Below are 66691 nucleotides of genomic sequence, written 5' to 3' on the forward strand. Positions count from 1 at the left end.
CAGAGAGGTGTACTGTTTTCCCTCCTTGTAAATATCACATTTGATGATGGGCCACAGGTTCTCAATGGGGTTCAGATCAGGTGAACAAGGAGGCCATGTCATTAGATTTTCTTCTTTTATACCCTTTCTTGCCAGCCACGCTGTGGAGTACTTGGACGCGTGTGATGGAGCATTGTCCTGCATGAAAATTATGTTTTTCTTGAAGGATGCAGACTTCTTCCTGTACCACTGCTTGAAGAAGGTGTCTTCCAGAAACTGGCAGTAGGACTGGGAGTTGAGCTTGACTCCATCCTCAACCCGAAAAGGCCCCACAAGCTCATCTTTGATGATACCAGCCCAAACCAGTACTCCACCTCCACCTTGCTGGCGTCTGAGTCGGACTGGAGCTCTCTGCCCTTTACCAATCCAGCCACGGGCCCATCCATCTGGCCCATCAAGACTCACTCTCATTTCATCAGTCCATAAAACCTTAGAAAAATCAGTCTTGAGATATTTCTTGGCCCAGTCTTGACGTTTCAGCTTGTGTGTCTTGTTCAGTGGTGGTCGTCTTTCAGCCTTTCTTACCTTGGCCATGTCTCTGAGTATTGCACACCTTGTGCTTTTGGGCACTCCAGTGGCAGCTGCACGCTTGACTTTTCTCAGTTCATGGGCAGTTATTTTGCGCCTTGGTTTTTCCACACGCTTCTTGCGAACCTGTTGACTATTTTGAATGAAACGCTTGATTGTTCGATGATCACGCTTCAGAAGCTTTGCAATTTTAAGAGTGCTGCATCCCTCTGCAAGATATCTCACTATTTTTGACTTTTCTGAGCCTGTCAAGTCCTTCTTTTGACCCATTTTGCCAAAGGAAAGGAAGTTGCCTAATAATTATGCACACCTAATATAGGGTGTTGCTGTCATTAGACCACACCCCTTCTCATTACAGAGATGCACATCACCTAATATGCTTAATTGGTAGTAGGCTTTCGAGCCTATACAGCTTGGAGTAAGACAACATGCATAAAGAGGATGATGTGGTCAAAATACTCATTTGCCTAATAATTCTGCACGCAGTGTATGTTTCTCTATATCTGCTGCGGCCATCCATAGTAGGAGGAGTGGCCAGACTCATGGGAGAGGGAGGGGACAATCTATACCGCCTAGGATGTGACTATTATATCGCAGTGCCCCTCTTTTCTATCATGTGTCAGGGATTATTATTTTTTTGCGGGTAATTAGTCACATTTCTTTAGCACCTAATATGTGACTCCTGATGTTTTTCACTTTTTTTTAAGCTAAAACAAAAAAAGAAGTATGGACCCATGTGGGCAGCCAATGTGGGAAACCACCGCCTGGTCAGTATAGCCTGCCCGCGCCTCCTGGAGTCCCTCCTCCAACAGGAAGGAAAGTATCCAACGCGGGCGGACATGAATCTGTGGAGGGAGCACCGGGACCTCAGGGGACATTCCTATGGACCACTTACTGAGTGAGTATGAAGGCCGGCTGAGGGGTCCTTGGGGTGCTGGATGTGGACTACACCCCTACCTCTGAGATAGGGTGGGGGGCTTCAAGGCCACCTTCAGGTTCACTAAGTCATATTTGACATAGAAGAAGGACAGCCCGGCAGGCTCACATTCTGACGGACTTATTAACATAACCCCACCCCCGGCTTATAGCCCCGCCTCTGCTATTGAGGGAGCGGCTGTCCACTGATCACAGGGGTTAAGATATAGGGAAATTAAAGGCGTAAAGCTCTGGATACCAGCAAGGAGCAAACTTAAGAAATTTTAACAATGGATGATCACTCATCGCCTGGAAAGAAGGCGATAGTTGTACAATAGATTGTTCACCAAATGACTGCGCAATCGATGGAGCTTCTCCTTAAAGGGGCATGCCCAGACCTAGATATTGATAGCTAGGACGTCCATATCAGACTGGTAGGGGTCTGACACCCAACGTTCCCATCGATCAGCTGTCTGGGAAGCCACCGGCACTGGAAACTCTACACCAGGGATCAGCAATCTTCCGCACTCCAGCCGTTGGGAAACTACAATTCCCAGCATGCTCCATCCAGTTCTATGAGAGTTCTTAGAAGAGCAGAGCAAGTATGCATGTTTGGAGTTGTAGTTTCACAACTGCTGGAGTGCCGGAGGTTACCTACCCCTGCTCTACACTGTGTAGTTTATGGCGCTGGCGTACTGCAGTACCCCGGCATGGACACTGCAGGGTGGACCGGACCTTGTTCTTCCGGTTCTGGCCACTGTATAGCAGTAGAGCGGTAGGGGATTATGCTTGCACAGGTGAGTAACATTTTTTGCAACTATTACATGGGCAGTAGATAGGGTTGCCACAAAAAATATCGGCCAAGTTAAGCTACACCCCAAAGGGGGTGTGGTTGTGGGGGCATGGCTTAACATGGGTTAAGTCGCTGCCATACTGTGGCTCCTAAGGGTCCATTCACACGTCCGCAAAATGGGTCCGCATCCGTTTCGCAATTTTGCGGAACAGGTGCGGACCCATTGATTTTCATTGGGGCCGGAATGTGCTGTCCGCATCCGCACTTCCAGATCCGCACTTCCGTTCCCCCAAAAAATAGAACATGTCCTGTTCTTGTCCGCAAAGGCATTTTCTATAAGAGTGCCGGCAATGTGCGGTCCACAAAATGCGAAATGCACACTGCCGATGTCCGTGTTTTGTGGATCTGCAAAACACATATGGACGTGTGAATGGACCCTAATAATTTTAATAATGCCCCCATTAGTGCCCCCCAGCATTAAAATTGCCCCCATTAGTGCTCCCCAGTAATATTAATGCCCCCATTAGTGCATCCCAGAATTAATGCCCCCATTAGTGACCCAAAGTAAGAGTAATGGCCCCATTAGTGCCCCCCAGTAAGAATAATGCCCTTATTAGTGCATCCCAGAATTAATGCCCCCATTAGTGCCCCAAAGTAAGAGTAATTGCCCCATTAGTGCCCCAAAGTAAGAATAATGTCCCCATTAGTGCATCCCAGTAAGAATAATGCCCCCATTAGTGCCCTCCAGTAAGAATAATTCCCCCATTAGTGCCCCCAGAAAGAATAATGCCCCCTTTAGTGCCCCCCAGGAGGAATAACGCCCCTGATAGTGCCCCCCCTAAAGAATAACGCCTCCCATTAATGCCCCCATTAATAATGCCCCCATTAGTGCCCTCCAGTAAGAATAATGCCCCCATTAGTGCCCCCAGTAAGAATAATGCCCCCATTAGTGCCCTCCAGTAAGAATAATTCCCCCATTAGTGCCCCCAGAAAGAATAATGCCCCCTTTAGTGCCCCCCAGGAGGAATAACGCCCCTGATAGTGCCCCCCCTAAAGAATAACGCCTCCCATTAGTGCCCCCTTCCTGCTTCTGCCAAAAAAAAAAACACCTCCTCCATTTGCTGGCGCTGCTGACTGGAGGCTCGGGACAGGACCTGCTGTGATGACGTCTCGTCCTCCAGTCACAGGAAAATACCGGCAATTAATATTGCCTGTAGAAAAAAATTACCGGCACCAGCAGGGCCACTAAAATACCGGCCGGGTGGCAACCCTACCAGTAGAGAAGGCCTGGGAGCCCTAAAGTCCAGAAGACAAGCCCTTCTTGTCCTGGAAAGGTGGGTATTTGGAAGTATTTTGGGATTTGCCCTGGGGACATATCTACTTAATGTACCTTCTACAAATCACCCGTTTACGCCTCATGCACGCGATCGTGTGTATTTTTTCATCTGCAAAACGTTGATCTGCAAAATGCGGATGACATCCGTATGACGTCCTTGCTGCATCCGTTTTTTTTTTTGCAGACCCCATTGAATTCAGTGGGTCTGTGACTCCCATTTTGCAGCCAAGAACAGGACATGTTCTAACTTTTGCGGAACGGACATACAAACGCGAAAAGCACACGAATGACGACATACAGATGCAACATGGACGTCATTTGTATTTCGTGGATCAGCGTTTTGCGGACTGCAAAATCCGGTCGTGTGCTTGAGGCCTTATGGTGTGAGCATTACTTTTACTGCCGCCACCCTTTAATTCCCTGTTGGTTCATCTCTATAGAGAGGGGCATCAGTGGCAGATATTGCGCTCAGCACTCAACCAGAAGATGCTGAAACCCACCGAGGCGGCGCACTATGCGGGCTCCCTGAACGAGATCATCCCTGATCTGTTCAACAAGATCCAGGAGCTGAAAGCACAAAGTCCATCAGGACGCACCGTTGAAAACGTCGCGGAATTGATGTACAAATTTGCCTTCGAAAGTAAGTGCAGAGACTCACCCCTCATTAAAGGGGTATTCTCAGGTGAGGCTACTTTCACACCAGCGTTTCTATTTTCCGGTATTGAGATCCGTCATAGGGTCTCAATACCGGAAAAAAAAAAAAGGTTCTGTTTTGTCCCCATTCATTGTCAATTAAGACAAAACGTAACTGAACAGAACGAAATGCTCCATGATGCATTCCATTCCGTTCTCATACCGAAGAGCAAGCCGCAGCATCCTGGGATGCGGAGCGAAACGGATCCGTGATGACCCACAATGCAAGTAAATGGGGACGGATCTGTTTAACTTTGACACAATAGAAAACTGATCCGTCCCCCATTGACTTTCAGTGGAGTTCATGACGGATCCGTCTTGGCTATGTTAAAGATAATACAACCGGATCCGTTCATAACGGATGCAGACGGTTGTAATATCAGTAACGGAAGCTTTTTTGCTGATCCCTGCCGGATCCAGCAAAAACGCTAGTGTGAAAGTAGCCTTAGACATTTCTGGCAAATCCCATAGGTTCTAACTCTATAGACCCCACCTATAGTGAGAACGGTGGTTTGGTGACGCTCTTCCGCTATTTCTCATCTTCTGCATTCTCCATCTACGTTAATGGAGAGGTGGTCGCACTTGTGCATGGTCCTGTGGGAGGAGGCGATCAAGTGGCACCTAAGGGAAATACCCCTTAAAAAAAATTCCAAAAACTATAGACTGACTTATCTCATTCAGATGAGTCAGTTCTACATTGATGCTTTGTCTGTGTCTAGGTATATGCACTGTGATATTCGAGACTCGTCTCGGGTGCCTGAAAACAGAGGTTCCAGAGGAGACGCAGAAATTCATAAATTCTATCAGCATCATGCTAGAAAGTCAGAATGTGTTAGAGCGGCTGCCGAGCTGGATCCATGACTGGCTGCCATACTGGGGACGATTCGTGGAAGCCTCTGATGTAATATTTAATTATGGTAAGTGACCACATGACTCCAGAAAAAAAGGATTTGGGGGGGGGGGGGGGGGGGGAGGGAACGGAATCCATAACGCAATTCACATTATACCACAACCCGAACCGAAAACGAATTTCAAAATATAAAATTCGCTCATCCCTAGTGTCCACTGCGGGATACAGGGTGTTGAAGGCACATCTGGCCAGAACGTGTCCAACTGCAATGGGAGTCTTAATGGTGTCCCTCACTGCAGCAAAGTCTGAATGGCTGTAGTAGCAGGTTACCTTGCTGATTCCTATGCCTCACCATGCTGATTCTGAGTTCTCCTCTTTCTCTTGTTCCTGCAGTAAATCACACAGAGATCGGTGAGTCTCTGTAATGTTAGCCTAGGTCTCTGCTTCCTTCCTCCAACAACTCTCACTAGGAACTGACCTAAGTTAGGGGTGGGGCCAGCCCTCCTCTAAACCCCTACAGGGGCTGAGCCAGTTTAATTAACCCTGGCCATGCCAACCAAACCTTGCTATGCTGGGTATACATTACATAGCATGAAATAGCATTACACAACATTAAATGCCAAATTCAAGATAACACCCAGAGCAGGGGGTAACAGTTGGGGGCGTGTCCTGACACTGTCCAATCCATGCTGATGGTGCCAAACTGTGTAGAGACACACTCCTTTAATAAGGGAATGGTTACACCCAGTTAAATTATTGATACATTTTAAGGAGAATAATAGAACTGTAACGATAAGCTTTATAGAGAATGCAAGTAGTTACTAAAACAGACAAGTCCATTGTGATGACGGCTCCCCCGTCAATTTTTTTATTTATTATGTGTACTACATATTATTATATGTTTTTTTAGGGACAAAGTTAATAAATAAGAAAATAAAGGACATTGAAGGACGTCTGCAGCGCGGTGATGACCTGGGAGGAGCGTATCTCACGTACCTGCTTACCAATGGAAATCTGGATGTGAAGACGGTGTATGGGGTCATGCCAGAGATGCTGCAAGCTGGAGTGGACACGGTTTGTAATCTTTCCATCGTAGTCGTAGTCAGAGGCATAACTTTAAGCTCCTGGCCCCGAATGCAACTGTTTGTAACAGGTGAAGTTTTTGGCCCTCTTCAGGCACCAGGGCCCAGGTAAAACTACGTCTGTGCTTCTGGAGAGCAGAAATCTAAAAGCTGCTAGACATATGAGCCCAGTGATAGCTATGCCCCGCATAACTGCCCTGCGGGAACCGTGCTCCCCCCCCCCCTTCAAAGTAGGATCTTAACTCCATCTAAAAGTGTTGATTTCCTCCTTTATTCCAGACTTCTAATACACTGACATGGGCCTTATATGAACTGGCAAGGAACCCTGAGATCCAGCAGTCTCTGTACGAGGAGGTGATCAGCGTCATCCCCGATCATATTCCAAGCACCGACGATATTTCTAAAATGCCCCTGCTGAAAGCAGTGGTCAAGGAAACCCTGCGGTGAGTATCCTGGTTCAATAATTCTGTAATTGATAGGGGTGGTCAAGGTTTAGAAAAAAAGTGACTCCCCCCCCCCCCCCCCCAAAAAAAAACAGCATCACCCCTGTCCACAGGTTGCGTGTGGTATCGCAGCTCAGTTGCATTCACTTCAATGGAGCTGAGCTGTAACACAACTCATGATGGGCAATTTGTGGAGCCATTTTATTTAATTTTTTTTAAAGAAAGCAGACTTTAAACCTGACTCAAATAATGTTAATATTTTCTGTAATTTTTTTTTCCATTTATTTTCAGATTGTATCCTGTGGTTCCCGAGAATGGCAGACTTACTGTGGAGAAAGAAGTAGTTCTAGATGACTACATATTCCCCAAAAATGTATGTTTTTGAAAAATAGCAAAAAAAAAAAAAAAAACCTCTATCATGCCTAGGATCTACACCAGTAATCTAGATGTAAATGTTCTTTATTTCAGACACAATTCATCCTATGTCACTATGTGCTCTCCAGAGACGAGAACAATTTTCCTGACCCAGACAGATTTCTCCCACGGAGGTGGCTGCGGAGCGAGGGGATAAAGCATCACCCCTTTAGCTCTATACCCTTTGGCTTTGGGATTAGAGGATGTCTGGGGCGCCGGGTAGCTGAGCTGGAGATGCACTTGGCTCTCTCCCAGGTGAGAAGTTACCATTAGAATGTAGCTTAATACATTTTAAAAGGGGTTTTATGTAAATAAGGCTTAATCATTGTAAAAAGAAAAATTCTATAACTTTCTAATAGACTATATGTATCCAACATTCCCCAGCAATATCAAGATCTTTTATTGCTGTCAGTGAATGAGAACATACCATATATGTTGAGAAGGAACGAACCCTTTAAAATGAGGGGGGGGGGGGGGGGTGGGAGTGGGAGAAACTATTTCCATCCCAAAAAATAAAAGTCTAGGGCAAAACAATGTTAATAAAATAAATACCATTACAAATTCTAATAATTATAATCGACTACATGTTGTATTTTATGTGGATTTCCAATTACATTTCATTAAAGATTCATGATGGTTTTGTTCCCATTTAAATCCATAGTTAATAAAGAAGTTCCGAGTGCTGCCCGATCCTGACCTGGGAGAAGTTCGCGCCAAAAATCGCGTTGTCCTTGTGTCAAACAAACCAATCAACTTGCAGTTCATTGATCGCCAATAATAGGCATTAATCTGGTCATCTGGAGGGGCCTGTGCCCGTAAAAATAATTAAACGGTGATTGCTATTTAAGGCTTATAACGCGCTTGATGTCTGTAGGTAATAATCGAAACATGTGTCATGTGCGACAAAAAATGGAACTGCTCTTTTTCGTTGTTAGTTGGACTGTATGGCCCTGCAGTAATAATGGCAGGAGGGCGAGAACACAATTTTAAATACTTCAAGGAGACAATGTGAATTAAGATGTATGGCATGTGGTCTTTCACTCAGAGTTTGAGAAAACTAAATGTGAAAATGACATGATGATTATGGTACACCTGATTTTGGGAACAGCAAAAAAAAAAAAAATAATGACAAATGTGTGGATTTCAACTGAAGGCCTAAGGTATGGACAGGAGATTATTTAATTTAAGATTTTAATAAATAAAATAAAAAATAAATAACAACCCCTATCCTCTTCCTATGTACTATAATACTGCTCCTATGTACAAGAATACAACTACTATAATACTGCTCCTATGTACAAGAATATAACTACTATAATACTGCTCCTATGTACAAGAATATAACTACTATAATACTGCCCCCTATGTACAAGAATATAACTACTATAATACTGCCCCCTATGTACAAGAATATAACTACTATAATACTGCTCCTATGTACAAGAATATAACTACTATAATACTGTCTCCTATGTACAATAATATAACTACTATAATACTGCCTCCTATGTACAAGAATATAACTACTATAATACTGCCTCCTATGTACAAGAATATAACTACTATAATACTGCACATATGTACAAGAATATAACTACTATAATACTGCTCCTATGTACAAGAATATAACTACTATAATACTGCTCCTATGTACAAGAATATAACTACTATAATACTGCTCCTATGTACAAGAATACAACTACTATAATACTGCCTCCTATGTACAAGAATACAACTACTATAATACTGCTCCTATGTACAAGAATACAACTACTATAATACTGCCTCCTATGTACAAGAATACAACTACTATAATACTGCTCCTATGTACAAGAATATAACTACTATAATACTGCTCCTACGTACAAAAATATAACTACTATAATACTGCTCCTATGTACAAGTATATAACTACTATAATACTGCCTACTATGTACAAGACTAGAACTACTATATTACTACCTCCTATGTACAAGAATATAACTACTATAATACTACCTTCTATGTACTAAAGTATAACTACTATAATACTACCTCCTATGTACAAGAACATAACTACTATAATACTACCTTCTATGTACTAAAGTATAACTACTATAATACTACCTCCTATGTACAAGAACATAACTACTATAATACTACCTTCTATGTACTAAAGTATAACTACTATAATACTACCTCTTATGTACAAGAACATAACTACTATAACACTGCTCCTATGTACATGAATATAACTACTATAATACTGCTCCTATGTACAAGAATATAACTACTATAATACTGCCTCCTATGTACAAGAATATAACTACTATAATACTGCTCCCATGTACAAGAATATAACTACTATAATACTGCCTCCTATGTACAAGAATAGAACTACTATAATACTGCTCCTATGTATAAGAATATAACTACTATAATACTACCCCTATGTACAAGAATATAACTACTATAATACTACCCCTATGTACAAGAATATAACTACTATAATACTGCCTCCTATCTACAAGAATATAACTACTATAATACTGCCTCCTATGTACAAGAATATAACTACTATAATACTGCTCCTATGTACAAGAATATAACTACTATAATACTGCCTCCTATGTACAAGAATATAACTATTATAATACTGCTATGTACAAGAATATAACTACTATAATACTGCTCCTATGTACAAGAATATAACTACTTTAATACTACCTGCTACGTACAAAAACATAACTACTATAATACTGCCTCCTACGTACAAAAATATAACTACTATAATACTGCTCCTATGTACAAGTATATAACTACTTTAATACTACCTGCTATGTACAAAAACATAACTACTATAATACTGCCTCCTACGTACAAAAATATAACTACTATAATACTGCTCCTATGTACAAGTATATAACTACTATAATACTGCCTACTATATACAAGACTAGAACTACTATATTACTACCTCCTATGTACAAGAACATAACTACTATAATACTACCTTCTATGTACTAAAGTACAACTACTATAATACTACCTCTTATGTACAAGAACATAACTACTATAACATTACTCCTATGTACAAGAATATAACTACTATAATACTGCTCTTATGTACAAGAATATAACTACTATAATACTGCTCCTATGTACAAGAATATAACTACTATAATACTGCTCCTATGTACAAGAATATAATTACTATAATACTGCTCCTATGTACAAGAATATAACTACTATAATACTGCTCCTATGTACAAGAATATAACTACTATAATACTGCTCCTGTGTACAAGAATATAACTACTATAATACTGCTCTATGTACAAGAATATAACTACTATAATACTGCTCCTGTGTACAAGAATATAACTACTATAATACTGCTCCTGTGTACAAGAATATAACTACTATAATACTGCTCCTGTGTACAAGAATATAACTACTATAATACTGCTCCTATGTACAAGAATATAACTACTATAATACTGCTCCTATGTACAAGAATATAACTACTATAATACTGCCTCCTATGTACAAGAATATAACTACTATAATACTGCCCCTATGTACAAGAATATAACTACTATAATACTGCCTCTATATGTACAAGAATATAACTACTATAATACTGCTCCTATGTACAAGAATATAACTACTATAATACTGCTCCTATGTACAAGAATATAACTACTATAATACTGCCTCTATATGTACAAGAATATAACTACTATAATACTGCTCCTATGTACAAGAATATAACTACTATAATACTGCTCCTGTGTACAAGAATATAACTACTATAATACTGCTCCTGTGTACAAGAATATAACTACTATAATACTGCTCTTATGTACATGAATATAACTACTATAATACTGCCTCCTATGTACAAGAATATAACTATTATAATACTGCTCCTATGTACAAGAATATAACTACTATAATACTGCCTCCTATGTACAAGAATATAACTACTATAATACTGCCCCTATGTACAAGAATATAACTACTATAATACTGCCTCTATATGTACAAGAATATAACTACTATAATACTGCTCCTATGTACAAGAATATAACTACTATAATACTGCTCCTATGTACAAGAATATAACTACTATAATACTGCCTCCTATGTACAAGAATATAACTACTATAATACTGCCTCCTATGTACAAGAATATAACTACTATAATACTGCTCCTATGTACAAGAATATAACTACTATAATACTGCTCCTATGTACAAGAATATACCTACTATAATACTGCTCCTATGTACAAGAATATAACTACTAAAATACTGTTCCTATGTACAAGAATATAAACTGCTATACTACTGCTCCTATGTACAAGAATATAACTACTATAATACTGCCTCCTATGTACCAGAATATAACTACTATAATACTGCTCCTATGTACAAGAATATAACTACTATAATACTGCTCTATGCACAAGAATATAACTACTATAAAACACCTCCTATGACAAGAATATAACTACTATAAACTAGCTCCTATGTACAAGAATATAACTACTAAATACTGCTCCTATGTACAAGAATATAACTACTATAAACTACCTCCTATGTACAAGAATATAACTACTATAATACAGCTCATATGTACAAGAATATAACTACTATAAAACTGCTCCAATGTACTAGAATATAACTAATCTAATACTGCTTCTATATACAAGAAAATAACTACTATAATACTGCTCCTATGTACACGAATATAACTACTATAATACTGCTCCTATGTACAAGAATACAACTACTATAATACTGCCTTCTATGCTCTTCTGTAATAACGTTTTAGCGATATGGGTGACCGTGCCGTGTAATGATAGTAAATGAAGCTTCAGATCCTGTTAATAATAAATGGAATTTTATTGGACTGTGTCACAATTCACGTCTATAAATAAAACCTCATTATGAGGCAACGACGATACCTTCTTCTGGAACAGAACGTTTCTTTCCTGACCTTCTCTCCGGTCACCTGTCCGCGCTCACTAAAGACAGGAGGTCGTTCTTCTCTCCTGTGCGCAGTTCGCTATTTACTAAAATGGAAATCGCAATAAAGATATTTTCCACATCTATCAGCATTGTTCTATTATTATTTTCTTCGTTGTTGCCTGCAATAGGGACGGACAGAGGTAGCTGCCCCTGCGATGTTCATACAACTTGTAGGATGAGATTTTTAGAAGGCCGTGCAGCCCTGACCATTAAAAGGTGAACTGCACTCAACAGCCCCCTGCAAACAACATTAAAGATGGATATAACCAAGTAACACAGAGTCACCTTCTTAAAGGAAATGTCCAGAATATGTAAATAAAGCTAAACCTTCCTTCAAAAAATTCAGCCACTTTGTAATAGTGTTTGCGCTTAAATGCCTCACCATCTCCAGATCCTCTGCTTGCTGTCAGTAAATCAGAACATTCTACTTTAGACCTTGTCCTAACCATGTCCAGCTGACACATGTGAGGGGTCGTTCCCCCCTTTAACGATCAGGACAGGTTTTCAGCCTCTGGTTGTGAGCATCAATGTTTCCCTTCACTGAACACGATGAGGAATCCAAGCACAAAGGCTTATTAGGCTATTTCACAACTGGCGTTTTGGTTTTCCGTTTGTGAGATCCGTCAAGGGCTCAGCGGTCAAAACGGATCAGTTCTGCCCCAATGCATTCTGAATGGATATGATCCGCTCAGAATGCATCAGTTTGCCTCCGTTCCACCTTCATTCCGCTCTGGAGGCGGAAACCAAAACGCTGCTTGCAGCTTTTTGGTGTCCACCTGACGATGCGGAGGCAAACGGATCGTCCTGGCACACAATGTAAGTCAACGTGGACGGATCCGTTTCACTGACACAATCTGGCGCAATAGAAAAACGGATCGTCCTCATTGACCTTTCAATGGTGTTCAAGACGGATCCGTCTTGGCTATGTTACAGATAATACAGACGGTTCCGTTCTGAACGGATGCATGCGGTTGTATTATCGGATGCGGATCCATCTTTGCAGATCAAGTAGCTTAGAGTGCGGCGAGGACTCATATGATATTATGTCTATTTACGTAAAACTGGACGGCCCCTTTTAAAATATCGCTCTATGGGTTTGTTATGCAGCCAGAGAGTGAATGTTCTTAATGGCTGCCTAGGGTCGTTTTTGTGCATCATAAAATGACCCCCTGAACTGGGGCTGCACTGATCTTCTCAAAGGCATCGAGGGCCACGTCCGCAAACTTCCTCTGCTGCAGAACCGGGCTGGTCCGGTAAAACCTCTGAAACATCTGGGCGAGCTGCCCCCGGGAGCAGTGTCCTATGAACTGCTTGACATTCAACGCGGCCTGGACGGATCAACGCGGGGTCCAACCTACAATTCCATACAGAGATGTAAGCATGAGAGCTTCAGGTCTTACACTCCAGTCACATCTAAAGCTGCATTCAGAATTTCACGGGGTAGGGCCTCACATGCTCTAGCGGCCTGCTGCTTGTTCAGGGTCTTTACAGCATGCTGTAGAGGATATATAGTGTGTAAGGCATGGACGCTCTCTCATGCAGAAAACAACTACAAATCCCAAAAAGCAATGTAGTCAAGTATTTGGGGGCTGATGGCTCGCAAGCGGTGACAGAATTCTGAGTGCAGCTCTGGGAGTGACTACAGTATAAAGCATATATGTAGCATATGAAAATCTAAAAAAAAATAAAAAAGTGTATCAAAAAATAAAATATACAATATAGCAGCAAAGTGCAGAAACAGCCTAGTTCTTCTAACACTGAGTTTTGTTACAATTCTATCCAGTGTAGACAGGTCAGGGGAGACGTTGTAGCAAACTCCCAAGACAGTGAGGGAGATTTGTGCTGCTGATCAGTTTAGCTCACAGAGGATTGTCTTCATTGGATACAATTTGTACAAAACCCTCAGTTATAGAATCATTTGGTCCATGGAGGTTTTCACCCTCTGGCTTTATCAAGTATGTTTCCAATTCAATGACAGCAAGCAGAAATCTCGATCATGGGTAACGGTATATATTATAAACATAGATAACTTTCATTAAACAAGATTAAAAGGGTTTTTCCAAGATTTTACTACTGATGACCTTCCAGAGGATAGGTCATCAGTATATGATCGGTGGGGGTGTGACGCCCAGGACCCCCACCGATCAGCTGTCTGAGAAGGCAACCGGCGTTCCTGTGAGGCACCCCGCTCACTAAGCGCAGCGCCGCACATTGTATAGCGGCTGTGCTTGGTATCGCACTCAGCTCCAGTCACTTCTATGGGCTGAGCTGATCCTAGGCCACGTGACCGAAGACGTGACGTCACTGGGAAAGCTGAGAGAGGCCGCGACTCTTACAGGAGCGCCGGTGCTTTTCCAAAGGCTGAATCGGAGGGGAGTCCCGGGTGTCAGACTCCCACCGATTCAGATACGGATGACCTATCCAGAGTCTCGAAAAAACCCAGTTAAGCTTCAGTCGCATACAACCAGAAATTGTCTTTCGAGAGCAGTCCGACACCTCTCTGTCCTACCTGTCAATGTGATTGGTTGTCATGAACACAATGCGCGCTTCAGTGGATGCCACGCCGTCCAGAGCGTTTAACAGACCGCTGAAGGTTTAAGCGGCCAAATCCTTGATATGCGGTGGGATCTGCAAGGTGAAAGGTGACCTTAGATCAGCTAGACGGGTTTGGTGGCTTTCCAAAGCGGATCGTGCTTCACTGCGGTGTAACGCTCTTATGTAAAGGTTATTTCTGTCACTAGAATTTTCACTATTAAACTGTCTGAGATTAGCGATGTGCGGGTCAGCTGTACCTAACTCTGGTATCTTGTGATCAATCGTGCCCCGTTACTGCAGAATTCTTACTTTTATACATGCAAATTAGCCTCTAGGAGCGGGGGGGGGCATTGCTCCTGCTCCTAGAGGCTCCGTTCTCCCACCTCAATACTCGCCCTCCAAGTCTTGATTGACAGGGCCCAGGCAGCGCCGTACAGTATTTGGCGCAGGCACAATGAGGAAGCTGGCAGCCGGCGAGCATCCTTCCCTCACCGCGCCTGCACAACGGGTGGCAGGAGATGCGAAAGCTGCCTGGCCTTGTCAATCAAGACTTAGAGGGTGTGTATTGAGGTGGGAGAACGGAGCCTCTAGGAGCAGGAGCAGGAGCAATGCCCCCCGGGCCCCCCCCCCCCGCTCCTAGAGCTATTTGCATGTAATAAAAGTAACGAATTCTGCAGTAACGGAGGCATGAATAAATCACAAGAATAGCAGAGTTAAGTGCAGGCTGACATTAGTACATCGCTAATGGCAGCCAGTATAGGGGGCTCGTTCACACGATTGTGCCGTTTATGGCGGTCCGCAAATTGCCGATCTGCAAAAAAACGGATTGCCGCCGTGTGCCTTCCACAATTTTCGGAACGAACAGGAGGCCCATTATAGAAATGCTATTCTTGCCCGCAAAACGGACAAGAATAGGACAGGATTCATAATTTTTTGCGGGGCCACGGAACAGAGCAACGGATACGGACAGCACACCGAGTGATGTCCGCATCTTTTGCGAACCCTGAAATGAATTGGTTCCGTATACGTAACGCAGAAAACGGCCCGTATATGGAACGCAAAATAAGTTTGTGTGAACGAGCCCTAATAGTGAAAATTCTAGTGACAGAAAACCTTTAACTAGGATATCAGATATTTTTGGAGATCTCTGGGGGCTGAGCACGGTATCTCACGTCTTCACTCTACAGGTTCTCTAAAAAAAAATTACGAAACCTAAAGGGGTTATCCCATGATTATTGTCAAAAATGAAAATCATACATCATTAGTACATAATAATCTATTTCAACAAATAGAACCAGCCCTGGACCTGACATGGATCCAGAGATCTCCCCATTCCTTGCTCTTTTACATTTATATCAAGCTGACAACTCAAGGGGAGTGTCCTTACTGCTGCAGCTCATGGGGTGTGGTCCATGCTCTCCCTATCACAGCTCAGGGGCGTGTCCATGCTCTCCCTATCACAGCTCAGGGGCGTGTCCACGCTCTCCCTATCACAGCTCAGGGGCGTGTCCCATGCTCTCCCTATCACAGCTCAGGGGCGTATCCATGCTCTCCCTATCACAGCTCAGGGGCGTATCCATGCTCTCCCTATCACAGCTCAGGGGCGTGTCCATGCTCTCCCTATCACAGCTCAGGAGGCGTGTCTCAGCTCTCCCTATCACAGCTCAGGAGGCGTGTCTCAGCTCTCCCTGATCACAGCTCAGGGGCGTGTCCATGCTCTCCCTATCACAGCTCAGGGGCGTGTCCATGCTCTCCCTATCACAGCTCAGGGCGTGTCCATGCTCTCCCTATCACAGATCAGGGGCGTGTCCATGCTCTCCCTTATCAGCAGCTCAGGGGCGTGTCCACGCTCTCCCTATCACAGCTCAGGGGCGTGTCCACGCTCTCCCTATCACAGCTCAGAGGAAGTTGAAAGATGAAACTGAGCATGTGCGGGCCATCTCAGTGAGCAGGTCAAAGAAATAAGAAAAGCTGAATAAACAGCAGGTGGCGCTATACAGATACATTTCATTGAATAAGAGTCCATTCACACATCTGGAAAATTGGTCCGCAAAATTGCGGAACCGATGCGGACCCATTCATTTTCAATGAGGCCGCAAAAGATGCGACAGCACACCGTGTGCTGCCCGCATCCACTCTTCCGTTCTGCGGCCCCGCCAAAAAATAGAACATGTCCTGTTCTTGTCCACAGACACGGACAAGAAAAGGCATTTCTATTATAGTGCCGGCCATTTGCGGTCCGCAAAATGCTGAACGCACATGGCCGGTGTCCGTGTTTTGCGGATCCGCAATTTGCGGACCGCAAAACAGTTGCGAAGGCGTGAATGGACCCCTAACTCAGTAGCTATAATAAATGTTTAATTACACGCAATTACAGAAGTATTCAGATCCATGGGCTGGTTTGAAAGCTGTGGAATATTTTTCGTGGGACAACCCATTTAACCCCTAGAGGACCAGGTTAATTTTGCGCTTTGGTTTTTCACTCCCCGCCTTCCCAGAGTTTTTTTTTTTTCCATTCACATAGCCTTATGAGGGCTTATTGTTGTAGTTTCTAATGGCACCATTTACCCAGTTGCTCGCTTCCATACATCATACTAATACTATGTATGTACATAGTAAGGTCGTCAGAATAATATTAACAATAGGATATAAACTTTCTTGACACTTACTCTCTTTGGCCAGGTCTCGACTCACAAAAGCAGCATCCACGTCCTCTAGAGAATGATGCTCTGCTGCGGAGCGACGCTCAGGAGGTGGTTGAGCCGGTCGTCGGAGAGGCTGTTGTCACTCAGGCTCATTAGACAGATGCTGTACTCAGCTCTCCGGCCAGGCTGTACTGAGAAAACACAGAGACGGCGGGCGTCTCGTGAGAGATGGAACCAGGGAGTAGTCATCGAGCTTTGTACATTTTCCTCTAAAATAGCTACCCCCCTGAGTCACAAGTCTTAAAGGTTTGTTCAGTGATTTGTATTGATGACCTATCCTCAGTGAGATAGGTCATCAGTTACTGATCGGTTGGGGGTCCGACACTCGGCACCCACGCCGATCAGCTGAGAGTGCCGCTTCCTGTTCATTACACTGAACTTGCTCCACAGGAGATGACGGACAGGTGTGATGACCAAGAAGCGGCGCATGGTTGCAGCACCTTCTCGTCAAACAGCTGATCGGCGAGGGTGTCGGACCCCCACCGATCACGTACTGATGACCTATCCTGAGGATAGGTCATCATTATAAAATCGCTGCACAACCTAGTTAACATTGAAATGTCCCCCACATCTCTTGCTGCAACGTACAGATAGTCACAATGTTACTTACATGAAGCTACTCTTCCCACATCAGGCGGCCCATAGAGCAGGTATCCTCTTCTATACGGGATTCCTGGAATAAAGCAGAATGATCACTGAGAAGTCCAAAGAGGAAATACAATGACCGTCACCCCAACCGCACAGGCACTTGCCTCGGTCACTGTACCACTTGGGATTGTCGATAAATCCTTTCACATCCTGAACAATCTTATCTGAAATCCCTTCTTCTAGCACCACAGAGGTCAGGGGTCGTCTGCGTCTTGGAAAACCAAATGGTCGCCATTCAGCACCCAGAGCAGTGTACATGATCGTCTTCCCCTCTTGCTGACGCAGAGCAAGTTCTCGAGCTGTATGTAACAAAAATAAATAAATCTAATATTCCATTTAGGAGCAGTATTATAGTAGTTATATTCTTGTACATAGGAGGCAGTATTATAGTAGTTATATTCTTGTACATAGGAGGCAGTATTATAGTAATTATATTCATGTACATAGGAGGCCAGTATTATAGTAATTATATTCTTGTACATAGGAGGCAGTATTATAGTAGTTATATTCTTGTACATAGGAGGCAGTATTATAGTAGTTATATTCTTGTACATAGGAGCTAGTATTATAGTAGTTATATTCTTGTACATAGGAGCAGTATTATAGTAGTTATATTCTTGTACATAGGAGCAGTATTATAGTAGTTATATTCTTGTACATACGAGCAGTATTATAGTAGTTATATTCTTGTACATAGGAGCAGTATTATAGTAGTTATATTCTTGTACATAGGATCAGTATTATAGTAGTGATATTCTTGTACATAGGAGCAGTATTATAGTAGTGATATTCTTGTACATAGGAGCAGTATTATAGTAGTTATATTCTTGTACATAGGAGGGAGTAGTATAGTAGTTATATTCTTGTATATAGGAGGCAGTATTATAGTAGTTATATTCTTGTACATAGGAGGCAGTATTATAGTAGTTATATTCTTGTACATAGGAGGCAGTATTATAGTAGTTATATTCTTGTACATAGGAGGCAGTATTATAGTAGTTATATTCTTGTACATACGAGCAGTATTATAGTAGTTATATTCTTGTACATAGGAGCAGTATTATAGTAGTTATATTCTTGTACATAGGAGCAGTATTATAGTAGCTATATTCTTGTACATAAGAGCAGTATTATAGTGGTTATATTCTTGTACATAGGAGCAGTATTATAGTAGTTATATTCTTGTACATAGGAGCAGTATTATAGTAGTTATATTTTTGTACATAGGATCAGTATTATAGTAGTTATATTCTTGTACATAGAAGCAGTATTATAGTAGTTATATTCTTGTACCTAGGAGCAGTATTATAGTAGTTATATTCTTGTACCTAGGAGCAGTATTATAGTAGTTATATTCTTGTACATAGGAGCAGTATTATAGTAGTTATATTCTTGTACATAGGAGCAGTATTATAGTAGTTATATTCTTGTACATAGGAGGCAGTATTATAGTAGTTATATTCTTGTACATAGGAGGCAGTAGTATTATAGTAGTTATATTCTTGTATATAGGAGCAGTATTATAGCAGTTATATTTTTGTACATAGGAGCAGTATTATAGTAGTTATATCCTTGGACATAGGAGCAGTATTATAGTAGTTATATTCTTGTACATAGGAGCAGTATTATAGTAGTTATATTCTTGTACCTAGGAGCAGTATTATAGTAGTTATATTCTTGTACATAGGAGCAGTATTATAGTAGTTATATTCTTGTACACAGGAGGCAGTATTATAGTAGTTATATTCTTGTACATAGGAGCAGTATTATAGTAGTTATATTCTTTGTCAATTATCTTTTTATTGAAAAAGGTCAAGATCAAAAATACCAAGCTGACATTTCATACAGATAGGTATAAAGATATACAGTATACAACACTTCTGAGAATAAGCACATCCTCTTATTAGGTCTGCAATCCAAATGTGCGCATATCATAAAACCACATGTCAGACATATATATAGCCTAGTTATAACCTTTAGTATGTGATCAGATAATATAGTAGTTATATTCTTGTACATAGGAGCAGTATTATAGTAGTATTATTTTTGTACATAGGAGCAGTATTATAGTAGTTATATTTTTGTACATAGGAGCAGTATTATAGCAGTTATATTCTTGTACATAGAAGCAGTATTATAGCAGTTATATTCTTGTACATAGGAGGCAGTATTATAGTAGTTATATTCTCGTACATAGGAGGCAGTATTATAGTAGTTATATTCTTGTACATAGGAGCAGTATTATAGTAGTTATATTCTTGTACATAGGAGCAGTATTATAGTAGTTATATTCTTGTACATAGGAGGCAGTATTATAGTAGTTATATTCTTGTACATAGGAGGCAGTATTATAGTAGTTATATTCTTGTATATAGGAGCAGTATTATAGCAGTTATATTTTTGTACATAGGAGCAGTATTATAGTAGTTATATCCTTGGACATAGGAGCAGTATTATAGTAGTTATATTCTTGTACATAGGAGCAGTATTATAGTAGTTTATATTCTTGTACATAGAAGCAGTATTATAGTAGTTATATTCTTTGTACATAGGAGCAGTATTATAGTAGTTATATTCTTGTACATAGGAGCAGTATTATAGTAGTTATATTTTTTTACATAGGAGCAGTATTATAGCAGTTATATTCTTGTACATAGAAGCAGTATTATAGCAGTTTATTTCTTGTACATAGGAGGCAGTATTATAGTAGTTATATTCTTGTACATAGGAGCAGTATTATAGTAGTTATATTCTTGTACATAGGAGCAGTATTATAGTAGTTATATTCTTGTACATAGGAGGCAGTATTATAGTAGTTATATTCTTGTACATAGGAGGCAGTATTATAGTAGTTATATTCTTGTATATAGGAGCAGTATTATAGCAGTTATATTTTTGTACATAGGAGCAGTATTATAGCAGTTATATCCTTGTACATAGGAGCAGTATTATAGCAGTTATATTCTTGTACATAGGAGCAGTATTATAGTAGTTATATTCTTGTACATAGGAACAGTATTATAGTAGTTATATTCTTGTACATAGGAGCAGTATTATAGTAGTTATATTCTTGTACATAGGAGCAGTATTATAGTAGTTATATTCTTGTACATAGGAGCAGTATTATAGTAGTTATATTCTTGTACATAGGAGCAGTATTATAGTAGTTATATTCTTGTACATAGGAGGCAGTATTATAGTAGTTATATTCTTGTACATAGGAGCAGTATTATAGTAGTTATATTCTTGTACATAGGAGCAGTATTATAGTAGTTATATTCTTGTACATATGAGGCAGTATTATAGTAGTTATATTCTTGTACATAGGAGGCAGTATTATAGTAGTTATATTCTTGTATATAGGAGCAGTATTATAGCAGTTATATTTTTGTACATAGGAGCAGTATTATAGTAGTTATATCCTTGTACATAGGAGCAGTATTATAGCAGTTATATCCTTGTACATAGGAGCAGTATTATAGTAGTTATATTCTTGTACATAGGAACAGTATTATAGTAGTTATATTCTTGTACATAGGAGCAGTATTATAGTAGTTATATTCTTGTAAATAGAGGCACAATTATAGACATATTATACTAGACGCTCTTGGTTATACCTTCTTGCAAAATGTTGAAGAAAATGTCACGATTGGTCCCAACTGCAGTGAAAGTGACAGACTCCCAGGGGGTTCCAGTGTGTAGGTCAATCATCTGTTTCTCACGATTTCTCTCTATTCGAATCCACTTGTTTCGATACCTTGAGGAAAAAAAAAAGATAAGGTTTAATACATCACATGGACATGTGAGAAAAATCCTGTGAGTAAAGATTAAGGTGACAGATTGATCATTTATCCCTAATATAAAAAAGAAAAACATAAATATAAGTCCCTGAATCTTCCTCTTCTGCCAAGTTGCAAAAAAAGTGAATTGAACAGTTTTTTTTTAGCTACATCTGGGAAGCGGGAAGACAATCAGTATTAGGCCTCATGCACACGACCGTATGTATTTTGCGGTCCGCAAAAAATACGGATGACATCCGTGTGCATTAAGTATTTGGCCCCTAATAGAACAGTCCCTATCCTTGTCCGTAATGCAGACAATAATAGAACATGTTCTATTTTTTTGCAGAACAGAAATACGGACATACGGAATACCTTCTGTTTTTTTTGTGGACCCACTGAAATGAATGGTTCCGTATACAGTCCGCAAAAAAAAAAACAGAACGGACACGGAATGAAAATACGTTTGTGTGCATGAGGCCTTTGACCGATTAGATTGGCCTCCTGGGTTCTCACCCATAAAGCAGATACATCCATCAGGTGGCTGGAAAAGCTGGATGGCAATCCGTCAACATGGGTCAAGATGGGCATATTGTTCACCTACAACCGAGGGACATCTGAACAGAACTTTTTACACATCCTCTTAATTTTAAGCGAAAATGAAATCCTAAGAGATGAGTCGGGGGGGGCACTTACCAAATAAAGTGATTTCCAGGACTGGGCACAAAGTCAAACTTCGTGCTGATCCGGCCGCTCTCGTGCTGCAGATACGACGTCTCTACGCTCAGATGCTGAGTACGTTTGGCGTGATGGGAGATCCAGCTGAGCAGCCATTGGTAGCTCTTGTCTTTACTGGGGACCTCCAGCGTAATCATGTAATGTCTTCTGAAGGCCACCATTCCTAGCTGGGCACTCTTACGGGCCAATGCCAAGGCTGTGCCCACACCAACCAGACCGAATCCTGCCCCAAAGTAAGGGTTGTCCTTCAGGGCCGCCAGGAAGTCCGAAAACGGCATTTTGACAGGTGTTGGAATTCACTGGGGTGGTTATCTCCTCTGAGACATTCTGTCAGGAGAGCGGGAGAACCTGGTCAGTGTTCTGTATGTTGCTAGAGCTCCAGTGCCATTGGGTCCATGGTGACATACCGTCGTCATATGATCGTGTCAACCAATCACTGGAGAGCGCAGGATTGGATTATGTCATCATTGACCCAAAGATAAAGTGCAGCTGGAAATAAATTATAGTTTCGTTTTTTTTTTTTATTTATTGAATTTTTAATTCAATAAAATGTCCAAGTAAGAGACACCCCTTTAAATGGTTTCCTATGGCGGCAACATTGGCGACTTTGGCTATATTCACACGAACTTGACGCAAAACACAGATACCGGCCCAGGTGCGTTCCGCAATTTGCGGACTGCACATGCCGCCGCTATCATAGAAAATGCCTATTCTTGTGCGGACAAGAATAGGACATGTTCTATTTTTCAACACTGTGTGCTGTCCGCATCTTTTGTGGCCCCATAGAAATGAATGGCTACGAACCCGTCCCACAAAATTGCGGTAACGGATGTGGACTCATTCGTGCGGTCGTGTGAATGTAGCCTTCAAGAATTTTTCCAACGGTCGGTGGGGTTCTGACTTCCAGAACCGCCCCTCCCTGATCAGCCGTATGAAGAAGCCACGGCGCAGCAGTAAGGACTGCGGCCTCTTCCTAGATCAGTGACGTCACAGTTATCGGCCACATGATCTTGGCGCAGCTCAGTCCCGTTCAAGTGAATAGCCTGGGCTGCAAGACCAAGCATGGCCAGTATACTATGTACAGCGCTGCGCTTGGTAAGCTGCTGTTTGATCGGTGAGGGGGCCAAAAGTCAGACCACTGCCAGTCTAATATTGATGACCTAGTTTGAAAATAGGTCGTCAATATTAAAAACACAGAAAACCCCTTTAATACTACATCTCCCATGATGCAAAGTAGTGGAATGGGCCTGGGCTGCAATAGTAAGCACAGCCACTATACCAGGGATGGCCAACCTGCGGCTCTCCAGCTGTAGCAAAACTACAACTCCCATCATGCCCAGACAGTCTACAGCTATCAGCGGGGCATGGTGGGAGTTGTAGTTTTACAACAGCTGGAGGGCCGCAGGTTGGCCATGCCTGCACTATACAATGTAGGGCGCTGGGCTTGGTGAGCTGTGGTCTATTCACACAGCTGATGGATGGGTGCCAGGGTGCCGGACCCCCACCAATCAGATATTGATGACCTTTCTCGAGGACCAAGTCATCAATATTAAAGGGGTTATCCGATTCCTGAAATGCTGCACCATACGCCCGGGCCGCTCACACACAATACACTCACCTTGCTCCCTGGCACCCTTGTCGCTCCTGGTCTCTGCACGGCCACAGCTGCTTCTTCCCCGTGTGTGTGTGGGGGGGGGGAGGCGGCGCGGCCAATGGCAGGCGGCAATGGGGAGAGCCTCCCTAGTGTCACCCCGCGATGCTAGGGAGGCTTGTCCCCGTCACCGCTGGCTGCACCCCCTTCCCCCAACACTGGATGTTTTCATCCGCACACGGGGAGAGGCAGCGGCGGCCATGCAGAGACCAGGAGCGATGCGGGTGCCATGGAGCAAGGCAAGTATATTGTGTGTGAGGGGCCCGCATTTCAGGGGTTGGATAACCCCTTTAAACTCCCAGAAAACCCCATTAAAGGGGAACCTGTCATTAGATTTTTTTCTATGTAAGGCTACTTTCACAATCTGCCGCATGTACTCCAGCAGAGAACAGCCTGACGGAATTCTCCGGATCCGGCGCTGCTGGAAGCAACTGGTATACCCGCCGGCCTCATTAAGTATAACGCAGTCCGGCGCAGATCTGGCCGCATTCTGGAAAAAATTTCGAGATTCAGCCAGGCACAAACCACTGCACTCTGCGGCTTGTGTATGGCCAATTCCTGGCATTGTCCTGCCGGAAGTGGCGTCCGGATCGCAGGGCCGCAGATGTGAAAGAAGCCCAACTGACCACCTGCCCCTGCTGCTCACCTCGGACGTTTTCCATTCCTCGTCTTTAGAGGCGTTTTGTAAAAATCACATCTTGAAAAAGTTGCTGACTTGACCGAAATGCATAAACCGAAGTCAAGGGGGGCGTCTCCTTCCAAAGGCCGAGCCATGGAATCGCAGCTCCAGCTCTGACTGGCATCCCACTTGCCTGACCGCGGCACCACGAGCGCCTCTGAAATGTCACGCATGTGCGGCATCTCCTAATTCCTTCGCTTGTCCTGGCAGCTCTGCCTCAAAAACTCACAGCGCATGCGCCAGAACCAGCGGGTAGCCTCACAGGGCGGGTGAAGGAGACACAGCAGCATCGTGGGCAAGAGAACGGATTCCATAAAGCCATCAACCTGTCTAAGATCATGTTCACACTTCACACGACCGATTGTGAAAATCCACCTGCAAAATTCTGCGCTTTTTTTCAATGAGGTTTTTCTGCACAATATTATTATCCGATGAGTGTTCAACACAAAACTGCATTTTCAGCTTGTGGTTTCCGGCGCGGACCTGCGCAAAAAGATGCGCGGAAACTGCACAAAAACAAGCCGACACATATGGAGAGTTTTTCTTTTTGATGCTTCCAATTCATTTCAATGGGAGATTCAGCGTAGATTCTGCCCAAGATGGGATTTGCTGCTTCTGCTGGCGTCCCACTGAAATGAATGGGAGGCTGTTTCGAGGCACTTTTTTTAGAGCTGATTTTGGAGGCAGAAATGTGCAGCTTAAAAAACCTCAGTCTGAACAGGCCTGAAGTATAACACGAAGGGCTCGTTCACACGACCGTATGGCTTTTTCAGTGTTTTGCGGTCCGTTTTTCAGTTTTTTTTGTTTCTGTAGTGTTTCCTGTTCCTTTCCGTTTTTCCGTATGGCATATACAGTAATTACATAGAAAAAAATTGGGCTGGGCTTAAAATTCTCAATAGATGGTTCTACAAAAACGGAACGGATACGGAAGACATACGGAGTACATTCCGTATGTGTTCCGTTTTTTTGGCGGACCCATTGAAATGAATAGTTCCGTATACGGACTGCATACGGAACTGAAAAAACGGCCCGTATACGCAACGCAAAAAAGTTCGTGTGAACGAGCCCCAAGTCCTCTTTCACACGACAGTTTTTTTTTTTCCGTTTACGGGCTGTTTTTTCTAGTCCGTATATGGAACCATTCATTTCAATGGTTCCGTAAAAAAAGTGGAATCTGTTCCGTATGAATACCGTTTCCGTATGTCCATTTATACCGTTCCGTTAAAAGATAGAACATGTCCTATTATTGCCCGCAAATCACGTTCCGTGGCTCCATTCAAGTCAATGGGTCAGCAAAAAAAAAACTGAACACATACAGAAATGTCTTCTTTATCCGTTCTGTTTTTTGCGGAACCATCTATTGAAAATTTTATGCCCAGCCAATTTTTTTCTAAGTAATTACTGTATACTGTAAATGCCATACGGAAAAACGGAACCGAAACGAAAACACAACAGAAACAAAAAACTGATCCAGAAAAAAAAAGCCCCGGCAAACACTGAAAAAGCCATACGGTCGTGTGAACGAGCCCTAATTTGAGCTCATAGCAGGGTGCGTGTCAAGACAAGCGAGGGGCATTAAGGGATAACTCGTATCCACAAGATTTTAGAAGCGCTGGCGATGACGTGGATGAGCCATGGGGGGCGAGCTTAAGGAGGTGACTCCATGACCCTGGAATTGTAAGGAGCCGCCCCAGTGACTCCAGGGTAGACATTTCGGTCTAGTTGGAAGCTTTTCCAAAATGTGAATTCTGCAAAAATGGCTGTGAAGAAAGTATACAAAAATAAATGAATGGAAACTGTCTGAGGTCAGCAGCGAGGTCATGAAACGAGGCACGCAGGCAAAATCTGATGACAGGTTCACTTTAAAAAGTTGCCGCATTGACCGAATCATCTAGAAAATAGAAACAATAATGTAAACAATAGAAATAATGAATATTTTACAATAATGAGAAAACAATAATAGGAACCTGTCACCAGGAATGTGCAATACAATCTGCAGGTTATAGAGCAGGAGGAGCTGAGCAGATGATACACGGTCCTGGGGGGAGATTTAGTAAAACGAGTATTGTATTCATGTAACCTCACTGATGGTTCTGAGGTTAGAGTCATGTGGGTGGTCCGATCAGTGACTGACAGCCAACTCTGCATGCAGGGAGGGTTGTCAATCACTGATAGGACCGCCCCCATGACTCCGAACTTCCTAAGCCCAGACTTAGGAGGATTTTTCTAGAAAAAAAATACAAATTATGCATGATCTTTTCTCAAAAAACTATCCCTCATCTGCTCAGCTCCTTCAGACTGCGCTGCATTTACTGCTGACAGGTTCCATTTAAACAGCACATAAAATGACTGCACCCCCTCCCATCTGTTATATCAGTATGTATATCTATATATACACTAGGTACAGTATGGATACAGAATATCGCACACATGACGCAGAATAACCTGTTTCAGGATCACAGGAAGCCTCCACTGGCTCCAGAGGTCACAGCTCTTCTTCTGCTCTACATCCTATCAAGCATGTGCGCGCCACTTCCTGCTTTGTGCGTTCCACGCCTCACTTGGCTTTATCGTCCTGCGTTTCCAGGCCTCTCTGAAAGCTAGGAGACGCTTGTCAGAAGGTATTAGCTACTTCCTTTGCGTTCCACTGAGGTTTTCCGGTTGCGTTCCAAAATCTTTGTCTCCTCCAGTTACAGAGCTCCGCCGTAGAAGCAGACAGTGTTCTGAGGAGGTATTGGACCGTACCGGCAACCAGAACTGTAATTACAGAAACCCCGAGGCTTAGAGCGGAGATGTCCACAGGCCTGAAAATACCGGGTGCTGATGGTTACCCAGGTAACAGGGTCGAGGGGCACAATTGACAATACAGGATGGTGGTGAGCAGTGACGTCAAGAAGCTATTATATATTACTGCACAGTGAAAGCTGTAATGTGAGGGAATAACAGTGATATCTGGTTACATCCTGGGGCAGTATTATAGTAGTTATATTCTTGTACATAGGAGCAGTATTATAGTAGTTATATTCTTGTACATAGGAGGCAGTATTATAGTAGTTATATTCTTGTACATAGGAGCAGTATTATAGTAGTTATATTCTTGTACATGGGAGCAGTATTATAGTAGTTATATTCTTGTACATAGGAGCAGTATTATAGTAGTTATATTCCTGTACATAGGAGCAGTATTATAGTAGTTATATTCTTGTACATAGGAGCAGTATTATAGTAGTTATATTCTTGTACATAGGAGCAGTATTATAGTAGTTATATTCCTGTACATAGGAGCAGTATTATAGTAGTTATATTCTTGTACATAGGAGCAGTATTATAGTAGTTATAGTCTTGTACATAGGAGCAGTATTATAGTATTTATATTCTTGTACATAGGAGCAGTATTATAGTAGTTATATTCTTGTACATAGGAGCAGTATTATAGTAGTTATATTCTTGTACATAGGAGCAGTATTATAGTAGTTATATTCTTGTACATAGGAGGCAGTATTATAGTAGTTATATTCTTGTACATAGGAGCAGTATTATAGTAGTTATATTCTTGTACATGGGAGCAGTATTATAGTAGTTATATTCTTGTACATAGGAGCAGTATTATAGTAGTTATATTCTTGTACATAGGGGCAGTATTATAGTAGTTATATTCTTGCACATAGGAGCAGTATTATAGTAGTTATATTCTTGTACATAGGAGGCAGTATTATAGTAGTTATATTCTTGTACATAGGAGGCAGTATTATAGTAGTTATATTCTTGTATATAGGAGCAGTATTATAGTAGTTATATTCTTATACATAGGAGCAGTATTATAGTAGATATATTCTCGTACATAGGAGGCAGTATTATAGTAGTTATATTCTGGTACATAGGAGCAGTATTATAGTAGTTATATTCTTGTACATAGGAGGCAGTATTATAGTAGTTATATTCTTGTACATAGGAGGCAGTATTATAGTAGTTATATTCTTGTATATAGGAGCAGTATTATAGTAGTTATATTCTTATACATAGGAGCAGTATTATAGTAGATATATTCTCGTACATAGGAGGCAGTATTATAGTAGTTATATTCTTGTACATAGGAGCAGTATTATAGTAGGTATATTCTTGTACATAGGAGGCAGTATTATAGTAGTTATATTCTTGTACATAGGAGCAGTATTATAGTAGTTATATTCTTATACATAGGAGCAGTATTATAGTAGTTATATTCTTGTACATAGGAGGCAGTATATAGTAGTTATATTCTTGTACATAGGAGCAGTATTATAGTAGTTATATTCTTGTACATAGGAGGCAGTATTATAGTAGTTATATTCTTGTACATAGGAGGCAGTATTATAGTAGTTATATCCTTGTACATAGAAGCAGTATTATAGTAGTATATTCTTGTACATAGGAGCAGTATATAGTAGTTATATTCTTGTACATAGGAGCAGTATTATAGCAGTTATATTCTTGTACATAGGAGCAGTATTATAGTAGTTATATTCTTGTACATAGGAGCAGTATTATAGTAGTTATATTCTTGTACATAGAGGCAGTATTATAGTAGTTATATTCTTGTACATAGGAGCAGTATTATAGTAGTTATTTCTTGTACATAGGAGGCAGTATTATAGTAGTTATATTCTTGTACATAGGAGCAGTATTATAGTAGTTATATTCTTGTACATAGAAGCAGTATTATAGTAGTTATATTCTTGTACATAGGAGCAGTATTATAGTAGTTATATTCTTGTACATAGGAGCAGTATTATAGTAGTTATATTCTTGTACATAGAGGCAGTATTATAGTAGTTATATTCTTGTACATAGGAGCAGTATTATAGTAGTTATATTCTTGTACATAGGAGGCAGTATTATAGTAGTTATATTCTTGTACATAGGAGCAGTATTATAGTAGTTATATTCTTGTACATAGGAGCAGTATTATAGTAGTTATAATCTTGTACATAGGAGCGGTATTATAGTAGTTATAATCTTGTACATAGGAGCGGTATTATAGTAGTTATATTCTTGTATATAGGAGGCAGTATTATAGTAGTTATATTCTTGTACATAGGAGCGGTATTATAGTAGATATATGCTTCTCATATTTACAGCTTATAAGCACAGGATGAATCCCGTCCTGTGTCTATCTGTGTCTATGAAGTGACCTATGTACAACAAGCCTCTGATCACTTGTCCTTTGAAGATATTTCACATTTTTCTTATTTAATTTCAGTTGTGAAGTACAATCCACCAGCGTGGTGATCACAGAGCATGTAGCAGCCAAACTGTAGAAAATGTCAGAGGACAGACTGTTGGTGGCATCTGACTGGACAGGACAGTCATGTGAAGAGCTGGTACTCCATTCATCACTGGGTCCCCAGAGCCAAATGGAAGATGCCATGGAAGAAAATCCTCTGGCTGAGGACACAGTCCAGCTGCAGTCCATCTATCTGCAGAGCAGAGACCTGTCCCAGATGGACGATGCGCATGTGAATACAGCCGATCGGCCGCTATTTGGGTCTTATGATGGGGAATGTAGTGGTGATACTGGTGAGTAGTTAGCTCTTAGCCAAAGTATGTCTGTGACATATCATGATATTAAACTAAACCTCTGTAATGAAGAAATCATGAAGGGGCAGAAGTGCTGCTCAGAGCGGGTTCTTCCTTACTGATCCTGTCTACTTTCTATGTACTTCTCACGCTCCCTGAGCAACCCCCTGTACCCCTTCCTGATTTTCAGAGAGGTTTAGGCTCTCATTTAGATTTTTGTTGTGTGGATTTTATCTTTACAGAGCTTTGAGTTTGAGTTTATGGTTCAGAAAGTTTACATGTTTTTTTTTTTTTTTCCATTGGGAAGCAATAGTTGTCCTTGGGCAGAAATCCCTATTGTGCCTGTGTCATGTCAGAGGACATTGTACAATGAACCTCCAGTAACAAAGATTTATATCTCTTTACATACAGGGGCGGGGATCAGAGATCTGGACTGCTGTATGCTGCGTCCTTCACTGGAGGACATGTACAGCCTTCATTTAGAGGGGTTATCCCACATATCACCTGTCCAACAGGATAGGTGATATACGTCTCGCCCCCCATTAATCCCAAGTCCCCTGTTTGAATGGAGGCAGTAGTAAGCATCTTGGTTCACCGCTCCATTCAATTTTTTGGGTGTGATGTAGACAGTGTTTCTTCACTCCCATAGAAGTGAGACACTCAGGGACCACTTGAGTCTGAATCGCTGGGGGTCACAGCGGTCAAGCCCCCCAAGTGATCATTCATTTGTCACCTATTGAATCTACAGGACTAAATGGTGGTAACGTTGTTTTATCCTGTAGAGTCAAAGATTTCGTAGATGGTAACTGTTGGCCTCCATATCAATGCATACAAGTCCCATGACGAGATCTCTTCAGTATGTGTCTGATCTCCGGTACACCCACCAATCCTAAGAATAGAGGGGCTACAGCGCTGATGTAGCTCTACGCCACCTTCTAAGGCTAACTTCAAATAACCGTTTTTGCTGTACGGTTTTGAGATCGGGCAGGGGATCTCAAAAACACAGCAAAACGCTTCCTTTCTAATAATACATCCTGCTGCATCCGTTCAGAACGGATCCGGTTGTATTATATTGAAAATTAAGAAACTGGATCCGGCACCATTAACTCACATGGTTTTTGGTTTCCCATGCCGCTTGCTTGCAGCGATTTTGTGTCCAGCATGGGAACGCAACAAACCGGAACGGAATGAATTCTGGTGCGTTTTGTTCAGTTTTGTCCCCATTGACAATGAATGGTGGCAAAACTGAAGCGTTGTGCTGCAGTTTTGAGAGCCTGTGCCGGATCTCAAAACCGGACAGCACAACGCAGATGTGAAAGTCGCCTTAGTTTACCCTGCACAGCAGCATTTGCGGCCAACAGACTGTACCAGGGAACTTGAGATGGCCTCATTCACGTGGATGGAGTCGTGCTGCAGTTCCTTTATTGGCTGAGGGGCGCCACTGTGCAGGGAATAACAGCAAAGAAGACCCCGCACTAAACCAGCGCTGCAGTCCTTTCATTCACGTTATTGGCGGGGGACTCCTGATTATAAAGTGATGGCCTCACTACAAGATGTAACCACCTATCTTTCACTTTTTGCCCATCCAGGTCAATCACCTGCGCCCATTGCCAGTTTCTTGGCGCAAGAGATCGGTCAACCCCATGGTGATTCAGCTGTGCCAGGACTGTCCCAGGATATCTCTGACTGAACCCCAAGTCCTCATCACAGATCAAGTCATCACACAAAATGAGAACTGTCACCAAGCCAAGAAGGACGCCCTTACATGCCCCATCTGTCCTAATGACTTCAAGACGCCAAGTGAACTAAAGGAACATTTTAGGAGTCACCCACCTCCCCCGCAAGACTTCAGGTGCTGGCAAAGCGACTGCCCCTTCTTAGCTCCGGACTTGAAAAGGTTCCAGTCTCACCTGCGGAGGGAGCATAGGCTGACTCCAGTGTCTTGTTCTCACCGCACCTGCCGTCTTCTGTTCCCCAGCCGCCAGGAGATGTCTCAGCACTTTCGGAGCCATTTTCCCTTTCACTGTAACCTGTGTGACTTTGTCAGCTCCAATTCTAAAATGTTCTCACAGCACAGGAAATCTCACATTAGTCCCGAGCAGCCATATTTTACCCTAGAGGAATCTTTACCCATGCCGCCTTCAGAAACTCCTACTGACCCTCCGCCTGAGGGACACTTTCTTGGGAACGTTTCTCTGTCTGGTAAGTAAAGAACTCACTTGGAGCTGAGGTACTGAAACTAGAGTACCTACCATTCTAACATACAGGGCGACATGCTGTCCAATAGTCATGTGATATCACATTTAAAGGGGTTGTCCCCTTTTTAAATTGGGTAAGTGTCTGGCGGAGGTCTGACTGTGGACCGCTGCAAATCACAAAAATGGGATCCCTGTGTTCCCCCTTTTTGAATTGGTCGACGATCACTCATGTACACTGCTACCCCATTCCACTCTATGGGACTGTCAGAGAATATGAGCGCTCGACTATCTCAAGCACTCATGTGTGGTCGAATGGAGCACCAGCACACGTTCGTGACCATTACTTCATTAAAGCTGGGAAGCACAGGTCCAGGTTCTCGTGATTGGCAGGGGCCCCGGCGGTTGAATCCCTTCTCTGGCTCAGATTATTTTCTGGAAAGTCTCATAGCAGAGACTCTCCATTTACGGAGAGGCACCATTCCTGATAGAGGTTGGACCCGCATCTATCGATTATTTGTTGCATATCTTTTTTGATTGCCATAAATGTCCACATGGGAAAGGCTGGTTAAAAAAAAGAAAAACTCCACCACCCCAAGTGCAAACTACAACTTTGGCTCCGCCACCGAGGACCAAACATATCCTAACGATGTTCCATAAATGTCCAGATGGGATGACCAATGATTTTGTTGTAATTTAGTGTATGTATTCATTTATTTCAGACACTGTGTAATGCATTATGTTTTTTACATATTTGCCATGGTTACAGGGAGAATATCTCCTCCTGATTACACAGTAGAGCTGATCTGGGTCTGCTAAGATACAGCAGCTCTTGCAGCTACCCAACATTTAGATTTTCTCGCTCGTATCATTGAGGGACACAGAAGACCATGGTTATAGCTGCTGCCACTAGGAGGCGACACTAAGCAAAAAAAGTGTTTGCTTCTCCTCTCAGCTATACCCCTCCTGCAGACACTAAGCTAATCAGTCTTAGCTTAGTGTCTGTAGGAGGAAGACCTCCCGGCTTTGCAGGTCTACTGATTTTATTTATTTATTTTTCTTTTTTCTTTTTCTTTGCTTTAGCTGGGCTGCTGGCAGTCTCCAAGCTGCCTGCGTTCCCACCCAAAAGACGGGAGTCCAGGGGGTCCCCAAGCCTGCTGCTCGTTCCCGGTCTCCAGAAGGCAAAGAGGACCAGAGGTTCCTAAAGCCTCTGTATCCCGCCAGCTTTCGGGTCACCAGGTCCGACCTCAGCTAAGTCCTTACCGGTGTAGCTACCCTCACCAAGGGGTAACATACCGAAGCTGGTGACCCGGCAGTAGCCAGGCGGGCACAAAATGCCAGACGGGTTAGTATTCTCTCAGTCCCAAGGCCCCATTCCTCCTCCCTCCCCCTTCTCAGGTTTTCCCATGTGAATATTCCCCACGGAGGTCTGCTTACCTTCCCCTGAGGCCTCAGTTTCGGCAGGCATCCCTCACAGGGGGTGTTGGGGTAGGGGAGACTTCATGTCAGGCCACCTTCTGCTTATTCCCAGTGTCTTCTGCCGAGGCCGCTGGTAATCGAGGCCCCGGCTTCTCTGCAGCCTACCCCCCATCCGGCTCCCCGTGGCAGTTCCCTAGCCCCCGGCCGGGGTATGTTGCAGGTTTGCTCTCCCACTCCCTCCCTGCATTGCCGCCCCAACCGGAAGTTCTTCCCGCCTGTACTCGAGGCCCCGTCTCTGTGGCCTACATAGGCCGCATCTTCAAGACTGTTTCGGGTGGCGGGAACTGTTCTATCAGAGCGCAAAATTTCGTGCCATTTCTTCCTCCCACTAGCGGCCAATAAGCTCCGCCCCTGGGCTTTAACCCTTTTCTTGCTTTCATACTACTGCGCTGGGCAAAATGCTTCCTGGACTCGAGACAGCTGGAGGTTTAGATTTGAGCTGTATGAAATTAAAAACTATATATATTATTAACCCTCTGAGCTATCTGGTCCTGTTCTGGACCTAGTTCCCACCGCCAGTCCATAGTCAGAGTTCTTACCACTACAGCTGGATGCTCGCACTACCGCTGGATACATACGTCCGGTAGCGCTACTTTCCGTCCATAAGTGGGAGTCTTTCACTACCGCTGAATACTGCATTCCCTGTAGTACCATAGGCGAAGTCGTTTCACTACTACTGGATTCTGTAGGTCCTGTCACATTCCCCTCCTTCCTTCCATAGGTGGAGTACTTGCTCTACCACTGGATACTGTACAGCCCATAGCATTACAATCCTTCCATAGACGGGGTAATAGCACTCCTATTGAGTACCGTACAGTCCGTACCATTATTCTCTTTCCATGGGTAGAGAAATAGCTCCACCACTTGATTCTGTGCAGCCTGTAGCATTACCCTCCTTCCATGGGCAGAGTAATGGCACTACCACTGGATACGGTACAGCCTGTAGCATTACCCTCCTTTTTCAATTGACGAAGTGTTTGCACTTGCCTCTTGATTCTATTCATTCTGTATCATCACTCTCTAGCATTGTCCTCTTTCCGTAGGCGGACTATTTACACCACTACTGGATACCGGACGTCTTGTAGCTTTACCCTCCTTCCATAGGCGGAGTAGTCGCACTATCACTGGATCCTATACTTCTGCTAGACTTCCTCTCCTTCCTTAGTAGGAGTATTTGCACTTACTCCGGATACTGTACATTTTGTGGTATTGCCCTCTTTCCGTAGAGTAGTTGCACTACCACTGGTTCCTATACAGACTATCTCATTACCCTCCTTCATTAGGCGGGTAACGGCACTTCCACCGGATACCATACATCATGTTGCATTACCCCCTCCGCAGGCGGAGTAATTGCACTAATACTGGTTATCATCTGTCCTTTACTATTTCCCCCTTCTATCGGTGGATTAGTTGCACCACAATTGCATACTGTAGATCCTGTAGCACTCCTGTGGTGGAGTAGTTGCACAACCAGTATTGCTTACACTACCAGCGGACCCGGTACATCTTGTCAGGTTCCCCTCTTTCCATCAGCGGAGTGATTCCCTACCTCTGGAAGCTGTCCATCCAATCGCATTTTCCGTCTTTCTTAGGTGGAGTAATCGCTTGAAACGTTGACACTTCTTCCTTGTCGCATTCCATCCTGTTCCATGGATGGCCTATTGCTAGACTCGGTCCCTACAGTCGCCTTATCCCCCGTCATAGGTGGTATTTTGGCACTACTACTGGATACTGTGACTACACCACACTATCCCCCTTCCTTGTGGGGTGTGCACTTATTCAGTTTGCATGGCTCCCCTCCCCGGGTAGAGCGGTCGTACTGTCCTTGTTGTCACCCCTAAATGCTGGTTCCCTACTGAGCCGCATCAGCCTCTTCTACTTAGGGTTGGATGATTTCAAAAATATTCCCACGATAACGATATTAAGAAATTTATCGCGATAACGATATATATTGCGATAAATGCCCATTTAGAAGAAAAATAACACTTGGGGCCACAAGGAGACGTTATATACTGTATGGGGGGCAGCCACAAGGAGACGTTATACTGTATGGGGGCAGCCACAAGGAGACGTTACACTGTATGGGGGGCAGCCACAAGGAGACGTTATACTGTATGGGGGCAGCCACAAGGAGACGTTATACTGTATGGGGGCAGCCACAAGGAGGCGTTATACTGTATGGGGGCAGCCAAGCAGCCACAAGGAGACGTTATACTGTATGGGGGCAGCCACAAGGAGACGTTACACTGTATGGGGGCAGCCACAAGGAGGCGTTATACTGTATGAGGGCAGCCACAAGGAGACGTTATACTGTATGGGGCAGCCACAAGAAGACGTTATACTGTATGGGGCAGCCACAAGAAGACGTTATACTGTATGGGGCAGCCACAAGAAGACGTTATACTGTATGGGCAGCCACAAGAAGACGTTATACTGTATGGGGCAGCCACAAGGAGACGTTACAACTGTATGGGGGCGGCCACAAGGAGACGTTACACTGTATGGGGGCGGCCACAAGGAGACGTTACACTGTATGGGGCAGCCACAAGAAGACGTTATACTATATGGGGCAGCCACAAGAAGACGTTATACTGTATGGGGCAGCCACCAAGGAGACGTTACACTGTATGGGGCGGCCACAAGGAGACGTTACACTGTATGGGGGCGGCCACAAGGAGACGTTACACTGTATGGGGGCGGCCATAAGGAGACGTTACACTGTATGGGGGCGGCCATAAGGAGACGTTATACTGTACGGGGGCAGCCACAAGGAGACGTTACACTGTATGGGGGCGGCCACAAGGAGGCGTTATACTGTATGGGGGCGGCCACAAGGAGACGTTATACTGTATGGGGGCGGCCACAAGGAGACGTTATACTGTATGGGGGCGGCCACAAGGAGACGTTATACTGTATGGGGGCGGGCCACAAGGAGACGTTATACTGTATGGGGGCGGCCACAAGGAGACGTTATACTGTATGGGGGCGGCCACAAGGAGACGTTATACTGTATGGGGGCGGCCACAAGGAGACGTTATACTGTATGGGGGGCGGCCACAAGGAGACGTTATACTGTATGGGGGCGGCCACAAGGAGACGTTATACTGTATGGGGGCGGCCAAGCAGCCACAAGAAGACGTTATACTGTAAAGGGGAAGCCACAAGGAGACATACTGTATGGGGGCGGCCACAAGGAGACGTTATACTGTATGGGGGGGCCACAAGGAGGCATTAATAGTTATACTTTTATGTCGCATTTTTCACCATTTCGGGTGTCTGTAACTAGTCGATTGACTTCTAGTAACACTTTCGGGGGCCAATGGAAAAACAAAAACAATTCCAACATTGATTTTTGTGTTTTATATTTTGTGCTATTCAGCATGTGACATAACTAAGGTATTATGGGGCTGTACGATCACATCAATACAAATAGGTATATGTTCTTTATTTTTTTTTTTACTACCTTTGTATCTCATGTGTTTTTATGTCGCCCTTGATGGAGCCTTATGTGACCTTGCAACACAACAACCAATCAGAGCGCTGCTTTCAATGTTCACTCTGCTGAGATACAAATGTGAAACGGCCTGTGATTGGCTGCTGCCATCAGTGCCGTGTTCACAAGCTGCTGTGTACCATTACAGGGTTAATTCTGTACCAGAACGAGTGGTTTATAGTAATCTCGTGTATCATCTCCTACTAGAGGGTGTATTGCAGGCTGTAAGCAGAAGCGTTGGTGGCGCTCCTGTCCTGCGCTGCATCAGACGTCGGTGGGTGGAGACTGCATTATGGAGGAGCCGGGGTAGCCGCTGCGGCCAGCAATTGGTATGGAATCATGCTGGGACGGGCGGCCGCGGATGCAGATTTTGAAGTGGTCAGCGCACATGACCGCTTCTATGACGTCACAAAATACCGTGGTAATTAGGAAACAGCGATATCGCCATATCGCCGTTTTTTAATACCGCTGTATATCGTGAACACCGGTATATCGCCCAACCCGTTCCGCAGGGCGAGTAGTTGCACTTTCTCCAGATACTGTTTCTCCCTGCTCGGCCAGTTTCCATAGCCATTGAGTTCTCGTATGCCCCCTTTCTTCTGTGGAGCGCCTGCGCGGGTGGTATTGGTTCTGTTACCAGTTTTTTTTTCTCCCTTCCTAGCGCAGTATTTATGCCATCTCTGGTTCCTTTCGGCCCGTTTTGTGCATTCCTCGGATAACCCCTTTCTTTTCCTCTGTAGGCGGGGTTGTTCCGCAGTGGCGGTCAGCAGTTTCTGATGAGTTTACACAACCTTCATATTTTCATCCCTTGGGCCTAGGTGTTTTTTTTTTTTCTTTTTCCTTCAGCTTCCAGTTAGGTCTGCCAGTTCAGGCAGCCTTCCATGGCGTATCTGACGGCTTCTCTCCTCTCTTGTTCTGGAATTTAAGGTCCTCCTCTACCTCCCTCTACTTATCACATTGGCTTTCCCCTTGGCGAACACTTTTATGCAGCAAACCCCTCGGCCGTAGGTCCGAAGCGGACGTTTTTGCTTCCAGAGGACACTTGTTTTCCTGCCAGGTTACTCCCCTCCTTTGGGTCAGTTTCACTGCCTTGTTCCCATTGACTTTCTTCAATCCCTCAAGAACTTTTTCTAGTGGGCCATTTTCATGCCGGTCATCCAGGTTCTCTAGCCCTTGCTCCTCATGGTCCCGCTGGTTTTCTCTTCTGGCAGCATGTTATGGTTTTGGGTCCTTGTCTTCTGGCACCCCTACTTCGTGGGGGGCAAAATTTTTGTCACATTTGCACTTCTGTCATTTTTGGACCATCTTCTTCCAATCAGTTTTCCCTTTTTTTCTTCTCACACCATGTTGTGTGTGGTTTTTCCTGGGGTTCTGACCCATGGATATCACTTCCTCAGAAGTCTTCTGAATCCAGGCTAGGTCTCCCTCTCCTGTATCTTCTGCAGTCTCCTAAGCCGTGACTAATATTCCCTGGACCGTTCGTCTTCTGCCCAGCCGGAGCCTCTGCGTGTTCAGCCGCTCTCTGACTGGCCTTCCTGGGAATGATTCTTCCTGTCCCTTTTTTAGGGTATCGGGTGTGTCCTCCCCCGCATTTCTGTGCGGGGCATTATGACCGGCCTTGGATTCGTTCTGTTCTTGTTCCCTCCCCATGGTACTGCTCTTTAACGTCCCATGGCCCATCTTGGCGAAGATGACCCATCTTCGCCTTTCTTACTTTTTATTGTTTCCCGTTGGCCTCTCCTGGCTGCTCCTACTGCTTTTACACAAACTGATGAGCTCAGCGTCTGCAGGAGGGGTATAGCCGAGTGGAGGAGCTAACACTTTTTTTGCTTAGTGTCGCCTCCTAGTGGCAGCAGCTATACCCATGGTCTTCTGTGTCCCCCAATGAACTCAGCAAGAAAAGGATTTTACTGGTAAGCACAAAAAATCCTATTATTGCCAGTAAACGTTCTGCAAGCAGTCTAAAAATCTACCGTTTTGTGTATACAGCTTCTCTTCAGACCTTTGTGTTTCTATAGTAACAGACTACAAAAAAGGAAAAAAAAAACCCTTTGCAGTCTGATCCCGTAGTCATGTGTTTCGTGAAGAGGAGGCTGATGGAAGAGAGTAACATCAAGAGAAACTGAGAATTTTTAATAAAGATATATTAGTAAGTGGCAGCATTTTAGGAAGAGAAGATGTCCACATTACTGGGAAATCCCTTTTAAATGCTTCCCCAGGTGTCCTGTGCTGTTTATGGTCCGGGTTCTCTTCAATGCACCGCTGATCTGACAACCCCTCTACCTTACGTATTCCTATGTGGAAGCGCCAAACTATTGGATTTCCTTCCAGTCTGGTATTGGGAGTGTTTTTGTCTGGGTTTTGGGGTTTATAACATTATTATGCATTTGTTCTTATGGTTCAGCACTGTAAATAAAATGCAGAATTTTCACCTCCTGCATGTATTCTGTATATACCGCTCGCCCTTCACTAAAACCTACGACACAATGATGCTTTTTCAGATGTCGCCAATCACAACCCAGTATCCGTGCTCAGATGCCGAAAGCGCAGGAAAATGTCTCGGAAAGGAGAAGCGGAGACTCCAGAGAGGAGCAGCAACGAGGAAAATGAGAGTAACGGCGCTGAAAAGACTAAAGATACAGAACATCCAGGTATCGCCTAGACCTCGCATAATTCTACGAATAGAACAGAAATGCCGAGCATGCCCACCAGTGTCTCAGTCATGGAAACCCCCTTTAAAGGGAGTGTGTCATCAGAAAACAACATATTTTGTAAATCAAATTTTTATGTACTTCTGGTGGTTTTAGTTTTAATTTTCCGTGTTAATATCTCTATTGCAAAAATACAAAAATTCTGCCGTTTCCATTCTGGACACTAAGCCTAATAATATGTGCCACTTCTTTGTCTGTACATATCTGCTTATCTTTACAGGCAGGATTAGAATTACAGATATCATCTTTATACATAGATAACCACAGGTTCCATCATTCGCGAAAGGTGATATCGCAGCTTATCTGCTCCCTCCTGACCTCTGCGCAGAGGATCCCCAGAAAACTCTCCCCACCTGTCCATTTTGTCTATGGCCCATGGTGCCTGCTGTAAAGCCTATTTCTAAATGCTTTTAACAATAGCGCAGGCAAAAAGGCCGCCCCCGTAATCGTGTTCAGGAAATAGAATAAACAAATCTGCAATCAGAAAATAAAAATGGATCAGAAAATAAGGATGTGTCGCTATCTGGCAGCAAACATTATATTTGACATGTTCCCTTTAAGGGCATGTTCACACACGGTGCAGATTTGCTGCTGCTTTACAGTACCAGCGAATGGATGAGATTTTAAAAAAATCTCATCCACGTCCTGGAATAAAAAAAAAAATATTTGCAGCATAAATTAACCCGCGGTTAGGATTTTAAATCAGCAGCGAAAACAACGCCAAATCCACAGCAGTGCTGCCAGTCGCACCCAATGAGGGTGAGTGTAGCTGCGCAGATATCCCGACGATTTGTATTTTTGCAGGCGATCGAGACAGTCGCAGGACGGCAGCGCAACAACATCTACTGTCACCAGGTAGTAGCGTGACCGTGCAATCTTACATCTTGTGTCTTCAAGTCTCTATGTAGCCGAGTAGTCCGAATTAACGTAAAATCTATCAACCTTCTAAAAGCTTTGCTATTTCAAGATCTCTAGTTTCTGTCAGTGAATGGAGGCATATTTTATTTTTATCTAGAGGCTAAAATGCCATTATTAGAAGAAGGAGCTCTGAGACACAGTAACGAGCCGCACAGCACATTGTTAGGATGTTGTTGTTTTTTTGCCTCTGGATGTATGCAGGATTGTTTCTATTCACTGCATACCCCCTTATAGCTTAGTATAGTGCCACATCTGTCCAGGTTGTATGCGGTGTGGCAGCTAAGCCCCATTCACTTCATCGGAGCTGAGCTGCAATACCAGAGACAACCCATGGTCTGGTTGGTGCTGTTTTTAGAAGAAAGTAGCAATGTTTTTCTTAATTGGGACAAACCCTTTAAATTCAATGGGCTTGCCTACATGACTGGCTTCTATATCTGTGTTTTAATGCAGGAGGGATAGAGAATGGCAAGGAGCATCTGTATAAAACCCACATGTGTCCGGAGTGCAAGCGTTGCTTTAAGAAAAGGACTCACTTAGCCGACCACCTCCACCTTCACTTCCCTGATCCGAACCTCCAATGCCCAAACTGCCGCAAGTTCTTCACCAGCCGCAATAAGCTGAAGATCCACATGATGAGGGAGGCCGGGGAGAAGGTCCACAGCTGCCCTCTGTGTGACTACAGCGCCGTAGAGAAGAACGCCCTCAATCGTCACATGGCGAGCATCCACGAAGGCATATCCAACTTCTACTCCGACACCTACTCGTGTCCTGTGTGTCAGGAAACCTTCAACCTGAGCCAGGCTCTGAAGGATCACATGAAGGGACACAAAGCGGAGCAGAAGATGCGATGCCTTCAGCAAGGGTGCGACCAGGCCCTGTCAGATCGCAAAGACTTCCTGCGTCACCTGAAGGAGTCTCACGGCATCCAGGCGGTCGAGTGCCGCTACCACGCCTGCTCCTTACTCTTCAAGAGCCGCGAAGAGATGGAAGTTCACCGGAAGAACCACTACGCCTTCCACTGCCAGGACTGCGACTTCGTGTGCTCCAACAAGCACGTCTTCCGCAAGCACAAGAAGCGAGGTCACCCGGGCAAAGAGGAGTTAGTGTGCCCCTTCTGCCCTTACAAGAGCTTTAACCCAGTGGAGTACGCTGACCACGTGGGCAAGATGCACGCCAATGAGAAGATTCACCGCTGCCGAGACTGTGACTTTGCCACCGCTCACAAGAGGGTCCTGATGCGTCACATGCTGCTGCACACAGGTACAAGTATACCCCACTTATGTGGGATATTGTCTGCATTACATTTTGTATTCTGCTTGATATAGCTGGTTTAAAGGGGTTGGCAGGTTTCCTACATTGAGCGGGGGTTCAAGTCCCTGCACACCCGCCGATCAGCGCTTATAGGAGCACTGCCTTCTCTTCACTGTTTACCTGCTCGCTGTCAACATTGCAGCAACATAGATCCACTTCAATGGGAAGGAGTAGCTACACTCTGTCTGCTCCTTCTCATAGAAGTGGATGGGGGTGCCATACTTGTAATTATACCTGCTCACCACTGCGATGTCGAGCAGATAAACAGTGAAGAGAACACAGCGCTCGTACAAGCTCTGCATGCTCTTCAAACAGCTGACTGGCGGGAGTGCTGGGTGTCTGACCCCCGCCAATCTGATATTGAGGACAGTGTAGGAAACTGGCCAACCCCTTTAACCCCGTTAAAAGAATGCAACATTCTTCATTTTCATTCAAGGGTTTGTTTTATTATTATTAACTTTTTTTTTTTTTTTTGTGGTACCATTTTGGGGCACACACTAATTGTTTATTGGGTTTTGTTTTTGTGCTATTCACCACATGGTATTAGTGACGTGATCACTTTACTCTGCCGGTCAGTGCAGTTACAGCAATACCAAATTTACATAGTTCTGTATAGTTGTAAAAGTTTGTGTCTCATTTTTAGGTATTTTTTTTATGTTTTACTGCTTTTTACAGTCAAACACTTTTTAAAGGGGATTTCCAGACCTTTTACATTGATATGTAAAAGATCTGATTTGTGGAGGTCCGACACTCCGCACCCCTGGCGAATAGCCGTTCTACGGTAGCCCCGACACTGGAAGTCAATGCCAGAACTGCACAGTTCCATTAGGACTGCAGGTAACATCTACTACATGATCTGTGCTCAGTTATCACTGTGTTATCTCTGGTGTTACATAGGACTGCACGTGACATCTACTACATGATCTGTGCTCAGAGTTATCACTGTGTTAGCTGTGGTGTTACATAGGACTGCATTGCAGAAGCTGGCACTTTGAAGGCTGCCATAATGCTGAAGTGACACCCCTGCTGTACATAGTCCAACCCTGCAGTCCTGTTCCCCTGTTTCTTTCTTACATTGGACAGGTTAGTGAGGAGCAGGGGTAGGACGGCTGGCAGTGTGATTGCAGGATTAGCCGCCTTCCCTGGCGACATTAGCTGTAATTTTACCTCCTTTCTTTAGTTTTTTTTTCCGCTCCTCCTCAGGTGAGAAGCCGCACAAGTGCAGCCAGTGTGACTTCATGTGCAGAGACATCAGCTACCTCTCCAAACACATGCTGACGCACTCCACGGACAAGAACTACATGTGCACGGAATGCGGGTACATCACCAAGTGGAAGCACTACCTGAACGTGCACATGCGCAAACACAGCGGCGACCTCCGGTGAGCACCTCACAGAAATCTCTCCATTAGGCTACTTTCACAATAGCGTTTGGTGCGAATCCGTCATGGATCTGCACAGACGGATCCGTTCAGATAATTCAACCGTCTGCATCCGTACAGAACGTTTGTATTATCTTTAACATAGCCAAGACGGATCCGTCTTGAACACCATTGAAAGTCAATGGAGGACGGATCCGTTTTGTATTGTGTCATAGAAAACGGATCCATCCCCATTGACTTACTGTGTGTGTCAGAACGGATGAGTTTGGCTCAGTTTCGTCAGGCGGACACCAAAACGCTGCAAGCAGCTTCCAGAGCAGAATGGAGACGGAACGGAGGCAAACTGATGCATCTGAGCGGATCCTTTTCCATTCAGAATGTATTAGGGCAAAACTGATCCATTTTGGACCGCTGAGCCCTGAACGGATCTCGCAAACGGAAAGCCAAAACGCCAGTGTGAAAGTAGCCTTATACATACTGCTGAAGCATAGTGGGAGTTGTAGTCTGACAACTAGTGAGCAGCCCAGTAGTACTAAAAAGAATAAGCGGAAGGTAATAAGTTGTTTTGGTAAGACCTCCCCTTTAAGGCCCCAACAGGCCTGGTCATGAAGGGGGAATTTATCATGAGGGGAATATGCGTTAGCGTACTTTATGCCACATTTATAAAGTGTTGCAGGTTATTTAATAAATTTGCACATACCCTTGATTATGGACTATGTTCCTAAACAGTCTGATACCCTTTGAGCAGGGAGATGGCATCCAGTTGTCAATTTATTTTCATACATTTCTAGGAAGATCTGTAAAGAATAAATCAAGGCAACTGGACGTACTGTAGATTTCTTGAAAACGTTTCACTCGTTCTTCCAACGAGCTTTCTCAATTCTGAGTGACTGTACAAGAATTCTCTGGGAATAAATATGTAACTGAATCATATCAGAGGTCATTATACCCAGCATGGGGTCAGAGGTTATTATACCCAGCATGGGTATTCCATTTGAATAGAGGCGGGGGGGGTTAGATATCTATTGTCTGCCACATACAATGCTGTCTTGACACCATTTTCTGGGAAGTCTTTATCACCTACTCACTCCAATTAGGATAATTGACCCCATGCTGGGTATAATGACCTCTGACCCCATGCTGGGTATAATTACCAGATGTTGATTCAGTTACATATTTATTCCCAGAGAATTCTTGTACAGTCACTCAGAATTGAGAACGTTTTCAAGAAATCTACAGTACGTCCAGTTGCCTTGATTTATTCTTTACAGATATATACCATGACCTGGATAAATGAGAACCTTCACAGACATTTCTAGGAAGAATAACCTTTTCTCGCCCATATTCCTTGGGGGACACAGGAAACCATGGGTATAGCTCTGCTCCCTAGGAGGCGTGACACTAAGTGAAAGCTGTAAGCCCCTCCTCCATCAGCTATACCCTTCAGCCTGGAGAGAGAGACTACCAGTTTTTGCTTAGTGTCCAAGGAGGCAAGACACTCCCTGCTTAGGCAGGGTTGTTTTCCTATAATTTTTTATTTTTGCGTTATTTGTTGTTTTTAATTCGGTTTTTTTCTACTTACAGGGACAACAGAGGCGCACTAGACCCCTCTGTTTTCTCCCGGGGTTGAGTCGCGCCAGTGCCGGTAATACCGCACTGCCGCCTCCCCCACAGAAGACAAGGTGGACCAGGGCAGCCTCGCTCCCCTGCGTCCCGCCAGCTCAAGGGTCGCCCGCACGCCAAGTCCCTCCCCCGGCTTCCTGCCACTGCGGTGCCAGTGGCTGAAGGGGCGACCCTGCTGGATGGATTGAGGGCGAAGACAGCGTATGGTGAGAGTGGCTGCTCCAGCCTCCCCTTCCCTCCCTCCCACCGCTGCTACATCTCTCCGTGCCCCCCCCCCCCTTCCCTCCCCTCCCCCATGGGCATATCGGGGCCGGCAACTTTACCGGCCATCATTTGGGGGGGGACTTCGTTCTGGTGTTGCAGACCCAGGACAAGCTGGTTCTTAGGGGGGTGGCTACCATCTTCAACAGCAGGGCAGTCAGGGGGACGGCTGTATGAGGAGATTCAGGCGAGGGCCGCTTACTTGAACGGCACCTTTTCATGGCCGGCACTTCATCTACCTAGGGGGTTAAATCATTTTGCCGCGCGCGCGTGCGGCTCTGCTTCTCCTTCAGCGCGGAAAGGGGGGGGGCGGAGCTTTCTACATGCGCTCCGCTACTTCCTGGTTCGTCGGGCTCCACATCTCAGGTGCTGCGTGGAGCTCTCTCTCTCTGCCGTCCGATCCTGAAGCTATTACCTCTGTGCCTGCCGCCTCTCCTCCACAGCCTCCCTTCAGTCTGCTGCCCTTGCTGTCTGCCGCTTGCATCATCTGGGTCTGGTAGGACTGTTAACCCCATCCGTGCCACCAGTACTGTTACTTGGGTGTGATCCCCGTTTTTTCACCTGGGGTCTCCCACTTTAAGTGCAACTTTTCTTCCACCATGTCAGACCCTTCTGCAGCTGCCAAGCCTTGGTACCATGCCTGTACCGCTTGTAGGGAAGCCTTTCCCCGGGGGCAGTCTGATCCGCACTGTCCTGCATGCCGAGCTCCACCGCAGCCTCAGTCGCCCGCTGTGTCGCTCCCTGCTTCCTCTGACCCGCCTGACTGGGCTAGATCCCTGTCCCAGGCCGTGGAAAGCCTCACTCAGGTCGTGGGCCGCCTAATAGACAGGCCGCCTACCCCGCAGGACGCCATTCTTACTGTCGCGCCCTCCGGGTCCATCGCTTCTGCCGCTGCGGCGGGTTCACCCTCTCTTAGTGACCCTTCCCGAGCTAGGCACTCTCAGAAGCGTTTTAGAGTAGAGCGAGCCTCCTCCTCGGATGCCTCCCTCTCCCCGCCACGCGTGCGCACTCAGACGAGCCTCTCCTCTCCAAAGGATTCGCTCTCTGAAGGTGAATTGGCGGTTTCAGATTTGGAAATGGACTCGGCCCTGCCGTCCAAGCTAGCCTCAGCGATGGGTCAGCTCATCTCTGATATTCGTGACACCTTTAAGGTGCAAGATGACCCCCCTAGCTCTGACGCAGCTAGCGTCTCCTTTATCAGACCCAGGCAGGCCTCAAAAGTTTTTCCAATCCACTCTGATTTCTCCTCCGTGGTGTCTAAGGCTTGGGCTCGCCCGGACGCCCGTTTTGTCAACCCCAAGAAGCTGGACATTTGCTATCCTTTTCCGGCCGATGTCGTGGCCACCTGGTCGTCCCCACCCAAGGTGGACCCCCCTGTGGCCCGTTTGTCAAAGAACACGGCCATCCCTGTTCCCGACGGGTCCTCTCTTCAGTCAGCGGAGGACCGTCGCATGGAGACCCTTTCCAAGGGCATTTTTGCTGCCTCCGGTTCTGCCCTCAGACCGGTTTTTGCCTCTGCTTGGGCAGGTAAAGCAATCTCTGCTTGGGGTGCGCAGCTGGAACAGGAGTTGGACTCGGACGTCCCCATCCAGGACCTACGTTCCTTGGCCCAGCTTATTATTCGGGCCGGGAATTTTGTTTGTGAGGCCTCCCTTGATGCGGGAGCCCTTATTGCACGCTCCTCCGCCCTGGCGGTTTCCGTCAGGAGGGAGCTCTGGCTGAAGGTTTGGAAAGCGGACGCTGCCTCCAAACGTTCCTTGGCGGGGCTACCGTTTGCGGGTTCCCGCCTTTTCGGGGTCCGCCTAGACGAGCTTATTTCGGAGGCCACGGGTGGCAAAAGCACCCATCTTCCTCAACCCCAAGCCAGGGGCGCCCCCCGCGGACGCCCCGGTGCGTCTCGTTTTCGGTCCTCCCGCAGGAACTCTGGGGCTCCCCCCGCAGCTGCCGCTTCGGCCCCTCCCCAGGATAAGCGTAGGAAGCCGTTTTTTCGGGCGCAGCCCTCCTGGCGCAGGCCGCAGGCTGCCCGCACACCCGCAGCAAAGCAGTCCTCTGCCTGAAGGCGCGCCCCCACCCACCCGGGTGGGGGGCCGGCTCCTCCTTTTCAGGGACGTCTGGATGGCTCACGTCTCCGACGCCTGGGCTCTCGAAATTGTGTCCTCCGGATACAAAATCGAATTCGCGTCCTTCCCTCCAGATCGGTTCTTTCGCTCCCGCCCGCCGCGGGACCCGAAAAGCGCGGCTGCGTTCTCCGCGGCCGTTCAAGCCTTACTGGACAGAGGGGTGATTACCCCCGTTCCTCTAGAGGAAAGGTTCCAAGGGTTCTATTCGAACCTCTTTGTAGTTCCCAAGAAGGGAGGTTCGGTGCGGCCCATTTTGGACCTCAAAAAGCTCAACCGTTTTCTCCTCCTTCGACGGTTTCGGATGGAGTCCCTCCGTTCCGCGGTGGCTTCCCTGGAGCGGGGAGACTTCATGTCTTCCATCGATATACAGGATGCCTACCTCCATGTTCCGGTAGCCCGGTGTCACCATCGCTTCCTCCGATTCGCCGTGGGGGACCTCCACTTCCAATTTGTCGCCCTTCCCTTTGGGCTGGCAACAGCCCCCCGGGTGTTCACCAAGGTCCTGGCCCCGGTTTTGGCCTTACTCCGTTCCAGGGGTGTTTTTCTGCTACCGTACTTGGACGATATCCTCATCAAGGCTCCGTCCCTTTCTCAAGCGGTTGCCAGCGTGGATCTCACTCTAGAGACTCTGGCGAGGTTCGGTTGGGTCATCAACTTCCCCAAGTCCTCCCTTCCCCCCTCCAGACAACTGGTCTTCCTGGGAATGCTTTTAGACACGGGAGCGGCGGAGGTACGTCTTCCCTCGGAAAAACGATTGACCCTCCGCCGGGCGATTCGGGGTCTCCTTCTCCACCGTCGACCGTCCTTCCGCTTCTGCATGCGGGTCTTGGGGCAGATGGTTGCCTGCTTCGAGGCGATCCCATTTGCGCAGTTTCACTCCCGCCCTCTCCAACGGGCGATCCTCTCCTCCTGGGACAAATCGCCGCAGTCTCTGGATCATCCCTTCCATCTATCGCCTCCGGTGCGGTCATCTCTCCGCTGGTGGTTACAGTCCCCTCTTCTGGGCAGGTCTTTTCTGCCGCTCAACTGGTTGGTGGTTACAACCGATGCCAGTCTCTTGGGCTGGGGAGGCGTGTTTCCTCCCCGATCCGTCCAGGGCATTTGGTCTCCATCGGAGTCCAAACTCTCGATCAATGTCCTGGAGCTGAGAGCGGCCCTTCTGTCTCTGCGACACTGGACTCATCTGCTGAAGGGTCATCCAGTTCGTGTGCAATCGGACAACGCCACGGCCGTGGCATACATAAACCACCAGGGGGGCACTCGCAGCGCTGCAGCGATGCGGGAGGTCACCAGCATTCTCCGTTGGGCGGAAACCCACGTCCCGGCTCTATCGGCAATTTTTATTCCAGGGGTGGACAATTGGGCGGCGGACTTCCTCAGTCGCCCCACTGTCGACCCCGGCGAGTGGTCTCTTCACCCGGAGGTATTCGAGGCCATTTGCCTTCGTTGGGGCATGCCGGACGTGGACCTCATGGCCTCCAAGTTCAATCACAAGGTCCCCGCCTATCTGTCCAGGGCCAGGGATCCGGGAGCTTGCGGAGCCGACGCCCTCGTTCGTCCTTGGCGAGGCTTCGCGCGTCCGTACATATTCCCTCCCATCCCACTCCTGCCCAAGGTCCTTCGGAAGATCGCGGCGGAGGGCGTCTCGGTGATTCTGGTCGCTCCGGACTGGCCCCGCCGGTCTTGGTATGCCGACCTCATGCTGCTCCTGGCAGACGCGCCCTGGCCGCTGCCCGCCAGGGAAGATCTTCTCTCTCAGGGACCGATCTTCCACCCGCGTTTAAGGTCCCTACGTTTGACGGCGTGGTTGTTGAGACCACCGTCTTGACACGTAGGGGTTTTTCTGCGGACGTCGTCCGCACCATGATCCGTGCCCGCAAGCCGTCCTCTTCTAGGATCTATTATAGGACCTGGAGGACCTATTTGGGGTTCTGTGCCGATCTGGGGATTCCTCCGCTCCGCTTTTTTCTCCCCACTGTTTTGTCCTTCCTGCAGGGCGGACTCGCCCAGGGTCTGGGTCTTAGTTCTTTGAAGGGTCAGGTGTCTGCGCTGTCCATTTTGTTTCAGCGCCCACTGGCCCCCCTTGGTCCTGTCAAGACCTTCCTTCAGGGCGTGGCTCACGCGGTTCCCCCGTACCGCCCTCCGGTACCGCCCTGGGACCTGAACCTGGTTCTCTCAGCGCTCCAGGCTTCTCCTTTCGAGCCTCTGCGGACGGTTTCCTTGCGACTTTTGTCCTGCAAGGTTATTTTCCTTGTGGCCGTCACCTCTCTTCGGAGGGTGTCCGAATTGGCTGCACTCTCCTGTCTGGAACCTTTCCTAGTGTTCCACCAGGACAAGGTGGTCCTTCGTCCGGTCCCTTCCTTCCTTCCTAAGGTGGTCTCCGCCTTTCATCTGAACGAGGACATCGTTCTCCCCTCTTTGTGTCCTTCCCCTTCCCACCCCCGGGAGAGGGAGCTTCATCGCCTGGACGTTGTCAGGGCGCTCAAGGTTTACCTGGAGGTAACCAGCTCTTTCAGGCGTACTGACTCGCTCTTTGTGGTTCCGGAGGGGTCGCGCAGAGGGATGGCGGCATCCAAAGTTGCTATCGCCCGTTTTGTCAAGATGGCTGTTACTGAGGCTTACCTCGCCAAGGGCAAGGTTCCGCCCCTCGGTGTTACCGCTCACTCCACTAGAGCGGTCGGGGCTTCCTGGGCTCAGAGGAATCGGGCTTCTACGGAGCAGAATTGCAAGGCGGCCACTTGGTCCTCCTTGCACACCTTCACCAAGTTCTACAGGGTGCATACTCATGCGTCGGCTGACGCTGCTTTAGGCCGTCTGGTGTTGCAGGCGGCAGTTGATTGATGCCTCCGGTGTTGGTCTAATTTGTTCTGGTCCCTCCCTTCTGGGACTGCTCTGGAACGTCCCATGGTTTCCTGTGTCCCCCAAGGAATATGGGCGAGAAAAGGAGACTTTTGTATTACTTACCAGTAAAGTCTCTTTCTCGCTCTTCCTTGGGGGACACAGCACCCGCCCTTCATTTGGGTTTACAGTTGTGGTTCCGGCTTGGTTGCCCCCGTTGGGGCTTGACAGTTCCTTTTTTTCCGGTTGGTGGTTATCTTCACTACTTGGACACGCAACTGGTAGTCTCTCTCTCCAGGCTGAAGGGTATAGCTGATGGAGGAGGGGCTTACAGCTTTCACTTAGTGTCACGCCTCCTAGGGAGCAGAGCTATACCCATGGTTTCCTGTGTCCCCCAAGGAAGAGCGAGAAAGAGACTTTACTGGTAAGTAATACAAAAGTCTCCTTTTCCCTGCACCAGACTGCATGATACAATTGGGGAACTTACTGGGGACTGTATTAATGGCTGCTAGAGAGAGAAGAAGATTGACTGGAGAACATTTTGAGGATTACACTCACCTAAAGAATTATTAGGAACACCTGTTCTATTTCTCATTAATGCAATTATCTAGTCAACCAATCACATGGCAGTTGCTTCGATGCATTTAGGGGGGTGGTCCTGGTCAAGACAATCTCTTGAACTCCAAACTGAATGTCAGAATGGGAAAGAAAGGTGATTTAAGCAATTTTGAGCGTGGCATGGTTGTTGGTGCCAGACGGGCCGGTCTGAGTATTTCACAATCTGCTCAGGTACTGAGATTTTCACGCACAACCATTTCTAGGGTTTACAAAGAATGGTGTGAAAAGGGAAAAACATCCAGTATGCGGCCGTCCTGTGGGCAAAAATGCCTTGTGGATGCTAGAGGTCAGAGGAGAATGGGCCGACTGATTCAAGCTGATAGAAGAGCAACGTTGGCTGAAATAACCACTCGTTACAACCGAGGTCTGCAGCAAAGCATTTGTGAAGCCACAACATGCACAACCTTGAGGCGGATGGGCTACAACAGCAGAAGACCCCACCGGGGACCACTCATCTCCACTACAAATAGGAAAAAGAGGCTACAATTTGCACAAGCTCACCAAAATTGGACTGTTGAAGACTGGAAAAATGTTGCCTGGTCTGATGAGTCTCGATTTCTGTTGAGACATTCAAATGGTAGAGTCCGAATTTGGCGTAAACAGAATGAGAACATGTATCTATCCTCTGATGGCTACTTCCAGCAGAATAATGCACCATGTCACAAAGCTCCAATCATTTCACATTGGTTTCTTGAACATGACAATGAGGTCACTGTACTAAAATGGCCCCACAGTCACCAGATCTCAACCCAATAGAGCATCTTTGGGATGTGGTGGAACGGGAGCTTCGTGCCCTGGATGTGCATCCCTCAAATCTCCATCAACTGCAAGATGCTATCCTATCAATATGGGCCGACATTTCTAAAGAATGCTATCAGCACCTTGTGGAATCAATGCCACATAGAATTAAGGCAGTTCTGAAAGCAAAAGGGGGTCCAACACCGTATTAGTATGGTGCTCCTAATAATTCTTTAGGTGAGTGTATATTTACAGCTGCCAAAGGAGGAAGAAGAATGATTTGGAAGTTAATGGTGACTACATTTACAGCTGCCAGAGAGGGAAGGAGACCGACTAGGAATTAATTTGGGCTATATTTATAGTTGTCAGAGGGGGAAGGAGACTGATTGGCAAGTTAATAGGAACTATATTTACAGATGTCAGAAGGGGAAGAAGACTGACTAGAAACTTAATGGGGACTATATTGACAGCTGCCAGAGGGGGAAGGAGACTGGTGGTGATAAGGAGCAGGTTCAAATACATATAGAGGGAATACTAGGGCTTTTATGAATTGTAGGCAGAAGAGAAACAACTGGGTCATGTGGCATTGCCCAGCAGCTTGCCCACAATATTCGTGGTGCTGAAGGACACAGAGAAGGAAAAAAAAGATGAAAACAGTATATTTTTGGATTAAACCAATGCAGATTAGAACTTTTTATACATCACTTATTTTGAAATGACCCCTTTAATGCTCCAGAGTTATGACTAATAGTGAGTTGTCTCAATTGCTTTCATACTCATAACATGTTTATTAATGATATACAATTTTATGTTCTGAATATTTATCAGCTACCATTGCAACCAGTGTTCCTATCGCTGTCACCGTGCAGACCAGCTCAGCAGCCATAAGCTCCGGCACCAGGGGAAGACTCTCATCTGTGAAATCTGTGGATTCGGGTGCAAGCGTAAGACCGAGCTGCAGAATCATATGCAAGTCAAGCATTCTCAGTCCAGCCAGATCACCACGTACCAATGCCAGCACTGCAACTATCAGACAAAGTACAAGCAGACGTTGCGCAACCACGAGAACAGCAAGCACACCAAGCACAGAGAGTTTCGCTGCGCCCTTTGCTCCTTCCGTACGTTCAGTAATACCAGTCTCTTCTTCCACAAGCGCAAGTCCCATGGATACGTCCCCGGGGATCAAGACTGGCTGGAGAGGTATGCCAGCAAGCAGCAGGAGAACAACTGCATGGACTTGCTATTTCCTTATAGAGTAGAGGCTCCAGCTCCTATCAAACAACTTTCTTCTGCTGAAAAACAGGCTCCAAACAGTAACGGTGCAGAAGTGGAGGAAACTGTGACTGAGCAGGTTGATGGTCTTACTGAACCGTCTGGAGATGGTGGCATTTCAGTGGCGGATGAGTCTTTACTGGCAGCCATTACTCTGGAACCAGTTGAAACCTGCAGTATAGAAATGGAGGACTTTCCAGTAAGACTTGAGCTTTCTGAGTCCAATGAACTCTTGGCCAAAGAGTCTTCTGTAGAGACTTTAGTTGCTTGTGAGGATCCCATTCCAACCAGGGATGAAATTCTCTGTTTCCCAGAGTCTATGGTGGTGGAGGACCATGTAAACTGCGGACAAGACTATGAGGAGGAGGCAGATGAGCATGTGGGGGATGATCAGGAGAAGGTTGAAAATAGAGTCTGCGTCGCTGTGCAATTCAACCAAGATTCAGCGCTCTACGAAATGAATGAGAAAAGTGATGAGTTGCCCGTCCATGCTGATCTTCAGCTCCAGCCTGGAGACATCCCAGTAGAAGCGCAGGAGTCCTGGGCAGATGTAGTGAAGGGCGGCATCCAGCTGACCATAGTATGCGAGTCCAGCGAACTTCATGAAAGCAGCATCCAAGAAGTTGAAACCACCAGCGTCCCACTGGATGAAGCAGTTGATGAAAGTGGTAAGCCGGAATCCATCTTAAAAGCATTGAGAAAGCAGGACAAGGAGCAAGCAGAAACACTGGTTTTGGAAGGGAGAGTCCAAATGCTGGTGGTTCAATCCAGCGCCCAGGTCTACAAATGTGAGAAGTGTTCCTACGTCACGAAAAAGAAGGGGAGCATCGTCCAACACACCAAGACTGGCTGCCACCTGCGCAAATCTTCTCTAGTGTGTAAGGAGTGCGGAGCCAGCTTTAAACAGCAAAGGGGCCTTGACACCCATGTTCTGAAGAAGTGTCCAGTGAGACTTAAGAAGAAGAGAGCTTGTCTTAAGACAGTCATGGAGAGAGATAGGGTATTAGCAGATGGCCCTGCAGTCTTAGGCCCTGTGGAGGAATCCTTAGAACCTGAGGAGCATTTATCTCCATGTCCGAGTGTATTCCAGAATCAATTTATGGACAATATTTCAGAAAGAGCATTAAGTAATGAGGAAACGAGTGCAGCGGTATCTTCCTCACCCTCAGGTGACCACAAGAACCTGGGCAATGAGAAGTACCGAATTGAAGGAGGGAAGTTTCACTGCTTGTTTTGCTCCTACTCCTGCTCCAGGGAATGCACCATAAGCTGCCACGTCAACCAGAACTGCCGGGAGTTGCAGAGGGTTCCTTTTCCAGAGGGCCTACAGTCTGAGGCAACCTTGAGAAAACAGCAGAAGCAAAAAGAACTAAAGAAGATTCAAGAAATGGGACTCGTGCCCGAGAGCTCTTTGGATGGAGACCACCACACTCCAGAGCTTGAAGGAAACAAAGTGGTCAGCAAGAACTTGTACGACTCCACCGGTACCCGTCGGCTTTCTTGTCCTTCCTGTGCCTTTACTTGCACCCAAGAACGAGCCATGAAAACCCACAAGAAGAAAGGTTGTTTAAAACCCGGGGAGCTCCAGTGCCCCTTATGCTCTTTTCGCTGTATGTCCCCAGGCGCTTTAAAACGTCATCGAGAGCTGCACCAGAAGTATTCTCAGAACAGAGTACAGCTGCAGTGCAAGCAGTGCGACTTCAATTGCAAGCAGCCACGTTGCATGAGACAGCACGTACGGATTCGTCATGAAGGAGTCAAACCTCACCGCTGTCGATATTGTGACTTCAGCACCACCAGGCGTTACCGGCTCGAAGCCCACGAGTCTTTGCATACTGGGGTCGGTCGGATATCTTGCAGTTCTTGTAGTCGGACCTTTGGCACAAACTCAAAAATGAGGCTGCACCAAAAGAGAGTTCATGACAAGACACCCACTCACTTTTGCAAACTCTGTGACTATAGCGGCTATAGTCAGAATGACGTTGCCCGGCACATGGGCAGTTGCCACAGTGGTGAAGCCAGTTTCCCCTGCACTGTTTGCCAGGCTAGTTTTAGCTCCGAGGCTGCACTAAAACAGCACAGTCTGAGGAAGCACCAAGAAAAAGCCACTCGCGAATGTTCACAGTGCCAGTTCTCCTGCCACAGCCAGGCCACCCTACGATGCCACGTTCAGAAGCAGCACCCACAGCTGGAGTGCACGGTTTGCAAAGAAACATTTTCTCGCAAGGAGGACATGGAAGAACATCGGAAAACCCATTTCTCTCACCACTGCCAACTGTGCCAGTACGCTGCCAAAGACCGACAGCAGCTTATCAATCACTATGCAGAGGAGCATGAGAGCACCGCGCTGCCTGGTGGAGAGGCGGACGAGGGCCTCCTGCGCTGTCCTTTCTGCTCCTTCTCCTGTCGTCATCAGCTTGTGTATGACCACCATGTCAAGGGCCATGGAGCCACACGTGTTTACAAGTGTTCAGACTGCAAATATAGCACCCGGAATAAGCAGAAGATCACGTGGCATAGCCGAGTCCACACTGGTGAAAAACCGTACAAGTGTCACCTCTGCACTTACGCCTGCGCAGACCCTTCACGGCTTAAAGTAAGTGGTTTTTTTTTGTTTGTTTTTTTCTTAAAGGGGTTTTCTCAGGATAGGTCGTCAATATCAAATTGAAGGGGAACATTGTGCAGCAGCTCAACTTCCATTCACTTGAAAGGGAACCAAGCTGCAGCTGCACTACCCCGACATGGCCACTACAAAGTGGACAGAACCTTCGATCCAGGGCTGCCCGAAACAGCTGACCGATAGGGGTGCTGGGTTTCGGAGCCTTCACCTATCTGGCATTGATGATCAGTCCAGACAATAGGCCATCGATATCTAAATACTGGGAAACCCCTTTAAGGGTAGAAGTCCCTTTTAGACTTTGGGAGTGCCCCTTTCCATGTATCCTATTTGTTATATGAGTATTACAATGGGGGAACCTTCTACCAGATGGCCCATACTCTTTACAGGTGACACTTTACGTTTCCTAGCTGAACAAGTCCTTTTAAATAATGAATATCAATTGCCGTTTTTTTTTCTTTTTGCAGTACCACATGCGCATCCACAAAGACGAAAAGAACTACCTGTGCCCAGAGTGTGGCTACAAATGTAAATGGGTCAACCAGCTGAAATATCACATGACCAAACACACAGGTAAAATCGAAACCTCTGAGCCGTGCCAAAGGGGTGGGGTCTGGAAATCAGTGACGGTCTGAGATCTTTGACCTCCTCTCTTTGCATGTACCGTATCTGTGACATAGTAGAAGATTATATCGGTGGCACTTACCCTCTCACCAATGTACACTTAAATTTGTATTGCCCTGCTTTATCTGCAATAAAAATGTAGCGACTTTGGGTCAATGGGTCTTGATTAGAAATTTTCTATAATTTTGTGCCAACAGCTCCTTGTGTCTCCATGGTAACAGACTACAAACAAAGCTTTGAGTAGTCTGATTCTGCGGTCCAAATTTCCTTGGGTATTTTCTCTACTTCTTGCTCATCTGCCCAGTATATGTTAGCACAAAGTAAGTGGCAGAGTATAGAAAAGAGTATTTGTTTCTAGTCTATGACCATGGAAACGTATAGGTCTGAAAAGTTGGTGTAGAGACAAAGTTATAGGAAGTTTTTTTAATTAAAACCTCTTGCAAAGTTGCTTCTTTTTTGAGGGGGTGGGTAAAGTAACCCCTTAATGGCTGGTGATGCATCTTTTTACAGAGGTCATTAAATGGGGCTTAGAGAGACAAATATTTGTAAAAAAATTATAATAAAACAGCATAATAAATAAATGCACGCCAATCAGATATGAAAGCCTCTAATATCAAAATAACCATCACACAATGACAGAATTTATTTTTATTTTTTTTTATTTTAGGGCTTCTGTATTACCTAAAAAAAAATAGTTTGAAAAGGAAATTTTTTTACTTTTTTCCACAATAAAAGTACGTTTGCCAGTTGATATAAATTGTAGAAAAAAAATTTTCTTTTTTTTATCATAAAAAAAATGCAAAAAACACTTTAATAACCTAAAAAAAATGTTTGACCAATACATGCAAAATATTGTTCTGGATTATACTATACTCAGGATAGGTCACAAATATCTTATTGGTGGGGGTCTGACTCCCGCAGCCCTGTCGATCGGCTGTTCGCCGAGCACTGCTCCGTCCTTTGTGTACTGGACAGAGCTGGTCGCATTCACTTCAGTGGAGGCAGTGTTGCAGTAACCACCTCCGTCCACTATGCGGTGGATGGAGTTGTGTACCTTCCAGCGCCGGAACAGCTGATTGAGGGGTGTGCCAGGTGTCGAATCCCTGTGCATCACGTATTGATAGCGTATCCTAAGGATAGAGCATCGATAGTAAAATCCTGGAATTTCACTTTAAGGGCCAAAACAACATGAATTCTGAGTGGTTAAGATGGGTGCAATCAGACACCTGCTTATTATTTTACAGGGATGAATTCACATGTGGCAAATTAGTTGCAGCATTTTCTGTAACTTTCCCAGAAATCTATTCAGACAGGATTTCAGTCACTCTAAGGCTACATTCACACGTCAGTATTTTTCTATAATCCGATTTTCTGTCCGTTTTTTGCGGATCCGTTGTTCCTGAAAATGTTTCCGTATGTCATCCGTATGTCATCCGTTTTTTGCGGATCCGCAAAAAACGGAAACATGTATAAATTTCAATAAGCAAATAAAGTTGTTTGGATTTCTTGAAAAAAAAAAAAAAAAAAAAATATTAAAATGTAATTTCCAGGAACGGATTCCGTATAAAACGGATGACATACGGAATGACATCCGTATGTCTTCCGTTTTTTGCGGATCCATTGACTTTGTATTGTACCAGGATCCGATTTTTCAGGAAAAGAATAGGACATGTTTTATATTTAAACGGACATGCGGAACGGAACAACGGAAACGGACAGCACACATTGTGCTGTCCGTTTTTTTCCAGGACCCATTGAAAATGAATGGGTCCAGATCTGGTCCAGATCTGTTCCAGAAAAAACGGAACAGATCAGGAAAGAAAAAACGGACGTGTGAATGGACCCTAAGGCTGGCGGTCCATATTTGCACAGTTTTCCACAAGCCTCATGTTTCTGTATTTCCAGGACTGAAGCCATACCAGTGTGAGGAATGCGACTATTGCACCAACAGAGCCGATGCCCTCCGCGTCCACCGGGAGACCCGGCACCGGGACGTGCGCTCCTTCATCTGCGAACAGTGCGGCAAAGCATTCAAGACTCGCTTCCTGCTCAAAACTCACCTGAAAAAACACAGCGAGGAAAAGCCGTACGTCTGCAATGTGTGCCAAAGGGGCTTCCGCTGGCCCGCCGGCCTCCGCCATCACTACCTCACACACACAAACCAGCAGCCGTTCTTCTGCCGGTACTGCTCGTACCGGGCCAAGCAAAAGTTCCAGGTGGTTAAACATATACAGCGGCATCACTCCAATAATCCTGACCTGACGAAGGGCATAGGGAAGGAGCCATATCTGTTCTCTGTCCGGGGCCGTGATGCAACCTTTCAGCAAACTCCAGAATGTGATGAAGAAGGCGGAGCAGGAGCTGGACACTGACCCTGGCGGACAGCAGCTCAGACTGCGATTCTCCAGAGCTTCCAGCACTTACTGTTACTTACCAAGAACATTTACCATTGTTCCGTTTTCCGTTATTAATTATTCTGCCTCCAGGTCGTTCACAATACGTTTTTTCCCCCAGACAGCTACCCAAAACCGCCTAAAGGAATGTGCCATTCGCCCAGCTGCCCTGCAGGTTTATGTGAGCGCACTGCCGCCTCTGATCTTGAGTGACATCATGTTTTATACTCCAGTCACATCCAGTGTAGCATTCAGAATTCTTCTGATTTTGTTCCGACCTCCTGAGCTCACATCCCCTGCAGACCTTGCTGGTTCAATGTCTGTACAAAGCATGCTTTGTCTGAAGTTGTAGTTGTTGTACCGGGCACTGATCACTACATCTCCCAGATTGCAGCTCTAGATGTGACTGGAGCATTACGTTTAGAGGTGACGCAGCACTGCAGTCCATCCTGTTCTAAAGGAATTAGAAAAAATGTACTCATCTGTTACATGGGGGCTGACTGCAGTTTCACATAGTACGCAATGATCGGAGAGCATGCCCACCACACTCCCATAGAAGTCAATGAGTCTCATCATCATAGTAACATAGTACACAAGGCCGAAAAAAGCCCTCTGTCCATCCAGTTCGGCCTGTTATCCTGCAAGTTGATCCAGAGGAAGGCAAAAAGAACCCTGTGAGGTAGAAGCCAATTTTCCCCACTTAAGGGGAAAAAAAATCCTTCTTGACTCCAATCAGGCAATCAGAATAACTCCCTGGATCCCCGACCCCTCTCTAGTAGCTATAGCCTGTAATATTATTACACTCCAGAAATACATCCAGGCCCCTCTTGAATTCCTTTATTGTACTCACCATCACCACCTCCTCAGGCAGAGAGCTCCATAGTCTCACTGCTTTTACCGTAAAGAATCCTCTTCTATGTTTGTGTACAAACCTTCTTTCCTCCAGACGCAGAGGATGTCCCCTCGTCACAGTCCTGGGGATAAATAGATGATGGGAGACATCTCTGTGCTGACCCCTGATATATTTATACATCGTTATTAGATCTCCTCTCAGTCGTCTTTTTTCTAAAGTGAATAACCCTAATTTTGATCATCTTTCAGGGTACTGTAGTTGCCCCATTCCAGTTATTACTTTAGTTGCCCTCCTCTGGACCCTCTCCAGCTCTGCTATGTCTGCCTTGTTCACAGGAGCCCAGATCTGTATACAGTACTCCATGTGTGGTCTGACTAATGATTTGTAAAGTGGTAGGACTATGTTCTCATCACGGCATCTATGCCCCTTCTGATGCAACCCATTATCTTATTGGCCTTGGCAGCAGCTGCCTGACACTGGTTTCTACAGCTTAGTTTGCTGTTTATTAAAATTCTTAGATCCTTTTCCATGTCAGTGTTACCCAGTGTGTTACCATTTAGTATGTACGGGTGACTTGCATTATTCCTACCCATGTGCATACCCTTACATTTGTCAGTGTTAAACCTCATCTGCCACTTCTCTGCCCAAGCCTCTAATCTATCCAGATCCATCTGTAGCTCCTCTGTAGTATATATACAGTATACTGTCCCCTGTAGTATATATACAGTATACTGTCCCCTGTAGTATATATACAGTATACTGTCCTCTGTAGTATATATACAGTATACTGTCCTCTGTAGTATATATACAGTATACTGTCCTCTGTAGTATATATACAGTATACTGTCCTCTGTAGTATATATACAGTATACTGTCCTCTGTAGTATATATACAGTATACTGTCCTCTGTAGTATATACAGTATACTGTCCTCTTCTGTGTTAATTACTTTACACAGTTTAGTGTCATCTGCGAAAATTGATACTTTACTTTGCAAGCCTTCTACAAGATCATTAACCTCTTCACGACCGCAATCTGTATATATACGTGATAGCTGCACATACCCCGTGCAGCTATCACGTGTATAGACGTCAAGCCAGCTCTTTAATCCAAGCGCTGCAAAGCGCTTGGATTAAAGCTTCTGCCCGAGCCCTGCTGCTGTCACGGACAGCATACAGTCTAGTAATGCCAGCAAGGGGCCAATCAGAGTGGCCCCTTGCCGGCAATCGATCCGATTGGTTAGTCTGTGCAGACTAACCAATCGGATCGCGGCAGTGTTAAAATGCCGGTTTCAGGCTCTGATCTGCGCTCTGCAGATCACAGCCTGAAATCGGTAATGTGTCCTGAAGCCCCCGATCTGTGCCCCCTTCTTGTCCTTCTTCTTACCCTGCCCCCGATGCGGTCCGCCCCCTCCTGCCCCGATCTGTAATAAATAAAATGCTGCGCCCTGCCCCCGATGCGTCCGCCCCCTCCTGCCGCCATCTGTAATAAGTAAAATGCTGCCCCCTGCCCCCGATGCGTCCGCCCCCTCCTGCCCCGATCTGTTATAAGTAAAATGCTGCCCCCGATGCGGTCCCCCTTCTGTGTGTGATGGCGGCGGCTCCATTCCTGAGCCGCCGCCATCAGCAGCGTGTGTCAGCTCTATGCTGACACTGCTGTAACCGCATAGATGCCGCAGTAGCGGCATCCATGGGGTTAATAGAGGGAGGGGGCTCCCTCTCTCTCAACCATCAGGGCTGCTGCGATTGCAGCGCCCGATGGTTGCCATGGCAACCGGACGCTTTGCAAAGGCGTCCGGTTGCCATGGCATAGGCGTCCGGTGCTGCCACCTACAGGCATCTGATTGTATTATACTTTGCAATGCAAAAGCATTGCAAAGTATAGTACAACCATCAGCCCCACTGGATCTTCAAGATCCAAGAGGGTACTGATAAAAAAAAAATTGAAAATAATAAAAGTAAAAATAAATAAATAAAAATGTAAAAAAAAAAAATCCTTTTCCTATAAAAAAAAAACACAAAAAAACTAACAAAAACCACACATATTAGGTGTCACCGCGTCCGTAGCGACCATCTCCATAAATATATCACATCATCAACCCCGTCCAATAAACACCATAAAAAATAAAAACGGTGTAAAAAAATAAGCCATTTTTGTCACCTTACATCACAAAAAGTGCAACAGCAAGCGATCAAAAAAGGCGTATATACCCCAAAATAGTACCAATCAAACCGTTACCTCATCCCGCAAAAAAAAGCCCATATTTAAGACAATCGCCCAAAAAATAAAAAAGCTATGGCTCTCAGACTATAGAGACACTAAAACATCATTTTTTTGGTTTCAGAAATGCTATTATTGTGTAAAACTTAAATAAATAAGAAAAAGTATACATATTAGGTATTGCCACGTCCGTAACGATCTGCTCTATAAAACTGTCACAAGACCTAACCCCTCAGATGAACGCTGTAAAAAAAAAAAAAAAAAAAAAAGGTTCCAAAACAGCCAATTTTTTGGCCACCTTGTCCCATAAAGTGTAATAATGAATGATCAAAAAATCCTATGTACCCAAAAATGGTACCAATAAAAACCTCAACTCTTTCTTCAAAAAATGAGCCCCTGCACAAGACGATCGGTAGAAAAATAAAAAACATATGGCGTTCAGAAAACCAATCCAGCAAAATCTGCCTTCCAAAAACCATACGGTGTTCCTTTCCTTCTGCGCCCTGCCGTGCGCCCTTACATCAGTTTACGACCACATGTTGGGTGTTTCTGTAAACCGCAGAATCAGAGTAATAAATATTGAGTTTTGTTTGGCTGTTAATTCTTAATGTGTTAAAGAAAAAAATGTAATAAAATAGAAAATCTGCTAAAAAAGTGAAATTTAGAAATTTCCTCTCCATTTTCCTTTAATTCTTGTGGAACACCTAAAGGGTTAATAACGTTTGTAAAATTGGTTTTAAGTAACTTGAGGGGTCTAGTTTCTACAATGGGGTCATTTATGGGGGTATCTACTATATAGGCCCCACAAAGTGACTTCAGACCTGAACTAGTCCTTAAAAAGTGGGTTTTGGAAATTTTCTTAAAAATTTTAAGAATTGCTTCTAAACTTCTAAGCCTTGTAACGTCCTAAAAAAATAAAATAACATTTCCAAAATGATGCCAACATAAAGTAGACATATGGGGAATGTTATGTAATAAATATTTTATGAGGTATCACTTTCTGTTTTAGAAGCAGAGAAATTGAAATTTAGAAAATTGCTAATTTTTATTTATTTTTGGTAAATTTGGGATTTTTTCATAAATAAAGGTGATATATATTGACTCAAATTTATGACTGTCATGAAGTACAATGTGTCACGAGAAAACAATCTCAGAATGGCGTGGATAAGTAAAAGTGTTCCAAAGCTATTACCACTTAAAGTGACGCATGTCAGATTTGTAAATTTTGACCTGGACACTGGGGCATCAATGACCTTTGGTCATGAAAGGGTTAATAAATATATTGAAGAGAATAGGGCCCAATACTGACCCCTGAGGTACCCCACTAGTGACAGTGACCCAATCTGAGTGTGTACCACTAATACCCACCCTCTGTTTTCTATCACTCAGCCAGTTACTTACCCACATACAGATGTTTTCTCCCAGTCCGATCATTCTCATTTTATATACTAACCTTTTATGTGGTACAGTGTCAAATGCTTTGGAGAAGTCCAGATACACGACATCCATTGATTCACCGCTGTCAAGTCTAGAACTTACCTCCTCAGAGAAACTGATTAAATTAGTCTGACATGACCGATCCCTCACGAAGCCATGCTGATATGGCGTTATTTGCTTATTTCCGTTGAGATGCTCTAAGATAGCATCTCTCAGAAAACCTTCAAACTGTTTACCCACGACAGATGTTATACTTACCAGCCTATAGTTTCCAGGCTCTGTTTTTGGACCCTTTTTGAATATTGGCGCCACATTTGCTATGCGCCAATCCTGTGGGACATTCCCTGTCAGTATCAGACAAAAGTTTCCAATGTCCATGTGGCTGCTGTAAAGAATACCCCTGAACTGCTGTTTACAAGGATCAGGCAACATGGCTGCCCCCACTAATCATGGACTGAAAGTGGAAAAAAAAATCTGTTTTGCAACTGATCTTGATTAAAAATCTACCATATTGTAATATGTCTTAATTCAAAATCTCCTACTATTTTGTGTATGCAGCTCCAATGCAGACCTGTGTGTCTCTATGGTTACAGACTACAAACAGACCCTGTGTAGTCGGATCCCATTACTGTCTTGCACCTTTCATTGTCTGTTATTAAGAAGAGGAGGCGAAGTAACTCACGACTGCAGGATCCATGTTTGTAGTATGTTACCATAAAAACACATAGGCCTGCATGAGAGCTGTATACACAAAATGGTAGGAGCGTTCGTATTTTCTTTTACATGCATGAAAATAATCTATGGAACAGAGGTGGGCATATCACTTGTAATTTGTCTGTCTGGGGGGCACTGTTACCAGTGTTATTTGGGGAAGCAGATCTATATACACACCGATGTAATGCTTGAAGGGGTTGTTTAGAATTAGAAAAACGTAGCTGCCATTTTTTACATTCAGCACCAGACCTGTCTTGGGGTCATGTGTGGTATTGCAGCCCACCCCCACTCATTTCATTGGAGTCTAGCATGATGCAAGAACCTGTAGACAGGTGTGGCACTGTCTGTAGAAGACAATCCTGGTAGCCCCCATAAGGGTACAGTCCGGCGGTGTGGCTGGCTGCATGTCCACACACGGGTGCAAATGTCTGCACGATTTTACTGTGAAATTGTGTGGCTTGGCTTCAGCCGCACCGTCGGGTTGAATGCATTTAGGGGCTTCCAGGATTACAAAGGTATGGCTACCACTGTCTGGCTGTATTCCTATTCTTCCTGCAGGAAGACCCCCAACGTTAGGATTATTGAGGGAAGCAGCTCAAGGGCAGCCTTGTGAGGACAATCCCTTTAAGGGGCTGGGGAAGGGCTGCAATATGGAGTAACTCCTCACCTGGAAAAATCCCCAAATGGTTGTTTATTGATAAAGGAGATTGAGCGGAATTGCCCCTTAAGCAGCTGTGTGCCTCCATGTTGAGTCATTGGACTCTCTTCTTCCCTCTTAGGCCTCCTGCACATGAACGTGTGCGCCTCGTGGCCGTGCTGCGGGCCGCAACGCATGAACACCGACCGTGGGGCAGCCGCGATTAATGGGTCCGCGATCCGGCCATTCCGGACATGTTATATCTTTTTGCGGAACGGAAGTACGGGACGAAACCCCACGGTAGCATTGCGTAGGGTTCCGGTCCGCATCCGTGATGCGGAATGCAATACGGCGACTGGACATCTACGGTCGTGTGCAGGAGGCCTTGGGGTCTTGAGCTCATAGTTCCTCAGTTTTTATTCTACTTCCTTTAACAATCCACGCAGCTTCTGATATCACTGCCTTGTGTGTATTGTATCTAAATATACAAGTATTTATTATTGGGGGGGGGGTTAGATTATTATTATTATTTTTTTTTACTGCTACTTGTCCGATAATAAACTGTTTTGTAAATAGTGTAAATTAAAAAAGATGGAAGTGTGGAGGACAATGCCGCCACATATTTTAATATTTGACTGGGATTATTTATTTATTTATTTATTTATAAACTTTTTTGAGGATCCCCCAGGGGGGAAAAAACAGGCTTCAACAGGTTCACAGTGATTTATCTGGGTAATGTATGGCACCATCTGGGCACCGAGTGCCGTTATCTGGGTGCTGTATTCTTTTCTTCTTTATGTGTAATATATACTGTAATAATGTGTATTTTATAAAAGCTATATTGCGCGCCTGCAAGTTATATAGAGTCGCATGCAAAAGCAGGTGAGTTTCAAGACCGCTATGTATCTGGGTAACCTATGCCACTATCTTGACACATTAATATACAATGAGGCAGGTGAGTTACAGGAGAGCTATTGATCTGGGTAATGCTTGACATTAGCTGGGCGCTGGTGTATTTACCCGAGTCCTGTTTTTTCTTTTGTATATGTAATATATAATGTGTATTTTTTCAAGACTTTGATAAAAATGCACATTATATATTGTTGTATTATGCACCTTAACAGCAAGCCAGCCACAAGAAGCAAGGTAACATATGGCACTATCTGGGCACTAGGCTGTCATATCGGAGCATTATATGTTTTTCTCCTCTATATATAATAAGGTTTAGTTTTTTTATTGTTTTTTTTGTTTTTGTTTTCAAAACTTTGATAAAAATGTGCATCATTATACATTACTCCACCTGACAATGAGACAGCCGCAATGTATCTGGAAAACATATGGCACTGTGTGGAACTTTGGGTGCTGTTTTATTTTTGTTCCTATATGTAATATATAATGTTTATCTGATACATATACGTTTTTATACTATAGAATAAAAACAACCACATGGAGCCGAAGCGGGTGAGTTACGGGAGCGCTATTGATCTGCGTAACATATGGCACTATCTAGGCCTGTGACGGCTAAGCTCCGGCACTCCAGCTGTGGTAAAACTACAACTCCCAAGATACACACTTGCTTGGCTGTTCTCAGAACTCCATAGAAATGAATGGAGCATGCTGGGAGTCGTAGTTTCGCCGCAGCTGGAGTGCCGGAGGTTAGCCATCACTGGTCTAGGCCCTCTGTGGCATTATCTGGATGCTTTTTTACTTTATCTGAACACTGTATTTTTATCTTTTATGATATTTATATATGATATATACTAATGTGTATTTTTTCAGGACTTTTCCTGTCTCCACGCCTGACGTATGGTAAGCCGCCTTCACCCAGTAAGCGTATGAT

General features: G+C 45.0%; 3 protein-coding genes across 4 annotated transcripts in view; 2 read left to right on the forward strand and 1 right to left on the reverse strand.

The window, feature by feature from the left end:
• LOC121008616 (sterol 26-hydroxylase, mitochondrial-like) overlaps positions 1-8311 on the forward strand; it is a 16819-nt gene extending 8508 nt beyond the window's left edge. Inside the window, exons 2-9 of the mRNA XM_040441275.1 lie at positions 1275-1465; positions 4052-4251; positions 5024-5221; positions 6065-6228; positions 6516-6679; positions 6971-7052; positions 7148-7348; positions 7755-8311. Of these exons, the coding sequence (XP_040297209.1) occupies positions 1275-1465; positions 4052-4251; positions 5024-5221; positions 6065-6228; positions 6516-6679; positions 6971-7052; positions 7148-7348; positions 7755-7871 (1317 nt within the window). The 3' untranslated portion in view covers positions 7872-8311. The remainder of the gene's footprint in view (positions 1-1274; positions 1466-4051; positions 4252-5023; positions 5222-6064; positions 6229-6515; positions 6680-6970; positions 7053-7147; positions 7349-7754) is intronic.
• Positions 8312-13086: 4775 nt separating this feature from the next.
• Positions 13087-27380, reverse strand: LOC121008621 (mitochondrial chaperone BCS1). The gene is given in 13 exon segments (XM_040441280.1): positions 13087-13245; positions 13248-13275; positions 13278-13424; positions 13426-13462; positions 14618-14703; positions 14705-14736; positions 17313-17363; positions 17366-17479; positions 17959-18021; positions 18101-18295; positions 21614-21753; positions 22472-22840; positions 27289-27380. Coding segments are annotated over 12 exon segments (1251 nt in total). The 5' UTR covers positions 22792-22840; positions 27289-27380; the 3' UTR covers positions 13087-13207.
• A 117-nt stretch (positions 27381-27497) lies between these two features.
• On the forward strand, positions 27498-59628 carry ZNF142 (zinc finger protein 142). Of its 2 annotated transcripts, none has more exons than XM_040441261.1 (9): positions 27498-27719; positions 30083-30399; positions 31989-32601; positions 40068-40217; positions 41646-42455; positions 43710-43887; positions 52914-55953; positions 56442-56547; positions 58504-59628. In XM_040441261.1, exons 2-9 carry the CDS (start codon positions 30373-30375, stop codon positions 58968-58970), a joined length of 5391 nt encoding a protein of 1796 aa, XP_040297195.1. In that variant the 5' UTR covers positions 27498-27719; positions 30083-30372; the 3' UTR covers positions 58971-59628. The 2 variants fall into 2 exon arrangements, with proteins under 2 accessions (XP_040297195.1, XP_040297194.1); XM_040441260.1 differs by having other exon boundaries at positions 27498-27678.
• The last annotated feature ends 7063 nt before the right edge of the window (positions 59629-66691 follow it).

This window comes from Bufo bufo, chromosome 7, assembly GCF_905171765.1.
Source record: "Bufo bufo chromosome 7, aBufBuf1.1, whole genome shotgun sequence".
NCBI classification, from domain to species: domain Eukaryota; kingdom Metazoa; phylum Chordata; class Amphibia; order Anura; family Bufonidae; genus Bufo; species Bufo bufo.

Coding starts and splice junctions, on each gene's coding strand:
- ZNF142 (XM_040441261.1), top strand. CDS start 30,373: ATGATGGGGAATGTAGTGGTGATACTG. Junction 42,456..43,709: donor TCACATGCTGCTGCACACAG/GTACAAGTATAC, acceptor GCTCCTCCTCAG/GTGAGAAGCCGCACAAGTGC. Junction 43,888..52,913: donor AAACACAGCGGCGACCTCCG/GTGAGCACCTCA, acceptor AATATTTATCAG/CTACCATTGCAACCAGTGTT.